General features: G+C 42.1%; 1 protein-coding gene across 6 annotated transcripts; it reads left to right on the top strand.

Annotated features, from left to right (window-relative positions):
* Positions 1–28,597: 28,597 nt before the first annotated feature.
* Positions 28,598–56,837, top strand: PEX2 (peroxisomal biogenesis factor 2). Of its 6 annotated transcripts, none has more exons than XM_056522187.1 (4): positions 28,598–28,694; positions 42,385–42,443; positions 51,603–52,573; positions 55,443–56,837. In XM_056522187.1, the coding sequence occupies exon 3, from the start codon at positions 51,608–51,610 to the stop codon at positions 52,526–52,528; it is 921 nt and encodes a 306-aa protein (XP_056378162.1). In that variant the 5' UTR covers positions 28,598–28,694; positions 42,385–42,443; positions 51,603–51,607; the 3' UTR covers positions 52,529–52,573; positions 55,443–56,837. The 6 variants fall into 6 exon arrangements, with proteins under 6 accessions (XP_056378162.1, XP_056378161.1, XP_056378165.1 ...); XM_056522190.1 differs by adding an exon at positions 37,916–37,984 and having other exon boundaries at positions 28,641–28,694; positions 51,603–56,837; XM_056522189.1 differs by lacking the exon at positions 28,598–28,694 and adding exons at positions 41,268–41,342; positions 41,439–41,526 and having other exon boundaries at positions 51,603–56,837.
* Positions 56,838–72,089: the final 15,252 nt, after the last annotated feature.

Here is a 72,089-nt window from a genome sequence, read left to right as displayed (position 1 = left end):
TCGCAGAGAGATATCTGAGCTCTGGCTGTCAGCTAGCAGTCATGTCTCGACCAGCAACCCAGCAGCAGTGATTGATCGATTCACTCGGTCATCCACTTCATCCCAAGTGATATCCGATGCCCCCAGTCAAAAGTCGGTGGGTTCCTCAGACTTATCCCTCAGTTGGCATTGCCCTCATGCTGCTGCTGCCACCTCGAGGCTCTGTCATTGTGCTGCTCTATGGTCTCCTCATGCTAATGCTACCACCTTCAGGCTCTGTCATTGTGCTGCTCTATGGTCTCCTCATGTTAATGCTAACACCTCCAGGCTCTGTCATTATGCCGCCATCTGGTCTCCTCATGCTGATGCTGCCACCTTCAGCCAACTCAAGGCTGTGCCATTCAGACACTATATGGTCTCCCCATGCTGCCACAAACTCCAGGCAGTCATTCAGACACTATATGGTCTCCTCATACTGATGCCACCTCCTGCATGTCATACTGAATAACAGTATTCTTTCACTGCCCCTCCACACTCCTTTTGCGTTTTAGAGCAAAGCAAAGTGTTCTACACCCCTATTGTGGCTCTCTGTTTGCCAGAAATAGCCATTTTTAATTTAGATTTGCCGTGAATCAATTCAGATCGAACCAATTTTTTTCGGAAAATTTGGCGAATCGGACGAATCAAATTTTTCTAAAGTTTGCTCATCTCTAAAAGTAACTGTAAAAGGGACACTGTGATTGATAATAAAGTTATACACCATGAGCCACCAGTGTCCCTTAGCCAATCAGCTCACACACAGAGTGTTGCCATATAAAAAGGGCTGTAATCTAATTTTGGGTGTTTTCTTCTGCATAGCTGTTTTTTCTGCATGTAAGGGAACATCCACCTTTATCAATACACGTGCATTAAATATTTCTGCTAATCAACATGGCTGGAGTTGACTGATCACAGGGAGAAATAGATCCTAACAAATGGTCCTTTGATTACCGGAAACAAAGAGTGGACTTTGGGTCAAACGGTACCAACCAGAATACTCTAAGTCTAAGTCGCTGAGGACGAAAGAACGTTAGCTGTGAAACAGGGGCTGGTTGGTATCGGGACCCAGGCCCACCTTCTGGTTCCGAACCTGATTGATCCAGTCCTCCAAGTCGTCTGAGATGTAAGACAGATTGTTTTTCTTTCTTTCTTTCGTTCTTTCTTTCTCTTTGCTTGAGGTGATTTGAGTTTTATTTGAGATTGCAATACGGCACTATTGACGATCGTATAACAACTTGGTGACATAGTGGCCAAAGACAGGCACTGTATTGATTGTGTATTATCTGGGTAACACAGGGGCTGAAGAGGCTTTCTTGGGGTGTAGCCTAATATAAATAGACGCTACCTGATGTCCAGGAAAGATAACAAAAAGATTGTGGTACCAGATAGAGAGATATTGAGTTATTGATTCTGTACAGGAGTAGCTACAAGTAATCTAAAAAGATTACGGAAAGCTACTGTCACTTTCTGCTGTGCAGCTTGCAATCTCAAAGAGGAAGTGAATGTATTCCACTAGTCTACCGTTTTTTTCTCCTTTTGTTCCTCCAGCTGTTGTAAACCCTGGGGTTAATTTGCCTTTCCTTGTTCCTGTTATTTTTGGAACACTTTTGTTATTATTCTTTATGTATGTGTTTATTTACTACTTGGTCTGTTATAGAAATCCAAGAGGGATTATTCCTGTTTTCTACTTCACTTTTTGGACACCTAGAATAGATCACGATAGGGAATAGGTTGTGTAAGGGATCTGCTTGCACTTGTTTGTGTTGCTGCCGCATTTCACCTGCTCCTTTAGAGGGAGATAAGAAATGTATGCATAGCAAAGATCCAAATAATGTCAAATACTGTCACAAATGGGAAAGATATTGTGGGTTTAATTGGACATTAACTGTTAAGGGGTTCCAGGACCTTGTAGATAAAATGTAATCCTTTGGTCCCAAAGACCAAAGAAGATATGGTCTGTCAGCGGCTGAAGAATGGCTGCAGCAGGCACAGAATAGAGTAGAAAACCAGAACAAAAAAGAAGGGTAGTTTATGTAAGCCTCAAAATCAATTGCCCTTGGTAGATGAAGAGGACGACACTGTGTGCTATGTACGACGGCTACTGCCATACCATGCCCCACCCATAGTACAACCTGAAATACCTCTCGTACCATTAATCAATTCTGTCCACAGAACAGACTACTCCTCCTATAGAAGTGTCTCCTCCTGGTCCAGCCCAGGTACTCCTTGTCCCGCCTCCTCCAGCCCAGGTTCTCTCTGTGAATGTGAAAGTTTTTTTTTTACAAGGTGGTGATGATGATGAGTGTGAGGAGTACACTGCTGTTGCCATACGCGAGCATAGCGGTGGTGGGAGAGGTCAGGTGTGGGAGAGGGGGGAAAGGAAGAAGAGGTAAATCGAAGGGACAAGGTAGAAATGAGAGAAACAGAGGTTGGCCAGATAAAGGATGGGTGGAGAAAAGAGAATGTTGGTCATGCCACCAACAAGGACACCTGACTACGGACTGTCTGGATGGAAAACAGAATGACTAGACATGGAGAATATAAGTCCCCTGGGAAAAGTGAGATTTGTTGACAAACTACCAGAGATGACTTTAAAAGTAGTTTGGGTTTAATAATAGATTGATTGTAAAATTATGTAAGCTTTATGTTGTAGGATTAAGGAATTGTGTCAAACAGAGCAAAATAAGTTTGGGTGAGGGGCACTGTCTGGTGCAGGGAAAGAACCGTGCCCAAGTCAGAGCTAATAAAAAAATAAAATAAAAATGTCCCTAGTGGATAATCGAGGTGGAAATACTGTTTTTTGCTGAACATCCACTCCAAGAGGCAGCCCCACCCTATGTGGAGGTGTGGCCTCCCCAAACCCGGGAGGCCATAGTCACTCCCACTGTGTCCCGAGTCCATACTGAACAAAACCCTTCTACTTCTGTGGCACCAGTCACCACCACACCTCAAGGGAGGGAGAAACATCCTACCTGAGAGAGAGTGTTCCACCACTGCCAATCTGTAGTGACCAAATATTCAGATGATGAGAGCAGGAACTCGGACTTAAGTGCCTGTACCACTTGTATGAACCACACTGTGATAGAAAAAGTGGCCAAGGGCCTACTGGTTATCCCCAGACTTTTAGACAAAAAGACTTAAACAGTGCAAAAATAAATTAGGCCCCAATGTATTTGTAAAATAAAAAAGGGGATAACAATACAGTTATAAGCTAAAAGGCAAAGAAAAATGTAACAGTGACTGCATGTTCAAGAGGATGAGAAACAGTATGTTACAGAAGGCGCAGAGGAAGGTAGGGTTTGAAAAGGTGAGAGTGTTTATGTAAGTGATACAATGGTTCAAGGAAGTTGATCAGGAAAGGTTAAAGGGGTATTCCAGGAATTTTTTTAATTTGATTATGCTACAGGGGCTGTAAAGTTAGTGTAGTTCATAATATAGTGTCTGCATCTGTGTGTGACGTTTTTCTCACAATTCTTCTGTGATTTTCACTCCAATTTTTTTTATCAGCATACAAAATGACTGTTCTCTCAGATTTTTCCCGGCTTGCAATGCAGCTGAGACCTGACTTTCTAGTCAGCTGATGACAGGGAGCCTGTCTGCTTCAGAGGGTAGAGAGATCGCTTGGTGGGAGAGAGATCAATCTGCAACTAATGCAAGCGCTGTAGGCACCCTAACTGAAAACCACAGGTCTTTTGATGGATGCAGCTAATTTATGTTTCAATGGGTGGGGTGGTTGATGTGTGGGAGGGAGGAAATTCGGAATTGTGGGATTTGTAGTTAAAAAAAAAAAAAGTCAAACAGGAAATACCAGTTCACAAAAAGCTAGTCACAGTGTTATGGTAATCTCATGAAATGACCATTTAGCTCCAAGAAAAGCGCAGATCCTTCCTAAGCATGCCCATTACTGTCTGCCAGGTACACACTAAAATCACCTTATGGTAGATAACCCCTTTAAGGGTAGAGGAGAATGTAAAAAGAGACAAAAAGTGTGTTGGAACTATAGAAAATGTTGATACTTTCTTCAAGAATGTACTGAAGGAGTAAGGGGGATACAGGGGTGCCAGGAACCAATGAATAGAATATAGCAGTGAATATTTTCCTTGTAAGTTTTTATTTTCAATGAACTATTATAATGAATCAGTTCAAACTAGCAAAAAGATAAAGAAAATTCACATGGTATTAATTGAATTTATGTGAATATATTTGAATCATTTTATCCTTTAATACTTTTGTGAATGTATGAAGAGCCCTTTTGTGTGTCCTATATGTTATCTCTTGTATATGTTTGTTTGCCAGTCATGTGATTTTGCCAAATTTGTCTTATTATTGTTTGTCTCCCTTTTGCTTGGAGTCTATATTGTCTGTTTATAAGATAAGGCAGAAGCTCACTGTCACGATGCCGGCTGGCAGGTAGTGGATCCTCTGTGCCAGAGAGGGATTGGCGTGGACCGTGCTAGAGGATCGGTTCTAAGTCACTACTGGTTTTCACCAGAGCCCGCCGCAAAGCGGGATGGTCTTGCTGCGGCGGTAGTGACCAGGTCGTATCCCCTAGCAACGGCTCAACCTCTCTGGCTGCTGAAGATAGGCGCGGTACAAGGGAGTAGACAGAAGCAAGGTCGGACGTAGCAGAAGGTCGGGGCAGGCAGCAAGGATCGTAGTCAGGGGCAACGGCAGAAGGTCTGGAATCACAGGCAAGGAACACACAAGGAACGCTTTCACTGGCACTAGGGCAACAAGATCCGGCGAGGGAGTGAAGGGGAAGTGAGGTGATATAGGGAAGTGCACAGGTGTAAACACTAATTGGAACCACTGCACCAATCAGCGGTGCAGTGGCCCTTTAAATCGCAAAGACCCGGCGCGCGCGCGCCCTAGGGAGCGGGGCCGCGCGCGCCGGGACAGAACTGACGGGGAGCGAGTAAGGTACGGGAGCCGGGGTGCGCATCGCGAGCGGGCGCTACCCGCATCGCGAATCGCATCCCGGCCGGAGGTGGTAACGCAGCGCCCCGGGTCCGTGGAACCGACCGGGGCGCTGCAGTGAGGGAAGTGTAGCGAGCGCTCCGGGGAGGAGCGGGGACCCGGAGCGCTCGGCGTAACACTCACTATGTGTACAGAGATCCATGTGAATGTGTGCTGTGGTAACTTTCTCTTATTTGAGATATGATGTATGTAAAACTTTGTTGTATAAAAAGATAGAATCTCGGCTCCTATTTTATGATGTTTGTTATGGCCCCTACTATATTCTATGTCCCAAAATGGCGTCCAGGGACTAGCCAACGCCCAAGCATTCCGAAAAGTGGGCTTGTCCTAAAGGTAGCTGTAATATAATTATTGTGCTGTCCTTCACAAAGTTGACAAAAAGAGCAAGAGGCTTATATTTTATATGGACAAAGAACTGAGCAACATAGCAGGAGAATTTGTAAATAGTTTAGTAAATTATGTGCAACGAATAGTGGTTTAATAAGTGACAAATGATATAATTTCATGGGATAAAAGGTGATCAATATTTGCAGTAATACATTTAGTAAATGTTAAAATTGCCGGATTAATGGAAATTCTGGAGTATGCAAACCTGCTTATGTTATTTTCAAGTATATGTAACAGGGGGTAGAATAGCAGCCCACATACCCAGCTGCAGCACTGAACTACTGTTCATAAAAGAGATACAGGGGGTTAAGGGGTGTTTTAAATCCAGATCTCCTTAATCTCAGGGCTGGCAATTTTAATTATTGTCTTCACCCTTGCCCCTTTTTTCTCTTTCTGTTCTTCTCATAGTTCTATGTTAGAGCGCCATTCGTAGTTTTTTGTTTTTCTTTGTTTGTTCTTGTGTTAGTTTTTATTTCCACTATAGCTTATCTCTTTGGTTCAAAGATACTGTAAAGTCACCTTTCTGTTTTGCATAATTTTGTCTTGAATAATTGTAAGGCTCCGTAGAAAATACTGTACTCTTTTTGACAGTTTAAAAGTGCTGTTTTAAAAACATTGTTGTCCCATTGGGTTAAATTTCTGTCCCCGAGATTTCCAGTGCTGTAACTTATTTTGTTATGTAGATTCCATTCACTGGCATGTAGCAGCATTGGTGCTTTAAGGAATTCCAAAATCAGCACACCACAGTCCCTCTCCCTGTCTACACCCCTTATCTTACACTTAGGCTAGGTTCACGCTGCGGAATCTCCGGGCAGAAAAATTTCGCCCGGAGATTCCGAGTGCGGCTAGCACCGACTGAATCAGTTGGCACTAGGACCACGGGGACACTGACATCTTCAATAGACTGCAATGTGCTCCGCGAGTATTTCCACCTGAAGAATGACCAACGCCATTCTTCAGGCAAAAATTTTCTAGCGGACTTTCCGTTTACAAATTCCGAAGTGTGAAACCCATTCACTATACTATACATTTTAGTAAGCAGAATTTCTGCCTGCAATTTCAAAGCAGAATTGCAGGAGGAAATTCCGTAGTGTGAACCTAGCCTTAGAGAACACGTCCTTGAATGCAGAATCTCCCTAGCTTCTAGAGGAGGGACAAAGAACAAAGGATGTAATATAATTAATGGCATCTTCCGATCAACTATCACCAAACCAATCTTTCCCAAGTCCCTGTTTCAATTATGCAGCAGTATTGATACATGGGGTGACCCATGTCTCAAGAGGAGGGGTGGTATGGGGCACTAATATAACTGTATGCCTGGCATACGGCTTCACAAACTACTAAAAAGATTGACACAATCCACAAGGAGGTATTAGACCAATAAGAGGCAAATTTTAAACCCCAAAATATTGCCTAGTTATAATTGATGCATTGATCAAATAGGTAAAAGTATTTCCCATAGGTAGTGCTGATGCCTTAACAGTATCTAAAGCTTTACTAAAAGACATGATTCCACAATTTGGGATTCCAGAAAAGATCTATAGTGATAATGGTCCACATTTTGTAAACCTTACTATAAAACACCTAATAGAAGTAATGGGTATAGAAGTAAAAAATCACTGTGCATACCACCCCCAGTCAGCAGGGCTTGTAGAAAAACATAATGGTATACTGAAAGAGACAGGGAAAAGTTGGATTTACTGTTTACCATAAGTTGTACTGAGTATGCATATTACAGCCACTAAAGATGAATTAAGCCCTTTTGAAATGATGTATGGTAGACCATATAACTAGAGATGAGCGAACTTTTCAAAAATTTGATTCAGCCGGTTTGCCAAATGTTTTCAAAAAGTTTGTTTTGGGTCTAATAAATTCACGGCAAAACTGTATTAAAAACGGCTATTTCTGGCCTACAGAGAGCCCCAATAGGCTGTAACTTGCTGTGACATGCATAGGGAGTGTGCTGGGTTAGTAAAATCCTACTGTTATTCATTATGACATGCAGATTACAGGCATTGCCATTACAATCACCATAAGGTGTCAAAATTGAAGAGGATAAAGAGATCTTTTATGTCATATTTAATGTAATTTGATGTGAACAGTAAATTTTTTCATTACCCATTCTGGTGCGCATCGAGATGGCGTTCCTCCACCTGCCTCTCAGTGCCCCCCTGATTATGAAAGTACAAATGTTTCATTTAATCAGTTATGGTTCATTGCTATTGCTCCAACATGTTTCATTGGATTCTTGTAATAATTCCACAGGTATGATGTCGATGGCCAAATGGCCTCAGTCTTGAAAAAATTACAACCCCTAAGATTAAAAGATGAATGTTGAAATCTCTATTGAAGATGTAAGTAAGCTAGTGCTAAACATCCAAAAATGTAAGGCCTAAGCCCAGAAGCATCATTAAGCCAAGTAGTTCCTGAAACACACAGTCAGGAGCAGGCATCATCAGTACACCAGAGGGTTTCATAACCCTAAGATTGAAAGATCAATGTTGACATTTCTATTAAGCATATATTTAGCTGGTGCTAAACATCCAAAAATTTAAGGCCCAAGCCCAGAAGCATCATTAGGTCAAGTAGTTCCTGAAACACACAGTCAGGAGCAGGCATCAGCAGTACACTAGAGGGTTTCATAACCGCTAAGATTGAAAGATCAATGTGAAAATTTCTATTAAGCATGTATTTAGCTAGTGCTAAACATTAGGCCCAAGCCCAAAAGCATCATTAAGACAAGAAGTTCCTGAAACACACAGTCAGGAGCAGGCATCAGCAGTACACAAGAGGGTTTCTGAAGGTGGCTGAAGCATGAGGAGACCATATAGTGGCTGAATGACACAGCGTTGAGGTGTTGGCAGCATGAGGAGACCATATAGTGGCTGAATGGCACAGCCAGGAGTTGGCAGCAGCATGAGTAGACACTAGGCCTTCACAATCCCTAAGATTAAAAGATGAATTCAGACATTTAAACTGAAGATTTTGAGTAGCTAATGCTACCATAACAAAATGTTTATTCCTAGACCCAGGCCCAGCAGCAGTATCAGTAAACTATATATTGCCTGAATGAAACAGCCAGAAGTTGGCAGAAGCACGAGGAGACCATTGAAATGTATGATTTAGAAATATAAATTTAAGATTTTGAAATTGAACTTTTAACTCCCAAGTTTTAGTGTCCCGGCCCAGGCTTGTGGGTACAAAGGACCAAATCTAACAAGGAGTCACATGTCACATGCAGCACAATGACAGAGCCTGGAGGTGGCATCAGTAGGAGGAGACCATATAGTGTCTGAATGGCACAGCCTGGAGTTGGCGGCAGATGAGGAGACAATAGGGCCTCACAATCTATAAGAATAAAAGATGAATTTTGAAATTTCCATTGAAGATGTATGGTACCTAGTGCTACCATAAACATATATAGGTAATGTCCTAGGCCCAGCAGCATCACTAAACCATGTAGTTGCTGAATGACACAGACAGGAGCAGGCAGCAGCATGAGTACACAAGAGGGGTTCACAACCCCTAACATTAAAAGGTGAATGTTGAAATCTCTATTGAAGATGCATATTAGCTAGTGCTACCATCCAAAAATGTAAGGCCCAAGCCCAGCAGCATCACTAAACTATGTAGTTGCTGAATGTCACAGACAGAGGAGCAGTCAGCAGCAGGAGTGCACAAGATGGTTTCATAACCCCTAAGATTGAAAGATCAATGTTAAAATCTCAATTACGCATGTATGTAAGCTAGTGCTAACATCCAAAAATGTAAAGGGGTACTCCGGCCCTGAGACATCTTATCCCCTATCTAATGGATAAGGGATAAGATGTCTCACCGCGGTGGTCCCGCCACTGGGGACCCCCGCAATCTTGTATTCGCCACCCACCTTTTTGAGCTGCATGCCGCGGTGCCAGCTCACAAACAGCCGGGTAGCGACCACGGGGCCGGAGTATCGTGACGTCACGACTCTGCCCCCGTGTGACGTCACCCCCCGCCCCCGCTATGCAAGTCTTTGGGAGGGGGCGTGACAGCTTCTGCGCCGTTGGATGAGTGGGTGCATACTGTTGTCTCTTGGACATGGCTTCGTGGATGGATTGTTGGCGGAATGGCTGAATAAAAGTGAGAGAAACAGGAGCATCTGGAGCGACAGGAGGTTACGACACACAGCTCTCTTCAGCTGAGGTGGTGGAGCCTTGGCTGACTGAAAGAGGGAGCGGCGTGCAGCAGGCTGGACCAGTACATCGGAGCCACGGTTCTCCCAGGCCTCTTTATGGTGACGAAGCATATGCTGACGCAGGGCCGGGGTGCCAACATTGGGACCCTGGCCACGCTTCACCTTTTGCTGACATATTTTGCATGTGGCTATGTGAACCTCCTCCGGATGCTTGAGGAAAAACTGCCACACCGCCGAGTAGCTGATTTTCCCACCAACAGTAACCCGCACTAATTGATTGCTACTGCGGCTGTCTCCAGGAACCCCTGTTCCACTACCTCCCGGGAAGATAGGCTACGGCAAAGCAGGAGGTCTCCCCCAGGCACGTTTGGCTCCAGAATTTCCACTTCTGCCACCACACTGACTGCCAACCATGCTACAACCTTGCTGGCTCAGCTGCTGCCTCATGGTCAATCTGCAACTCTTATTCTCTTGATGATGATGAAGCCCCTTCTGCACCCGGCTTCCAATTGCGATCGGCTTCATCATCGTCAAGTGTCTGCACGTCACTGGTGTCCTCCTCAGGTTCCTCAACAGTGTCTGCTTCAGGACCCTGAACCCTGGCAACACTGCCTCCCACGTCATTCTCCTCATCACTACTTGCCCGCCTAGCGGAGGAAGCAGCGTGTGTCTCCTCCACTTCTTTGCCGGGCAGTAGCTGCTGACTGTCCTCTATTAGATTGTCCTCAGTGAATAGTGTAGCTGAACCCACGGCATAAGATACTTCTGTAGGAGAGGGAACAGCATAGGACCGAGGCAATGGGAGGACAAGGACTGCTCCCGGGCCATGCCAACTGAGGGTTGTGTCTGAGGAACCCACCGACTGTTGACTGGAGATGTCAGATGTCACTTGTGATGAAGTGGATGACCGTGTTAACCAATCGACGACGGCAGATGGGTTGCTGGTCGAAACATGACCGCTAGCTGATAACGGGAGTTCAGGCCTCTTGCTGCGACTCCTGCTGCCACTCACCCCTAGTTTGCTGTGACCTCTGCCTGAAGGATTTAGGCCTCTGCCACTCCTCTGTGCACGTCATGGCACTTCTCTGCCTGACATACTTAGTGCGTATATGAGGGGAGTACAATACGCTTCACTGCGCTTAAAACAGTATTTGTCTAGAACAGCAGCAGGTGTGAACTTTTGGCTGTCCTTCACAGTATCTAGACCCTTGACAGATTAATAGGAACAAAATAGTACACCACTTAGATCTACGTATGTGGTATGCACTGATAAGGGAAGAAAAATGCTCTACAGTACAATTAAAAAAGTATCTGAGTACAACACCAGCCGATGAGTACTTTTGGCTGGACTTTCACAGTATCTAGGACCTTGACAGATTAACAGGTACAAAATAGTACACTACTTAGATGCATGTATGTTGTATGCACTTATGAAGGCAGAAAAATGTGCCACAATGAGCCTAAATTTTTTTTTTAAACAACAGCCGGTGATTACTTTTGGCTGTCCTTTCACAATATGTCAGATTGTCAATATGCCTTGACAGATTAACAGGTACAAATTAGTACACTACTTAGATGTAGGTATGTGGTATGCATGTATAAGGGCAAAAAAAATGCGCTACAGCACACTTGGAAAACGTATTTTCATAAAACAACAGCCAGTGATTACTTTTCCTTGGCCTTTCCCTGTATGTAGGCTTGTTAAAGATTAACAGGTACAAAAAAGTGCACTACTTAGATGTAGGTATGTGGTTTGCACGTATGAGGGCAAAAAAAAATGCGCTACAGTACACTTGGAAAACGTATTTTCGGAAAACAGCCGGTGATTACTTTTGCCTGGACTTTCCCAGTATCTAGACTTGTTACAGATTTACAGCTACAAAAAAGTACACTGCTTTCATGTAGGTATGTGGTATGCACGTATGAGGGCAGAAAAATGCAATACAGTTTGCTGAAAAAAATATTTTTGCACAACAGCAGCAGGACACATCAGTGCAGAACCACAAAAAAAAAATGTGTAGTAAACCCAAAATTGCACTCTATGAAAGAGTATTAAGAATGGAGTGAACTGCTGGTTATTATACAGTTTACAGACTAGTATAAGCAGAAGATCATTTCTTGTGGAAAAAAAACACTGAATTGCACCAAAAAATCCTCTGCTAAGGTTGATGAAGTTGAGGCAGCTTGTTGAAATGTATGAGGCAACAAAAAGCTATCTGCCTCTCTCTGATAAAATGCCAAATAAAGTGACTGGGAGCTTAATGGCTGGCGTAAAAATCCTTTTCAGTGAGAACAAGCAAAGCACTGCACTGCTCTCTGTCCACAACGCTGATGTGACTAGCTGTTAAAAGTGGAACGCTGCGGTAAGATCAATTCAGCGTGTCTGTGTAACACACAGAGACACACAGTCCGTCCTATCCCTCTGCAGTGTATGGCATGAAATGAGCAGCCGCAAAATGGCTGCCGATTATATAGGGCTGTGACATCACAGGGGGGAATGAATGTTGATAGGCTGCATCCTGCATGTGATTCTGGGTCATCCCGCCTACCTCCCTCCTCGCCTTGCTTTCCCAGCATCCCCTGCCCCATGTACTTACATGTGGATCCACCCTTCTAGGTGTCCTGGAGCCTGGAACTCTGTAAAATGGAGTTTAATGAAGCGATTCACGCTATAGAATCGCGGTGGTATTCGCATTAGCTGCAATGATTTCCTGAAATTCGTAACAAATTCGGGTTCGCCTGCTTCGATTCGCTCATCTCTACATATAACATACCTTTGTTACCAAATGAGACACATATTTAGGAGGCAGAGAGAACTTTAGCAGAATGTATGTCCAGACTGTTGGAACAGAAACAAATTAATCAAGTCTGTTCCATTCCAGAAGGGCCCATAGAAGAAGAAAAAGTTTAAATTGTAGACTGGGACCTCATAAAAGTGATAAAACATAAAACACTGACATTCACCTAAGCGGGAGGGTCCCTACCACCCCTACAGCAATATCTTACTAACCACCCCTACAGCAATAAGAACAGCTGAGAGGAACACCTGGATCTATCAGTGTAATTGTAAAAAGGTTCTGCAGGCAGAGCAGGGTGAGAAGGCTGAGGGGATCCAATAAGTCCGGCTACAAAGTGAGATTCTGTATAAGGCAGAAACTGTCTCAAACCGGTGAAGCCTCCAATACCCTACCCCTTGGAGCTCCTCAGCTAAATAGGATGATAGGGATAATACTTGTGGTAGGTCTGGTGGGAATTCCAGGAATCCTAGGAGGGATATTCTCAAACCTATATTATAGACACCATGATCAGACACAACTAACAGACTGGGTGGCTGTAGGTAGACTTCTCAATTTGACAATCCCAGAGGGAACCAGCAGTACAATACTAGTAGACCTGTGGCAGTTGATTAGTTGTTGGTATTTAAGACAGGCAAAAGCGATAAAAAATAGTAGTGTATGTATATGTGTATGTATGTGTGTGTATATATGTATGTTTTGCTCTATTTGGGAAAGAATATAACCTATGGCAACAAGCCTTGTCGACGACAGCGAACCCAGTTAGGGATATGACATGCAAGGGTTAACTGGCCCAAAACAAAAGTTATCTGTAGTAAGAGACAGTAAATGTACTGAGATTAGGAAAGGTAACCTATTATTATTGAGCACTCTAAAAGATAGTTCAGAAATATTAACCTGTAGGAGAGTAGAAGTATCAGGAACAGATCCTATAGGAGGGTTTTTCTTAGTAGTAAGACCTAGAGGAAAGGAAGTACCTGTATCAATACATGTGCATTAAAGGGGTTATCCAGGAAAAAACTTTTGTTTTATATATCAACTGGCTCCAGAAAGTTAAAGGATAGGGGATAAGATGTCAGATCGCCGGGTTCCCTCTGCATTACTGCACCCCGCTATCATTACTGCGCAGAGCGAGATCGCTCTGCACGTAATGAAGGGCAATACAGGTGACGGAGCATTGTTACGTCACGGCCCCGCCCCTAGTGACATCACGACCCGCCCCCGTCAATACAAGTCTATGGGAAGGGGGCGTGGTGGTTGTCACGCCCCCTGCCATAGACTTGCATTAAGGGGATGGGCCGTGATGTCATGAGGGGCGGAACCATGACGTCACGCTGCTCCGGCCCCTGTATCGCCCATCATTACGCACAGAGAAAACTCGCTCTGTGCAGTAATGATGGCGGGGTGCCGCAGCTGCGATCGCCGGGGTCCCCAGCAGCATGACCGAGGCGATCTAACATCTTATCCCCTATCCTTTGGATAGCGGATAAGATGCCAGGGGCAGAGTACCCCTTTAAGGTTGTTGTTTTCTGTCTAAGTCCTCTCTGATGACACCTGTCTCGGGAAACGCCCAGTTTAGAAGCAAATCCCCATAGCAAACCTCTTCTAAAATGGGCATTTCCCGAGACAAGTGTCATCAGAGAGCACTTAGACAGAAAAGAACAACCTTAAAGGGGTACTCCGGTGCTTACACATCTTATCCCCTATCCAAAAGATAGGGGGATAAGATGCCTGATCGCGGGAGTCCCGCAGCTGGGGACGCCCGTGATCATGCACGCGGCACCCCGTTTGTAATCATTCCCCGGATGCGATCAGGCATCTTATCCCCTTTCCTTTGGATAGGGGATAAGATGTGTAAGCACTGGAGTACCCCTTTAACTTCAGAAGCTCATAAGTACTGAAAGGATTAAGATTTTTTTATAGAAGTAATTTACAAATCTGTTTAACTTTCTGGAGCCAGTTGATATATATAAAAAAGTTTTTGCCTGGAATACCCCTATAAATGTGTCTGCTTATCAAATGTTAGGATCTATTGATCCCTGTGATCAGTATCACAGGGATAAATAGATCCTAACAGTGCCAAGCAGGGATTGGAGAAGGGAAGGAATCGGGGATGTTTACAAATTCTTAAAGAGACAGTACATGCATGCGCATGGCTTCTACATAGTTTACAGAGGAGGAAGTCCAGAGCCTGCAACGGTGAGGAAGAACCAAGTGTGTGGCTTGGCCAAGCTGAGCAGCAGGATGTGTTACATGCTGGTCCAATGCTGTCATTTATTATTGCTATAAAAGGTGAATGCTCTATAAAATGAACCTTTGTTTTACAGACACACAAGTTCATATATTAGGACAATGCCTTAAAGCATCACTAACACAAAAGTGGAAAATGAATGGCATTCCAAGGAAAAGCAAATTCACTGTCCATAATGCCTACCAGTAGCGATTCAACTAGAAAGAGCATAATGCCTGCTCACCAAGGAAGAGACGAGAAGGCAGGGCTTCTTGCCGTCTATTAAAACATATTTATGGAAGACAAAAAAGGCAGCACAGTGAACAGTTTTTTTGTATTGCAATATTTTATTTTAAGATTCGGCTTTTTCCTTTTATGACCTATATAAACCATAAGAAGGCAAAAAACAATAGGATCAGAAAGTTGAAATCCAACAGATCACTGCCATCCCCCCTGCCATGGAGAACATCAAGGGAACTTCTGACAGTCCCTACAGACATTACAATATTGTCAGTCATCTGAATGTGCAGTATCCAGTTTTATTAGACACATTTATCAACCCTTTGTCTGTAATCATTCTGTATTGTTGTGTGGGTCAGATATTTATGGAATAAAACCGGGCTACACTAACACAATGAACAAAGTACTAGAAGCTGTAGAGAATATTTATAGTCTAAAGCAGTGGTCTCCAGACTTTAGGGCTCCAGCTGTTGCAAAACTACAACTCCTAGCATGCCCGGACAGCCTATGGCAAAGTTCAGGAGCTTGCTGAATGGCCGTAGGGTGGACAAGGCATAACCATATAGATTTGGCATGTAGGTGGTTATTTTACAGGTGCTGCATGTGTCAGAGCTCTGATTGGCACCCCTGCAACACACTTGAGGGGTACTGATCAGTTGTCATGGCAGACAGAGGACTTCAAACAAAATCTCTTTGACTCTCCCTCTTATGGTTCTTCTTTGCACTTGTACTTTACATTTATGGGTTGGGTATATATGGTTTTACAGTGCCACCTGGCTAGTATAGAAATGCTATATATATACACATGTGGGTACTTTGTGTGGGTTGCAGTCAAATCATGTGCATATTATTTCATTATAGCACATTGCAGGGCTCCCATGTCCACATATTCCCATGTTCCTTTAACAAAACAAAAACAAAAAAAACTTTTGACATAACACACAGATATGTCAAAAGTCTTGATTGGTCTGGGTCTTGGTGCTGTGACCCTCACCAATCTTTAGACATAACCAGGATCTCCCTGTCTTGCCGACACATTGTAGAGGATTTGCTACATTTTAGGTCTATGGGGGAATTCATCACAGATTTTTGCACAATGCAAAACCTGCTGCGCACGTGTGTGTTTTCCCAGTGGGTACGCAAAATGTATTATGTTGCGGATCTCACTTCATAAATTAGTGCAATTGACAGGAAGCCCCTGGATGGCACAAAAAAACAGTGAAAAGCTCACACACATTGTTAAGCCAAGTGGTCCACCAATCAGTGCATCTGCTAACCACCCCCCTGGAAGTACACAACTAGAAAAATGACAAGGCCAGTGCAGACAACATAAAAATAGAGCACAACTAAGTGGGAATATCTGCGCAAGGCAATGCTCAACTTAACTAAGGGTGCATTTACTGACCATAGGACTCTGGTGGTCTCCTATACTTGGCTGTTGCTGCACGCCTGCTGGGCAAATAAAATCTCTTTGACTTTCTCTGATGGTTTTTATTTGCACTTGCACTTTACATTTATGGTTAGGGTATAAATTTTACACAGACACCTGACACGTATATAAATACATACAGAAATAACCATATATATGTTCATGCGAGTACTTTCTGTGGGTTGCAGTAGCACGGTGCACTTTACTATCAGCAATTGCTGGGTGCCCACATCCACAGTGTTCCCTCATGTATTGTTTGTGTTTTTAAAATATTTTTACAGAATTGACGTTATGCAGTAGTCAATAAATATAATTGTGATTACATGATTGCTGTATATGTGGAATATGTTGGGTATTTGGACCAATTCCAAGTAGGTGGTATACATTATTTTATGAATGATGCCCTTTCACAAAATATTTGAGGGGTCATGTTTGTATTTTTATTTTTTAAACCATTAAAGCACAAGGTGAGGAGCTAAAAACCAAAATGTCCTGGTCATTCAGGGATTGGAGTAGTGGGAGATGGGAGTAGTCTTACATTGTAAATCACTATTATGGACATTTATCAACGGGTTTAGTCAGGTTTTCTTTACTATAATTGTCGCAAAATTGTCGCAACTGCGACTACGCAATTTTTCGTGCAACATTTTGACTGGAAAGCGAGAAAAGCACGTTTTCCAAAAATTTACTACGTAGTAATCATTTTAAAATGGACTACGGGTAGTCAGGTATTTATTAACTGCGACAGTCGCAACTGCGCAAAAAAAAGTCGCAACAGGGTTAAAAATTGACTAAATTTTTCGTGCAACCTTTTGACTGGAAAGCGAGAAAAGCACGTTTTCCAAAAATTTACTACGTAGTAATAATTTTAAAATGGACTACGGGTAGTCAGGTATTTATTAACTGCGACAGTCGCAACTGCGCAAAAAAAAGTCGCAACAGGGTTAAAAATTTACTAAATTTACTCCAGCTCAAACATGGAGCAGAAAAAGCTACTACCAAAGTAAAAAAGGAAAAATTGCTTACGTGAAAGAAAATTATCAACAGGCTGATTGGGCACAGGTGTATAAATCTTAGGTTGGGACTCTTATTGAGAGCTTGCTCTTCTGAGTGTTGCTGTGTAAGAGGGGGCGTGAAAGAGGAGTTACAAAAACAGGAGTTTGAAAGCAGGAGATTGAGATCGCTGTGAGTGTTAATTTCTGAACTCACAAGGTCTACAAAAAATTGTTTTTGCCTATACATTTGTGAAATCCCCATAACTAGAAGGCCTCCATGTTGGAAAATGCAGTCCAATGTACATCCTGTTCAATGTATGCAATCCTTGAACAACAGTTTGAGGGTGCATATTGTTGTGCGAGATGTGTGCTAGTTGTCCGTTTGGAAGCCCAGATCCTGCATCTAGAGGGGTGACTGGCAACAATGAGAAGCATTAACAACATGGAGAGGAGTCTCCTGCTCACTGAGCAGGCACTCTCGGGAATAGAGGTGGGGGAGGACAGTGGGACTGAGTTGCAGGACAGTCAGGCAGTTAGCTGGGTTACAGATAGAAAGAGGGGTAGGGGAAAAAGTGTCAGGGAGGCTAGTCCTGAACTGGCACACCCCAACAAGTTTGCCCGCTTGGCAGATGAGGGGGATGCCATTACAGAGCTAGCAGAACTGCAGCAGGATACCGCCTCTGACCGCCAGGGGGGTGTCTGCTCCAGTAAGGAGGGAGAGAGGAGTACAGGGCAGGCCAGACAATTACTAGTGGTGGGGGACTCAATTATTAGGGGGACAGACAGGACAATCTGTCACAAAGACCGGGATCGCCGAACAGTGTGTTGTCTGCCTGGCGCACGAGTTCGGCACATCGCGGATCGGGTTGACAGGTTGCTGGGCGGGGCTGGAGAGGACCCAGCAGTCATGGTATATATTGGCACCAATGACAAAGTAAGAGGTAGGTGGAGCGTCCTTAAAAATGATTTCAGGGACTTAGGCCGCAAGCTTAAGGCAAGGACCTCCAAGGTAGTATTTTCTGAAATACTACCAGTACCACGAGCCACACCAGAGAGGCAGCGGGAGATCAGGGAGGTAAACAAGTGGCTCAGAAGCTGGTGTAGGAAGGAAGGGTTTGGGTTCATGGAGAACTGGGCTGACTTCGCTGTCGGTTACCGGCTCTACCGTAGGGACGGGCTGCACCTCAATGGGGAGGGTGCAGCTTTGCTTGGGGAGAAGATGGCTAGAAGGGTGGAGGAGTGTTTAAACTAGGGACTTGGGGGGAGGGAACCAACAGTAAAGAGGGGGAAGATAGTGTAGATAGAGAGGTGGGAATTATAAATGTACCTGGGGGTGGAGCGGAGGGAGGGGTTAGAATAGTTAATAGGAATAGGCTTCATAGGAAAATAAAACTTACACCCTTGAATCCCATTAACCCCAATAACATAAAGGATGGACATGTAAAGTGTATGTTCACAAATGCCAGAAGCCTAGCAAATAAAATGGGGGAGCTTGAGGCCTTGATACTGGAGGAACATATTGATATAGTTGGGGTCACTGAGACATGGCTGGACTCCTCGCATGACTGGGCTGTTAATCTGCAGGGGTTTACATTGTTTCGCAAGGATAGAATGAACAGAAAATGTGGTGGAGTCTGTCTGTATGTAAGAAGTGGTATGAAAGTCAGTGTGAACGATGCCATAGTGTGTGATGATTCTGAGGAGGTGGAATCACTGTGGGTAGAATTACAAAAGGAGGGAAATACTGAAAAAATAATATTTGGTGTAATCTACAGACCCCCTAATATCACTGAAGAGATAGAAGTTCGGCTTCATAAACAAATAGAGAGGGCCGCCCGGGCAGGTACAGTGGTAATAATGGGAGATTTTAACTATCCAGATATAGATTGGGGTCCGGGGTTGGCTAAAACTACAAAGGGGCGACAATTCCTAAATTTATTGCAGGATAATTTTATGGGCCAGTTTGTGGAGGACCCAACAAGAAGTGATGCCTTGTTGGATCTGATCATTTCCAACAACGCAGAGCTGGTTGGTAATGTAACTGTGCGGGAAAACCTTGGTAATAGCGACCACAATATAGTTACTTTTGACTTAAAATGTAGAAAACAAAGACAGGCGGGGAAGGCAAAAACATATAATTTTAAAAAGGCAAACTTCCCTGGGCTGAGGGCTGCACTACAGGACATAGACTTGGGGGAGGTGTTCTCAAATACTGATACAGAAGGTAAATGGGACATCTTTAAATCAACTCTAAATAACTATACAGCTAAATATATACCAAAGGGGAACAAATATAAACGATTAAAACTAAATCCTACATGGCTGACAAATGATGTTAAAAGAGCAATAAACAACAAAAAAATAGCCTTCAAAAAATTCACATCTGATGGGTCAGCGATAACATTTAAACAGTACAAAGAGCTTAATAAAATCTGTAAAAATGTAATAAAAACAGCAAAAATTCAAAACGAGAGACAGGTGGCCAAAGAAAGCAAAACTAATCCTAAATATTTTTTTAGATATATAAATGCAAAAAAACCAAGGACAGAGCATGTAGGACCCCTTAATAATGATAATGGGGAGGTTGTCACAGGCGATCAAGAGAAAGCGGAGCTACTGAATGGGTTCTTTAGTTCTGTATACACTATGGAAAAAGGAGCTGACATTGGCCCGGTCAGTGCTGGTAACACATCATGTAATGTACTGAACTGGCTTAATGTAGAGATGGTACAAGGTAAGTTAAGTAATATAAATGTAAGCAAATCTCCAGGGCCAGATGGATTGCACCCAAGAGTTCTTAGAGAGGTAAGTTCAGTAATATCTGTACCCCTGTTCTTGATATTTAGAGATTCTCTGGTGTCTGGTATTGTGCCAAGGGACTGGCGCAAGGCGAATGTGGTGCCAATCTTCAAAAAGGGCTCTAGGTCTTCCCCAGGAAACTATAGACCGGTAAGTTTAATGTGCATTGTGGGTAAATTGTTTGAAGGACTTATAAGGGATTACATACAGGAATACATAGGGGATAATTGTATTATAAGTGATAGCCAGCATGGGTTTACTAAGGATAGAAGTTGTCAAACCAATCTAATTTGCTTTTATGAAGAGGTGAGTAGAAGCCTTGACAGAGGAATGGATGTGGATATAGTGTTTCTGGATTTTGCCAAAGCGTTTGATACTGTCCCTCACAGACGTCTGACAGGTAAGTTAAGGTCTTTGGGTTTGGAAATTTTAGTTTGTAACTGGATTGAACACTGGCTCATGGATCGTACCCAGAGAGTGGTGGTCAATGATTTGTACTCTGATTGGTCCACAGTAATTAGTGGTGTACCCCAAGGTTCAGTACTGGGCCCGCTGTTGTTTAATTTATTTGTCAATGATATAGAGGATGGTATTAACAGCTCTGTTTCTATCTTTGCAGATGACACCAAACTTTGTAGCACGGTACAGTCTATAGAGGATGTGCATAAGTTACAAGATGACTTGGATAGACTAAGTGTCTGGGCATCCACTTGGCAAATGAGGTTCAATGTGGATAAATGTAAAGTTATGCATCTGGGTACTAATAACCTGCATGCGTCGTATGTCTTAGGGGGGATTAAACTGGCAGAGTCACTGGTAGAGAAGGATCTGGGTGTACTTGTAGATCACAGACTACAAAATAGCATGCAATGTCAGGCTGCTGCTTCCAAAGCCGGCAGGATATTGTCATGTATCAAAAGAGGCATGGACTCAAGGGACAGGGACATAATACTCCCCCTTCATAAAGCATTGGTACGGCCTCACCTGTAATATGCTGTTCAGTTTTGGTCGCCTGTACATAAAAGGGACACTGGGGAGCTGGAAAGGGTGCAGAGATGCGCGACTAAACTAATATGGGGCATGGAACATCTTAGCTATGAGGAGCGATTAAAGGAGTTACAATTGTTTAGTCTTGAGAAGAGACGTTTAAGGGGGGATATGATAAACGTATATAAGTATATTAATGGCCCATACAAAAAATATGGAGAAAAATTGTTCCAGGTTAAACCCCCCCAAAGGACAAGGGGGCACTCCCTCCGTCTGGAGAAGAAAAAGTTTAGTCTCAAGGGGCGACACGCCTTCTTTACCATGAGAACTGTGAACTTATGGAACAGTCTACCTCAGGAACTGGTCACAGCAGGAAAAATTAACAGCTTTAAAACAGGATTAGATACATTCCTGGAACAAAATAACATTAATGCTTATGAAGAAATATAAAATCCCATCCCTTCTCCAATATCGCGCCACACCCCTACCCCTTAATTCTCTGGTTGAACTTGATGGACATATGTCTTTTTTCGACCGTACTAACTATGTAATTATGAAACCAGTTGATAAATAAGTCACACATAAGCAAAAAAAAAAGTAAGGAAAAAATTACTAAAAAAAAGAATACATAAGCAAACATTGATAAATGTCCCTCTATATCACTATTCTATCAACACGATAAGGAAAAAAGGTAGCAGCACACCTGAGTATAAATTATAGTTGGGTGCAAACAAGTGTAGGTTCTCAGTTTGTGGGGATCATGATTCATATAGGCAAGAGAAGAATCCAGTATTTGTAAAACTAGTGGATAGCGTTTATTACATCAAGGACAAATGGCAATGTTTCGGCTGCTAACGTGCATGCCAATTTCAAGCTTGCCTATTCTATCAATCACTCTTCTTTCTATCTGTTTATTAAACACTATTTATCCTATCTATCATCTATTTGTGTATCTATCAGTCATTGGGGGAGTCTAAATATGTCTAAATCAGTCTAAATATGTGCGACTTTTCTGTGATTTTTGCTGTAGAGGATTTTTAGAACATGATGCATGCAAGTCTATTTTAGACGGAAATGCATTGGAAAATGCATTGGTGCTGAATTTATCAAGTGCGACTTTTGTGCGACATGTCGCATCTGCCCAAAATACGCTGAAATTTCAGACCATGTTGGAGCAGGTCTAAATGCAGTTTAAGCTGTAGACCCTGAAGTCTGAGCACAGAATTTATCAAGGGCTGTGAGACCTTTGATAAATTAGGAGCACAATAGACAGGAGACTACCACATACTCTGGTCTATAAGCATACCCAGAATAGACTAGATTAGTAAATGTCCCCCATTGTGTCTATCTATCATTTATCTATTTATCTCATATCTATCTATCTGTCACGATCACACCCTATGAGTCCAGCCAAGACGCTAGAGAGAGTGTGATGGTGCAAGGGTTAAAGCCACCAGACCTCTGGGTATCCATTACTAGTCCAAGCAACACACCAAATTAACCGTTTGTTAAACATTTTACCAGAGCTTCCTTCAGAAAGGTGAGCTCCTATATTTATTCCAAGACCAAAGCTGATTAATTAAACATTTAAGTGCTACATATAAAATAAACAACTGACATACATGCACAAAAATATATAAAAGAATTCAGCAAGAAAAGTTCAGAAAACAAAAAGAAAGGCTTTACAGCATAATGGTATAGCAGTCCTTGTGAGTCAGAGTCCAGCTGTATCCTAGGATTGTAACGCCGAGCGCTCCGGGTCCCGCGGCTTCCCTGGAGCGCTCGCGGCGTTATGCTAACAGCAGCGCTCCGGTCTCTGTCTCTGACCGCGAGCGCTGCTGTGTTCATGCCGGCGGGGACAACGCGGATCACGCCCCGTTCTACTCACCCTCCTCCTCCGGTGGCTGTCTCGTCCCGGCGCGTGCGGCCCCGCTCCCTAGGGCGAGCACGTGCCGACGTTCTAAGATTTAAAGGGCCAGCGCAACGCTAATTGGTGCCTGGCCCAATCAATTCAATCACCTCCCTACACATAAATACACACTTCCCCTTCCCGTCCTTGCCGGATCTTGTTGCCTTGTGCCCTGTGAAAGCGTTATAGTGTGTTCCCTAGCCTGTGTACCCAGACCGTCTGCTGTCGCCCCTGACTACGAACCTCGCTGCCTGCCTGACCTTCTGCTACGTCTGACCTCGCCTCTGTCTAGTCCTTGTGTACCGCACAAGTCTCAGCTGCCAGAGAGGTCGAGTCGCTACTGGGGAACACGACCTGGTAGTTACCGCCACAGCAAGTCGATCCCGCTTTGCGGCGGGCTCTGGTGAACACCAGTAACTGCTTAGAACCAATACTCCTGCGTCATCGCCTCTCTGGCACAGAGGATCCACCTCCAGTGTCCTCACCAGCCGCTAGTCCGGATCCTGACAAGGATGTTGTCAGCTTTTGCCACAGGCTTGACCAAAAGTTTGTCCAGCACCTCAGTTTTATAGTCGTTTTTTTCATCCCCCCCCCCCCTCCCCTCCGATCCCACCAGGTGGGGGGCATCTCTCTTCCGGGCCCCTTATTTCATGATGGCACCAGAGACAGCTCATATCCTGCTGCTACAAAGGCTTTTGACTTCAAAAGGAGCATAACATAGGCAGACAGATCCCCCCTTAATAAAACTGGAATACACAAAAACAAATACACAGTCTGAATGAACCCTCACCCATGTCTTAGATTAGTGAAAGTTTATTCCAACAAAACGTGAATGTCATACAGCAACGTTTCAACAAGCTCACCTGGTCTTTTAGCATGTGTTAGTGTGGGTTAAAAACCACAGCGCAGGCACCGGCAAAAGACCAGCATCCACGTCAAGAGGAAGTAGGATGACATACATAAATGAACAAATAAGCATAAGGGTTACCATAGAGTCAATTCTCAGTGCATGCATATTAGCACAATCGCGCCATGCGCTCACCATCCTTAGTACGGGCATTTTGTCCCAGTGCTGTCATGCTATATAGTACGTCTTAGTAACACTTGGTAACACTGAAGCTTTATGCTTATTCATTAATTTTTGTATGTCAACCTACTTCCTCCTGATGTGGACGCCGGCCTTTTGCCAGGCCTGCGCTGTGGTTTTTTACCCACGCTAACGCAGAGTAACAGTATCAAACGCCAGCCCTGTGGCGAGTGCCCGACTTCCATTAAGCGCCACTTTCCAATTTAAATATATATGTACACAATGTATCCCCAGCCTATGTATACACTGTTTTATATGATACATTGTAATATTTATCATTTTATTGATATGTGTGTATGTTTATTATCCCCTTAACGACCAAGGACGTATATTTACGTCCTTGGCCGGCTCCCACGATATAACACGGGGTCACGCGGTGACCCCGCGTCATATCGGGTCGGTCCCGGCATGTATCTGATGCCGGGTCCCGGGGCTAATAGCGTGCTGCAGCGATCGCGGTGCCGCGCGCTATTAACCCTTTAGACTAGTCTAAACCGAAAGTGAAAGCTGCCCGGCTGCTCAGCGGGGCTGATCGGGACTACCACACTGAAAATGCGGTGTCCCGATCAGCTGGGACACGAGCGGAGGTCCTCTTACCTGCCTACGGCGTGTCCCCTTGGTGATTGATTGCTCCAAGCCTGAGATTCAGGCTTGAGCAATCGACCACCGATAACCCTGATCACTGCAAAGCTATGGCTTTACAGTGAACAGGGTATAAGATCAGTGTGTGCAGTGTTATAGCCCCCCATGGGAGCTATAACACTGCAAAAAAAAAAAAGTGTAAAAAAAAAGTTAATAAATGTGATTTAACCCTTTCCTTAATAAAAAATCAAATCACCCCCCTTTTCCCATAAAAAAAAACACCATGTAAATAAAAATAAATATAAACATATGTGGTATCGCCGCGTGCGTAAATGTCCGAACTATAAAAATATATCATTAATTGAACCGCACGGTCAATGGCGTACGCGCAAAAAAATTCCAAAGTCCAAAATAACGTATTTTGGTCGCTTTTTATATAATGAAAAAATGAATAAAAAGCGATCAAAAAGTCTGATCAATACAAAAATGGTACCGCTAAAAACTTCATATCACGGCGCAAAAAATGAGCCCATATACCGCCCCATTTGTGGAAAAATAAAAAAGTTATAGGGGTCAGAAGATGACAATTTTAAACGTATACATTTTTCTGCATGTAGTTATGATTTTTTACAGAAGTACAACAAAATGAAACCTATATAAGTAGGGTATCATTTTAATCGTATGGACCTACAGAATAAAGATAAGGTGTCATTTTTACCGAAAAATTTACTGCGTAGAAACGGAAGCCCCCAAAAGTTACAAAATTGAGTTTTTTCTTCAATTTTGTCGCACAATGATTTTTTTTTTCCGTTTCGCCGTAGATTTTTGGGTAAAATGACTGATGTCATTACAAAGTAGAATTGGTGGGGCAAAAAATAAGCAATCATATGGATTTTTAGGTGCAAAATTGAAAGGGTTATGATTTTTAAAAGGTGAGGAGGAAAAAAACGAAAGTGCAAAAAAGGAAAACCCGTGGTCCTTAAGGGGTTAATTAAATGATGTAAATGGTAGTATTTAAGTACCTAAAGAATGTTCACTTGCTATGCTTGAAAATGGCGGTGTGAGAATGCAGAAACATTGCACCCTGTATTGCTGAGGATGGAATAAAATCACCACAGGTTTTTTTTCACAAAGTGTGTGCAGTCTTGTCTATTTGGATTTCTATTTATTTTTTTTATTGTATCTCTCACTATTCTATATATCTCATATTTATATATCTATGATATCTTTCACTCTTCTATATATCTGTCTGTCTATTAACCACAATTATATCTATCAATCATCTATTTATCTACATATCTCATATTTATATATCTATCTATCTATCTATCTCATATCTATCCATTTATTTCATATCTGTCTCATATCAATCTATCCATTTATTTCATATCTATCTATCTCATATCTATCTATTTGTTTATCTCATATCTATCTATCCATCTCATTCTATCTATCTCATATATATCTATCTCATATCTATCCATTCATTTAATATCTATCTATCAAGCAGTTATAATGACTAGAGGAGTCTAGTCGAAACGTCGCTACTTGGTGTGAATTCACCCTGTTTTTTATGGAATAAACCACTTGGAATTTTTTCACTTTACTTCGCGTGCTGCAGAATATTCCTTTTTTTGTTATACAAATGGTGGGCCTTTGACCACAGCCCCAGAAACTGCTTTGCACCAAATACACTGCTATTAGAGTGTGCTGATTTCCTCTACATATCTTTTTGTCTATCTATCTCATAAATATATCTATATATATATATCTCTGTCTATCTCATATCTATCTATTTATCTATAACTACTCCAAAGAAGTCGCAGCACACCCAAACAGCATAAGGAGCAAAAACTGAGCTTTATTGGCCCATGTAGTACGATGTTTTGATGGTATCACACCATCTTCATCTTCATACTACACGGGCCAATAAAGCTCAGTTTTTTTGCACCTTAGGGCTCGTTCACACAGCCGCCTGCTCCCGACAAAAAATGCCCGTTACGCAACCCGTTTGATGACCGGGTTGTAAAGGGCTGTAAACGGATCCCATTGATCTCAATGGGATTTTTTTACAATCCTTTTTCACCCGTTTGCACCCGTTTCCTTCCTGTTCCGTTTTTTTTGACAGGGAAAAAATTTAGCATTCAGTATTTTTTTTTCCCGTCAAAAATAACGTCATGTAAACGGATATTAACCCTGCGATGTAGATCGTGTGTGTGTTCTACTTTCATTTTCAAATACCTCGCCTGGAGCCCTGAATGGCCAGCACCGAGGGGCCATTCAGGGCTCTTGCTGGGTTTTTAAGGTCATTATTACAGGATTGTAATGTTGCACTACACTACACTGCGCTTCGTTCCCCGGCTGCCCTGATGCACTGCAGGAGGGCAAGATCTATAGGTAGCGCAGCAGTGGGCAATATACATAGCCAGCACAGTGGGGGGCCAGACATATAGCGCAATATATATGATTCCCCCCCCCCTTTCGCTGCACTAGCTATGTATAATGCCCCCCGCTGTGCTATCTATGTATAATGCCCCCCGCTGTGCTAGCTATGTATAATGCCCCCGCTGCGCTAGCTATGTATAATGCCCCCCCTTGCATCTGTGAATAGTATACTATCAGCAGCACATCATGCTGCTGGCCGGGAAAGGCAGCGCAATGCCACCCGCTTCCCGGCCAGCAGATGTGCTGCTGATAGCATGCTATTCACAGATAGCGCTGTGAGGGACATATGTGTATAGAAGCGCTGTACGGGGACAGATATATATCACTATATATCTGTCCCCATGCAGTGCTTCAATACACATATGTCCCTCACAGCGCTATCTGTGAATAGCATGCTATCAGCAGCACATCTGCTGGCCGGGAAGTGGGCGGCATTGCGCTGCCTTTCCCGGCCAGCAGCATGATGTGCTGCTGATAGCATGCTATTCACAGATAGCGCTGCAAGGGATTTATGTATGCGCTCGCTGGGGGACATATGTAAGCGCAGCGGGGAGCATTATACATAGCTATCGCAGCGGGGGCATTATACATAGCTAGCACAACGAAAGGGGGGCATTATACATAGCTAGCGCAGCGAAAGGGGGGCATTATACATAGCTAGTGCAGCGGGGGGCATTATACATAGCTAGCGCAGCGAAAGGGGGGCATTATACATAGCTAGCACAGCCGGGGCATTATACATAGCTAGCGCGGCGGGGGGGGGGGGGGCATTATACCCCTCCCCACTGCCCTAGCTATGTATATTGCCCACTGCTGCGCTACCTATAGATCTTGCCCTCCTGCAGCGCATAAGGGCAGCCGGGGAACGCAGCGCAATGCTTCCCCAGCTGCCAGTGTAGTGAAACATTACAATCCTCACTAATGACTTTAAAAACCCCGTTGAGAGCACTGAATGGCCCTTCGGCCATTCAGGGCTCCCAGTGGGATATTTAAAAATGAAAGTAAAACACGCACACGAACTACATCGCAGGGTTGCGGATCATGGTTTGTCTATCTCATATTTATCTATCTCATAGCTATCTATCTATCTATCTATCTATCTCTCTATATCCCTCTGTCTATCTCATATTTATCTATCTATCTCATATCTATCTATCTATATCTCTCTGTCTATCTATCTATCTCTCTATCTATCTATATCTCTCTGTCTATATCTCTCTGTCTATCTCATATTTATCTATCTATCTATATCTCTCTGTATATCTATCTATCTATATTTCTCTGTCTATCTCATATTTATCTATCTATCTATATCCCTCTGTCTATCTCATATTTATCTATCTATCTATCTATCTCATATCTATCTATCTATCTATATCTCTCTGTCTATCTATCTATCTCTCTATCTATCTATATCTCTGTCTATCTTATATCTCACTGGCCTTCATCTTTACCCCAAATAAAAGGACCCTCAGACCGCCTGCTTTCAGTTTCCGCGCTGTCTCCATTCTTTTGGTCATCACGAGCTTCCGTAGTCAGACCCCCGTCACGTGACTGTGGACATCCAGGAAGTAGCGGTGACAGCTGCAGCAGTGGAGGAGGTTGTTTACATGTGTGGAGATCAGTGCGGCTGCTGCCCTGTGAGTTGCTCTGTGTTCTCCTCTGCCTGTGTAGCATTGTCCCTGCACAGTCTGGGTCCTTCAGCTCTTGTCTAACGCCATCCAGGTCTCCTTCATCGTTAAAGGCATTTTGGGACTTGTAGTTCCACAGATTCCCAGCTTGTCAGTTCCAGTTGTGTGCATAGCCTGTAATGTGCACGTAACCCACAGCAACCAATCCGATCACTTTTCTGACCTGTGTTGGAATCTGATTGGTTGTCATGGGAAGCTCCAGTGTTCTCCAACTTGTGGCACTCACGCTGTTGCAACACTACAACTCCCAGCATGCCCTGACCGCTAAAGGTTCTAATGCTCTAAATTAGCAGTCTCCAAACTGTGGCCCTCCACATGTTGCAAAACTGTTGTAGTTTTGAAACAACTAGATGTCCACAATATGGAGACCACTTCTCTTAATGCATTGAAATCAAGTTTACTAATTTATCGGCTTAAAATGGCAAAATACTTAAACAGAATAAAAAAATAATAATAATATATATATATATATATATATATATATATATAGTCCCAAAGTTGCACCACACCTCTCCCCAGGTTATGTGTGATATTGCAGCTCAGTTCCATTGAAGTGAATGTAGCCAAGCTGTAATACTACAAATAACCTGGGGATGGGGTTGGCGCTGTTTTTGGAAGACATTACCTCTGTTTTTCTATTCCTGGATAACCCCTATTTAAGGGGGTACTCCAGAAATCAGCAGTGAGGGTTTAACCCCTTCAGGCCAACAAACCAATGGCTGTAGCTTTATTATTATTATTATTTATCATCATCATTATTGGTATTAATATGATGACCATGTAGCCATATAAGGCTTTGTTTAAGCAGAATTGATTGTAATTCTTATTATTTATAACTAATTTTGATAAAAAAAAATCACATCTGCAGAGTTTTTAGAAGTCACTTCTTTGCACATGGATTCTCTCAATATAAGGAGTTCTGTAGTGAAAGATATCTTAAAGGAGTTCGCCGGTGCTTAGACATCTTATCCCTTATTCAAAGGATAGGGGATAAGATGCCTGATTGTGGGAGTCCCGCCGCTGGGGACCACCGTGATCTTGCTCGCGGCACCCTGTTTGTAATCAGTCCCCCGAGCGTGTTTGCTCCGGGTCTGATTACAGGCGACCACAGGGCCGGCGGCGTGTGACGTCACGCTCTGCCCCTCAATGCAAGTCTATGGGAGGCGGCGTGATAGCTGTCCTTTGGATAGAGCAGTGTTTTCCAACCAGTGTGCCTCCGGCTGTTGCAAAACTATAACTCCCAGCATGGCCGAACAGCCAAAGGCTGTCCGGGCATGCTGGGAGTTGTAGTTTTGCAACAGCCAGAGGCACACTGGTTGGAAAACACTGGAATAGAGGATAAGATGTGTAAGCACCGGAGAACCCCTTTAAGATATCTTATTCCCTATTTATAGGACAGAGGATAAGTTATAGATCATGGGGGGTCCGACCGCTGTGACCCTGCGATCTCCTGAATGGGGCCCTGCCAGTCTGCTGGAAGGGGGTGTGCGGCCCATGCCCGGACCGGCGGCTGACACCCCCCCCCTGTATGTATCACATAGAGATACATGGAGGGGGCGTGTCGGCTGCGGGGGTCGGAATGCCTGCTTCCGGCAGACTGCTGGGGCCCCGTTCAGGAGATTGTGGGGTCCCGGCGATCGGATCCCCCACGATCTATAGCTTATCTTCTGTCCTTTGAATTGGGGATAAGTTATCTTTCACTGCATTCCTTCTCTAAATCTATGCAAGCCTTGAGGCTGAATTTTCCACCTTTTAAATTTGCTTTAAGGCAGTGTTTTCCAAATGCCATGTCTCCAGCTGTTTCAAAACTACAACTCCCAGAATGCCCAGTTGCCTGAAGGCGGAGTTAGACATTGTTAGTTCTTAGACATTCCATCTACATTACTGAAAAAGCGCTCACTTTTTCACACACTGGAGGAGATTTATCAAAACCTGGGCAGCGAAAAAGTTGCCCATAGCAACCAATCACATTGCTTCTTTTATTTTTCACAGGCCTTATTAAAAATGAAAGAAGCGATCTGATTGGAAACTGGTCAACGTTTCTTCTGCACAGGATTTGACATAACAACCAATCACAGCTCAGCCTTCACTTTACCAAAGCTCATTAAGATATAAAAGCTGAGCTCTGATTGGTTATTTTAGGAGGAACCAGACCGTTTTGGTTTCAGGTTGATTGATAAATAGGGGCCAATATTTTGATCAGTGTTTTTACCCAAACCAGGAGTGGGTCCAAAACACAGAAAAAGCTGCAAATCTTTCCATTATAGTTTTTCTCTGGTTCTAGTTTTTGCTAAAAATACTGAACATAAATAAACCTACATAGAAAATGGAGTCACTTATGTTTCATATTCTGTCATTGTCACAAAAATATACCCCAGATGATAAAAAAAAAGGTTAAATGAGGCCTGCATCCTGGAACTCTTAGACTATTTATCTTGTATGCAATTTTGTGACAATAATAACAATCTAAAAAGCAACATGTAATATTTTAACTCTGAGGGGGAGATTTATCAAAACCTGTCTAGAGGAAAAGTTGCTGAGTTGCCCATAGCAACCAATCAGATCGCTTCTTTCATTTTTGAAAAGGCCTCTGAGAAATGAAAGAAGAAATCTGATTGGTTGCTATGGGCAACTCAGCAACTTCCTCTGGACAGGTTCTGATAAATCTCCCGTGCTGTATCTACATTTTCTGTGTAGGTTGTTTTATTGGTTTGTTTAAAGGGGTACTCCGGCGCTAAGAATAGGGGATAAGTTGCCTGATAGCGGGGGACCCGCCGCAGAGACTTGCATTGAGGGGGCGGAGCGTGATGTCACACGGGGCGGAGCCGTGACATCACAATACTCCCAGCGGTGGGATAGGGGATAAGATGTCTTAGCGCCGGAGTACCCCTTTAAACATGATCATTCACTGAGTGGGCTGTTACAATATTGTGTTAATATATTGAAGATCTTGGCAAATCTCGGGCAACAGGTTGCCATGGTGACTAAGAATTTTGTGGTGGTGCCCAGGTTTTTGTCAGCTCTTTTCAATGAGTGGCCATCCTCCTAAAACAAACTGTTTTATTTACCACAGCCTTCGTTCCTGTGCTGATCCCCCATTCTGCTTAAGGTCGGTGCTCTGATGTTACAGAGTAGCAGACGTCAGGTGACCGCCACAGCCAGTCAGTGGTTCCAATGGTGATGCTCCGTGCTCAGTCTCGTCATGGCAGTCACGTTTCACCAGAGCACTGATCAAAGACATCAGGGGCAGAATAGGGGATTAGTGTGGGAACGGCGGTAGAGGTAAGTAAAACAGTTTGTTTCTTTTCTAAAAGATGAGACACTTATATGACTGTGACAGGGTGGATGGGGGGACAGGAATACCTAACACACAGGGGAGAGATGAGTGGGCACTCATGACTGTGACCGGAAGAGATGAGGGGACACTTATGACTGTGACACACAGGGGGAGAGATGAGGGGACACTAATTTAACCTATAAGCAGGAAATGCTGTGTATGTGTATGTATGTGTGTGTGTGTGTGTGTATGTATATATATATATATATATATATATATATGTATGTATATATATATATATAAAATACAGGCAGCACACCACGTCTGAAATCCAGTCAGGTGAAGTTTAATCCATGATGTGATAGAGACTACGTTTCTCCAGCCTCACGCTTTTTTGAGAAAGCCAGCGTGAGGCTGGAGAAACGTAGTCTCTATCACATCACGGATTAAACTTCACCTGATTGGATTTCAGACGTGGTGTGCTGCCTGTATTTTTTCTATTGATTGAGGAACCAGTGGGCCGAGGTTCAAGTCATGTGTGCACCCCATTTCTTCATTATTTATAGTTTTCTGGATGTGCTGTTTTTATTGGATATTTTTATATATATACATTTGTTTACTCACTATTATTCTGTATGAGAGCACCAGAGATACACGAGTGCTGTGCTCTGCTTTCTCCAGCTCTCTCATAGAGAATGCATGAAGGGGGAGTGTCAAACCCCTGCTCCATACACAGGGAGAGCCGTGGCACCATTCAAGAGGTGGGGTCTGACCCCAGGTGATCAAACACTATCCCCACAAATCTTCATAAAGCACCTCAATTCTGATTATAGGTTTATATCATTTTTGCCTCATGGCAATATTTCTCTAAAAAACAAAACAAAACAAAACAAAAAAAAAACTTTTTGTATAAGAAAAGACATAAAAACTGTTCATAATGTGAACCGACACCAATCCACTTATGAGTCTTACTAAGTTAGGCTTTGGGTTTCTGCAGGAAATTGTAACAACCCTAGGTCACATGTTCGCTTAGGTTTGTTTATTCTGCCAATATCATTTATCTATGGTCTTTAAAGGAAATCTGTCACCAGTGTCACCTGCACTAACATGTTGGTACCGACAGATAGTAAAGGTGACACTGATGACAACGGTACTCACCTTGTCCGTTCCGTGGGGGGGATCTTCGGTAATTTCCTCCGTTAGCTCAAGTCTCAGCAGCCGGCTTGGGGCACGGGCGGAGCTTAATGATGTCACTGCTGCTGTGAGACCCTGCAGAGAGCAGCAGCTTCGGGCATGGGCGGAGCTTAGTGACATCACCGCTGCTGTGAGACCCTGCAGAGAGCAGCAGCTTCGGGCATGGGCGGAGCTTAGTGACATCATCGTTGCTGTGAGACCCTGTAGAGAGCAGCAGCAGCTTGGGCATGGGCGGAGCTTAGTGACGTCACCGTTGCTGCTCTCTGCTGGGTTCCGCTGTGAGACAACAGCAGTGGTGATGTCAGTAAGCTCCGCCCGTGCCCCAAGCCAGCTGCCGGGACTGGAGCTAATGGAGGAAATTACTGAAGATACCCGCCACAGAAAGGGACAAGGTGAGTACCGTTGTCATCAGTGTCACCTGCACTATCTGTCGGTACCAACAGGTTAGTGCAGGTGAAACTGGTGACAGATTTCCTTTAACCTTAATAACATCTTAGGTATATATTGTGTGTGGTTTCCTATTTTCTGTATTTCAATGTATGTTTGCACTGCATGGATGTGGGTAGGATGCATGGATCTTAATACGCATGGATGCGTGGATCTTAATACGCATGACTTTATTTATTTATTTATTTTTTTACAAAGATTCCTACAGGTTTGAACTATCAGCATTTTAATATCGGACCATCAGTATTGCCATATACTTTATATCCTACCACACCTTGATTATTTTGTAACTGTGGATATAATTTCCCGCTCTGTAGTATTTTGCACGTTAAGTGGATCATGGTGCAAGTACTTAGTATTTATTTGGCGATTTGGGTCCATATTTTTTCCATGTTGCCTTTCTTTAGTAAATATTATTTTTCTTATTTGGGAGCGAAGTGTGGGATCTATAGAGAATGTACAGTATATATAGTATAGGGCTAACCTTGTATTCATTCTATATTCAAATATTATTCATAGCCTGTACCAGTGGACATTTTTAATGTTCCAATGGTTTATCTTGGGATATATTATAACTACTATACAGAGTTATGATCATTCTACTGTGCGATATTAGCATATGACTAGCTTGCCCCATACTTTTATGTACGTAGAGCATCTGCATATATGCTAGGGATCGACCGATTATCAGTTTGGCCGATAATCACGAATTTGGGCATTATCGGTATCGGCAATTACCTTGACGATAATGCCCCGCCGCCCGCAAAGATGTAGAGTGGACCCCTGGCCCAGATAATTCTAAAACCAGGGATGGGGGAGGCAATGGGGCCGGGGCGGTGGGGGGTGCGACGCTGCGCGGGCAGTAGGGGGGCGCGGAGCGGTGCGGCGGTAGGGGGACCAGTGGCGGCGGCGGTCTATGGCACCGCAAAAGCCACTGCAGTGCATTGATTTAAAGCGCCCGCTTTAAATCAATGATCTGCAGCGGTGTCGCGGGGGGATAAATAGCCGATAACTTATACCGGAATATCGGTATAAGTTATCGGCTATTGGCCCTAACCTCCACCGATTATCGGTATCGGCCCTAAAAAAACGTTATCGGTCGATCCCTAATATATACCTACGTTTTTTTATGAGATCTAAATCAAGATATACGCATCAGAGAATGCATATTCGAATTAGCAGATCATATATATATATATATATATATATATATATATATATATACTGGTCCCTCAAGTTACAATATTAATTGGTTCCAGGACGACCATTGTATGTTGAAACCAATTGTATGTTGAGACCATAACTCTATGGAAACCTGGTAATTGGTTCTGAAGCCCCCAAAATGTCATCCAAAAATAGGAAAAGGTGAAGATTAAAGAAAAATAAGTAGATAACGAACATAGATAAAACAAGTCCTTACATATAATTGTAAGAAAGATCTGCTTGGAGCTGTAAATCACTGTCTATGTCGAGGACAGGAGCTTCTTCAGGGTCCTATACAGTACACACAGTGTCCCAAATGGAGCCACCCTTACTTGGTGTCCAAAGGAGTAGCTAACCCTGGCACAGGTAAGGAGTAGTACAGAACTTGTAGTTCCTCCCTGTACTGTAGGGGGTGCTACCAGACACCAGTCACTGCATACACTTCAGTAATAGAGGTGATTTACCAGTAAAATGCCCATTCTGATTAGTCAGTTCCTCCAGTTGTGACTTGTTTCACAAATCTGGACTGTCCCTATCATTGTATGTTGAGTCTAGTTTCAAGTTACAATGGTCCAGAAAAAAACACTGTATGTTGAAACTATTGTATGTTGAGGCCATTGTAAGTTGAGTGATCACTGTACTTTACACTGTATTTATTGGATTTATTGGATAAAATGGGATATACCTATTGTATGAACCGAGAGTCATGTGACTGTCACACGACCTACTGTGGGGACGCCCACTATTTTTACTGGCTGACATTGATACTATGAGAATGAATGGATCAGATGACTTGGTCACATGATCGCATGTATTGACGGTCAGCTGATTCAAACATGTGACCTAGGGTTGTTACATCATTACAGGAAGTTGCATCACACGCTCTCTGAGACCTTGTTGGTTCCCTCCCCCATTCCCAGCTGGTAAGGATGATTACAGGCACCCACCATATAAATGACAGCCCATATTTATGATGCACTACTGCGACCCTGAGGAAGTTTCCCTGTAGGCAATGGAACGCGTGGGGACTTAGTGAACACCGTACCTCTTACCACCATCTTGATGTTTGACCTAACCCTCTCTTCTATTGCTGGTATCTGCTGCTTAAGGTTGCGTTCACACTATGGAATTCCACGAGCGGAACTCTGCAAGTGGAATTCTGCGGTGTGAACTTAACATTAGTGTGAACGGGTCTCCGCGAGACCCGTTCACACTGCGGAATTTCATCTGCGGACAATTCCGCCACTGAAATTGTTCAGCGCAAATTTATGTGAGCACTGCATAGCCGTCAATGGTGACGGCTCAGTGCCCCGTGGCCCCAGCGCAGAAGCAACTTCGGCGGCCGCCAGGCAGAATCTCTGCTCGCGGAATTCAGCGAGCGGAGAATCCGCAGTGTGAATGCACTCTAAGGGCAGCATTACTTTCTCACTTCATGCATATACTTTTTTCCTTCTTATGTCACTTTGATATGTTTGATTTACTTGTCACACAGTCATTTTTGTATTGTTGACCATATGTGTGTATTAGGGATTGACCGATTATCGGTATGGCCGATATTATCGGCCGATAATCACGATTATGGGCATTATCGGTATCGGCAATTACCTTATCGATAAGCCGATAATGCCCCGCCCCCCCGCACCGCCCCCACCGCACCGCGACCGCTAAGCCCCCCCCCCCCCCGACCCACCGCGTCGCACCCCCCACCGTAGTGCTGGGCGGTATACCGGTTGGGCCCCTCCCCCACCCTCCGAGTCAATAAAAATAAATAAATAAATAAACTTACCCGTAATGGGGTTGGTCCGGGCCATCCATCCTTCCTTCCTGTAGTGTCCGGCGCCATTCCGGGTGGAGGGTGAACCGGTCCGGGCTGTCCTTCTTCTCCGGGGGTCCTCTTCTCCACTCCGGGCAGGCTCCGGCCTAGTACGCTGCATAGACGCCGCTACGCCTTTGAAGTCAGGTGCGTCGCTGCGCACGGGCGTCACTGCGCAGCGGCGTCTATGCAGCGTACTAGGCCGGAGCCTGCCCGGAGTGGAGAAGAGGACCCCCGGAGAAGAAGGACAGCCCGGACCGGTGCACCCTCCACCCGGAATGGCGCCGGACACTACAGGAAGGAAGGATGGATGGCCCGGACCACCCTGACAGGTAGGAGAGAGAAGCGGGTGGTGGCGGCGGCGGCTTATGGCACCGCAAAAGCCACTGCAGTGCATTGATTTAAAGCGCCCGCTTTAAATCAATGACTTGCAGCGGTGTCGAGGGGGGATAAATAGCCGATAACTTATACCGGAATATCGGTATAAGTTATCGGCTATCGGCCCTAACCTCCACCGATTATCGGTATCTGCCCTAAAAAACTGATATCGGTCGATCCCTAGTGTGTATAGGCAATTTATTCATCTAAGTGGTTTCCTGTTTTGAGGGTTTGGTCATCTTTTTCATTGTATACAGTACGGTAGTCCAGGAGGGCGCCATATTGGCTTCCCACCTGTCTTGTAGGGTGGCTCTTTTGTTGAGACTTTTAAGTGTTTTTAAATGTCTGTGTCTTTTTGTAATGGTTCTGCAATAAAATGATTTGATTTCTTATCTCATTTCGATGTGCACATTTATTTGTATGGTATTTTCTTTGTTCTTGGATTTCCTGTAGTATGTTTTGTATACCATTGTAGCACCCTGCTTTACATATAAGACTTCGGGTTTCTGGCATCTTAGGTGAATTGCAGTCATTACACTCCACTCCTTGTGCAAAGCCAGAGGAATCATGGGAAATGTAGCCTGAGAATATAGCTTCTGCTCTAAAACAGAAACAGCTAAAACAGGAAAACACAAGAACCTCTAATATTAGCCTTTGCTGCACTATATAAGGAAAATAAAATCCTAAAGTGCTTCTTTAGCACATTTTGACCTTATTTTTTTTTAGTTTTTTTTCTCCTCACCTTCTAAAATCCATAACTCTTTTATATTTCCATCTACAGACCCATATGAGGGCTTGTTTTTTTGTATGACCAATTGTACTTTGTAATAACCCTTTTTTTTTTTTTTTTTCTTTTAGTAAATTTAATTGAAAACACACAATTTTGCTAATTTTGGAGGGTTTCCTTTTCATGCTGTACACTTTAAGGTAAAAATGACATGTTTTCTTTATTCTGTGGTTCAATACGATTAAAATAATACCCATGATTACATACTTTTCTATTATACCGCTTTAGAAAAATCTCACTTTTTAACCAAATTAGTACATTTAAAACTCCTCTAATTTGACAACCTATAACTTTTTCATTTTTCCATATAAACGGCAGTATGAGGGCTCATTCTTTGTGCCGTGATCTGTACTTTTTATTGATACCAAATTTGCGCCAATAAAACTTGTAATACATTTTTTTTAAAGTACTGATGTAACAAAAAAAGCAGCAATTTTGGACCTTTTTTTTTGTTTTGTTGTTTTACGTTTACGCCGTTCACCGTAAGGGATCATTAACACTATTTTGGTAATTCAGACATTTTATGCACGCGGCGATGCCAAATATGTTTATTAATTAATTTATTTTTTGCTTATTGGGGGTAAAATGAGTAAAAAGGAACACTTTACATTTTTATTGGGGGAGGGGATTTTTCACATTTTATATACTTTTTTTTTTTAAACCTTTTTTTTTTGCACTTCCAATAGTCCCCATTTGATTGCTAATACTCTTCAGTGCTATGCATAGGGCATAGCACTGATCAGTGTTATCGGTGATCTGCTCTGGTCTGCTCAATCTCAGACCGGCCCAAAAGACCCCTGGAGACAGACAGACGCAGGTGAGGGGACCTCCGGCCGCCATGCTGGATGATTGGATCTCCGTAGCAGCGATGCAGGAGATCTGAACATCCATTTTAAATATTGCACTGCCACAGATGCCGTGATCTGTATTGATCACAGCATCTTAGGGGTTAATGGCGGACATCAGTGCGATCGCTGATGTCTGCCATTACCGGCGCGTCCCCGGCTGCTGATAGCAGCTGGGACCTGCAGTGCATGATGCGAGCATTGCTCCGATGCTTGCCGTCATGTACAGGACGTAAATACACGTCCTGGTACGTGAAGTACCTCCGCATCAGGACGTACATTTATGTCCGAGGTCGTTAAGGGGTTAACCCCTTGAGGACAGGGCCAATTTTGGCCTTAAAGGAGTACTCCAGAATAGGAAAATTGTACTCCATACTGCCAGCAGTAAAAAAAAAAAAAAATTAAAAAAAAGTAACCCACTCCGTTCTCCGCTGCGATCCTCTTCCTGGTTGCCGGTGGTCGGCTAGTCATACCGCACTCAGCCAATCACTGGCCGCAGCGAAGTCCCAACTTGGCCGGTGATAGGCTGAGCGGCAGTGTGAATTTTTTTTTTTTTTCTGAATTTCAGATCTTCCACTTGTAAGAAAGATATTCATGCCACATAAATTAGTTAGTTATTCACATTTACAATATATCTACTTTATGTTGGCATCATTTGTTATATGTCCTTTTACTTTATTAAGACGTTATGGGACTTAGAAGTTTGGCAGCAATTTTCTAAATTTTTCAGAAAATTTCAAAATCAGATATTTTTATGGGCTAGTTCAGTTCTGAAGTAGATTTGAGGTACCCGTATGTTACCCACATCACCCCATTATAAAAATTTCCCCCTCAAAGTAATCAAAATGACCTTTGGGAAGTTTACTAACCCTTTAAGTGTTTAAAGTACATGAAAGCAAAGTGGATTTAAAAAAAATTGCATTTTTATTGCTGATCGAGAAATGCAACTCAGAAACGTATTCCCCTAATTCTGATGTATTTAGGAATGTCCCATATGTGGCCCTAGAGCACTCCATGACTCAGAGCCTCAGACATTTTTTTTTATTTTTTTTTTTACTGTCACCCTTTGCTGAGATCTGTAACTTTTTTTTAATTTTCTTCACCATTGGAGCTTTGTGAGGGCTTGTTTTTTGTGGGACAAGTTGGTACTATTTTTGAATACATCTGACATTTTTGATAACTTTTTCGAAAAAATTTTAGTTAGGCAGGATTAACAAAAAGCAGTAATTTTAGCAAGATTATTCCTTTTTTTTTTGTGTTCAGCGTGCGGTATCATTTACATGATGATTTGATTTTGGCGATACCTCATTTATGTACTTTATTTTATGGTTTATCATATTTATACTATAAAAACTTTTCTTGATAAGAAAAAAATCATGTTTGTACGTCGCCATTTTCTGAGAGCCGTAATTTTTTTATACTGAAAACGTAAAGGGCACATTATTTCGGGATGTGTTGGTGTTTTTAGTGGTACCATTTGAGGGTACATGCAACATTTTGATCAACATAAAGTAATACATTTGTTGAGTTTTTTATTATTATTTTTTACAGCGTACATTGTACGAGTTAAATAATGTGATTGCTTTATTGCTTGGGTTATTATGGACAGGGCGATACCAAATATGTGTGTATATATTTTTTTTTTTTTGCGGGGGGGAAGTGGGATTGTGTTTTATTTCTTTTTTTTATTTAGATTTATTGTTTTCTTTACTTTTATTTTTTCAATTTATTTTGACTTTTCTTTTTTACTTTCTCACTAGTGGCCTTGACACTTATAATACACTGCAGTACAGATCTGTACTGCAGTGTATTATGCCTTACAGTGTAACACTGACAGTTGTCAGTGTTTCACAGACATGCATAGCAGATCAGACTCTGCCTCGGGCAGAGCCTGATCGGCTTCCATAGCCAGGTAACCAGGGGGCATTCAGAGGTCTCTGGTTGTCATGGCTTCCAATGAGACCCCACAATCGCATCACAGGGTCTCATTGGAGAACAGAGGGAGCTCCATCCCTCTGTCACCGGCGATCAGTGTGACCACAGCACTGATGGGGTTAATTGTCAGGATTGGTTCACAGCTCCGCTCCTGACAGATGCGCAGGTGGCCCCCGCCGATCACCGCCCGCACACCCGTGACGCCGTGATTGTGAATGGTCATATATATATGTATACACGTCCATTTGCGTTAAGTCACCGGAAAAATGTACGTATATATATATATATATATATATACACACATCCATTTGCGTGAAGGGGTTAATGTTAGATTGTTAGGTTACAATGGAAAAGTAAGAGACCTCTTGGGAGGGATGTCCCTGTGAGGTGACCAGATCATACCTGGTGTCATGAGATGGCAAATGTGTTATAGTGGGGAAGCCGCTATTCATCCAGTTTTTAGGGTTGAGCTGCTGATATCCAACAAAGGCGGATTAGTCAGTAAATATAGTGCTGGCTTCCAGGGTCTCATTGTCTGATCTTATTGCACCATTTTTCTTTTATGAACAGGTGGAGATATAACTGGAACATTACAAATCTGTTGATTCAGCCTGCAAATGTGTAAAATTCTCATTTTTCCTAGACATGGAACCGATCACAGAGAATGGTTGATATAAAGAACAGCTGTTCTCATACAGTTACTATAGACTGCAGTTTGGTATGTGACACCTACTTAGGCGAGGAGGATGTGTTTACTTGATATGGGATCATATCTAAAACTAAGCTCAGCCAAACTCTGCGTAATGTATTGCAGATCTGTGAAGCTGTAGAATTCGGACACAAAGAGGAAGGGGGGAAAGTTGATGACTTTGTTTATCGGAGGACATACATCAGCTCGCTGGGTGGGTGTGATGAGTGTAAAATAATATAACAAGGAGACCTGAAAGACCCTTGAGACTCAGGACTCATGAATCAGTTTGTTGTTGACTTGGAAATGGCCTATGTGTGTAGATAAGAATGACACCAGAAACATGCACAATACATATAAATGGCTTAGACAATGTCCACACCACATTTGCAATATACATTTATTATATATGCTCTGATATCTCCTGATGTACACACCAAATTTATCTATAGTCTATGACGGCACTTTATAGCGTGTCCTACTGGCATATACGGTAGATCAAAATCCAAGGCACCTTGTAAGGTAAAACTTAAAGCTTATCTGTAAGAAACAAAAAAAAATATGTTAAAAATAAAATAATGAAAACGACCAAGGAGATAGCGGTGCTTCTGCACCCTACTGGCTCCACTCTGTGTCTGTGAGACCTGGACAACCCAATAGACTTGCATTGCAAGTCCTTCCAGGTCACACACAGAGTAGGGAGAGCATACTTTTCCCAGCTTGTCCTTGTGATTTGTTGTGGTTTAACACTTAGACCCCAACTGTTAAAAACTTTTAAAATGTATTTTTATGGCAGGGTCACACGTCGCATATCTGCAGTGTATTCCATGTGGTTGATGTGCCGACGTCAGTCACATGTGCAAACTCCTTGCTGCTGCCGGGTAGACCTATGCGTCTGCTCGTAGCAGATCTGCTGAGGGAAATCCACTTCTATGAGCAGACACAAAGGGCTGTCTGGGCATGCTGAGAGTTAGAGTTTTGCAACAGCTAGAGGTGCACTGTTTGAGAAACACTGGTCTATACATAAAAATGATACCATGTCTTGCTTATCACTGATACCTCTGTTTTTCAGGTTGTTTATATAAAGAAGAAGCCTCTATAGTATAGTCTCACCCCACACTGTCAGCAAAGGTATGAAATATATTCATGTTGGAAAAATATACGTTATCCATTTGACTACTTCACTTTTCATTTGCACATCAAGTAGAGGGTTTAAATGGGCATTGTCCTTTTCAAAAACTTTTTATATAATGTAGATAATAACATTATATGTATACTAGCAGAGTACCCAGCATTACTCTGTTGTTTCTACCTAATCCTTGGAGGAGTGGAAAAGCAACATAGGATCAACCTCATAGCCCGATCCTCATAGCCCCGTCCTTATAGCCCGTCCTCAGATGTGGCTGAGTTGTGTTGAAGAGATTGTAGGCCAAAAGTAGTAAAGGGCATGGATTTGTGGAAGTGGGCGTGGTGACTTGCAAGCCAGACCAATGCACAAAAAGGGTCGAAAATAGAAGGGGTATAGCTTTGCTGTGGGGGGCATGGCTTTGCAAAAGGTGCATGGCTTGCAAGCTGGACTGATGCACTCATTTGGAAATGCAGAGCAGAGATTGTGGAGTAAGGTACATGAACCACAGACTTGGGACTTCAGACAAACCCCACCTTCCCCTTACCTAAGGGGGTAGGTTAGGGTTAATTTAACGATCTTTTATTTTTAGTTGACATATAAGTAACATGTGTACCATGTATTATACGAATATCTCCTGCCTTTTGGGAATTATGCTTCCACATATATTTCCAATAGATGTGCATATGACTTTAATCCAAAACCACGACCCTCACAAATGGAGTCTCATTAAAATATCCACAGCCGTTTGGAAGTGATGCTGAAACATTTATACATACATACTCTCACATTGAGTTATATACACACACACACACACACAGTCATGGCCATAAATGTTGGCACTCCTGAAAATTTTCACAGAAAATGAAGCATTTCTCACAGAAAAGGATTGCAGTAACACATGTTTTGCTATACACGTTTATTCCCTTTTTGTGTATTTGAACTAAACCAAAAAAGGGAGGGAAAAAAAAGCAAATTGGACATAATGTCACACCAAACTCCAAAAATTGTCTGGACAAAATTATTGGCACCCTTAACTTAATATTTGGTTGCACACCTTTTGGAAAAATGTACTGAAATCAGTCGCTTCCTATAAGAATCAATAAGCTTCTTACACCTCTCAGCCGGAATGTTGGACCACTCTTCCTTTTGCAAACTGTTCCAGGTCTCTCTTATTGGAAGGGTGCCTTTTATCAACAGCAATTAAAAGATCTCTCCACAGGTCTTCAATGGGATTTAGATCTGGACTCATTGCTGGCCACTTCAGAACTCTCCAGCACTTTGTTGCCATTCATTTCTGGGTGGTTTTTTGAGGTATGTTTGGGGTCATTGTCCTTCTGGAAGACCCAAGATCTTGGACGCAAACCCAGCTTTCTGAAACTGGGCTGTACGGTGCGACCCAAAATCCGTTGGTAATCCTCAGATTTCATGATGCCTTGCACACATTCAAGGCACCCAGTGCCAGAGACAGCAAAACAACCCCAAAACATTATTGAACCTACACCATATTTCACTGTAGGTACTGTGTTCTTTTCTTTGTAGGTCTCATTCCATTTTTGGTAAACAGTAGAATGATGTGCTTTACCAAATAGCTCTATCTTGGTCTCATCTGTCCACAAGACATTTTCCCAGAAGGATTTTTGCTTACTCAAGTTCATTTTGACAAAATGTAGTATTGGTTTTTTATGTCTCTGTGTGAGCAGTGGGGTCCTCCTGGGTCTCCTGCCTTAGCGTTTCAATTCATTTGAATGTCGACGGATAGTTTGCACTGACACTGATGCTCCCTGAGCCTGCAGGACAGCTTGAAGATCTTTGGAACTTGTTTGGGGCTGCTTATCCACCATCCGGACTATCCTGCGTTGACACCTTTCATCAATTTTTCTCTTCTGTCCATGCCCAGGCAGATTAGCTACAGTGCAATGGGTTGCAAACTTCTTGATAATGTTGTGCACTGTGGACAAAGGCAAATCTAGATCTCTGGAGATGGACTTGTAACTTGAGATTGTTGATATTTTTCCACAATTTTGGTTCTCAAGTCCTCAGACAGTTCTCTTCTCCTCTTTCTGTTGTCCATGTTTAATGTGGTACACACAGACACACAGCAAAGACTAAGTGAACTTCTCTCCTTTTAATCTGCTTTCAGGTGTGATTTTTATATTGCCCACACCTGTTACTTGCCCCAGGTAAGTTTAAAGGAGCATCACATGCTTGAAACAATCTTAAATTTCCACAATTTGAATGGGTGCCAATAATTTTGTCCAGCCCATTTTTGGAAATTGGTGTGACATTATGTCCAATTTGATTTTTTTCCCTCCCTCTTTTGGTTTAGTTCAAATACACACAAAGGGAATAAACGTTTGTATAGCAAAACATGTGTTACTGCAATCCTTTTCTGTGAGAAATACATTTTCTTGAAAAATTTCAGGTGTGCCAACATTTACGGCCATGACTGGATGGATTGATAGATAGATACAGACAAAGAATAAGTCAGCCAGTACTTTAGATGATACCAAACTATTATATGGACCTGACCTGCAGGTGTACGCTACTAGGCTATATATTTGACCGCCGGCGGAGACAAATTTGCGAGCTAAGTGCCTCACTTTCTCATAGTTTCCCATTTGCATCTATTACACCATAGCTGTATAGCTCTCCATGTTTTATCTGCATGTTCATGTTTCGCCTATATCCTTGTGCTGGCAGTGTGCTGCTGCATTCTTCTGTTGCTGGATAGATTTGTAATATATATTGGTTAAATAATGGTGTATATTTTTGGGTGGAAAAATGTTTGTTCTCCCACACTTCCTTTATTTTTGTCCCAGCCAAGACACACAGGCAATAGCTGAAGGGTAAGACACATTTTTTTCAGCCCCCAAATTTGTTTTTTAACCAATGGATGGTACGCATATACATATAATATTGACAGGTACACTTTAACAGACATGTGACTTCTTAAAAAGTACCTGTCTCCAAATAAACTGTTCTAAACTAACTCATGCTATGTTCCCTAACTACTCCTAACACCCCTCCTGCCCAGAGCTTTAAAAAGCTGTGTATCATACCTTTCTTCTTACTCGCATGGTGCAATTTCCCAGCAGGAGAAAGTGGGCGTTTCCCAGCAGGCATGACATCACTGAAGCCTACTGGGGGACCACTTCCGCCCTCATGTTGTTGCAGCATTGTGATGAATAGAAGACCTCCAAGCTCTGTGCATCTTTCAGTCTGTGTTGCTATCAGTGAAGATCTCCTTCAGCTTTCAGTCTGTGCAGCTTTCTGTGAGAATCTGTGGAGCTTTCACTTTCTTTGCAGCTGGCAATCAAGCTCCGCGCAGAGAAACACTTCCTGTGTTCGAACTCCTGCCAGGCCGGGAGGAGACCAAACTCACTGTATTAATTATGTCAGGGAACAGAACAGCGCCACCTAGTGGCGTTTTTTTTATATTACATTTTAAACATATTTATGCTGATAATTTTAAAAGCAAGTGAATGGGAAAGTGTCTGCTAATTTGGTAGTTTGGTGACAGGTACTCTTTAACTGCAGGGTAGGTTATCCAGAGGTCCACTTTTAAACACACTATCAGCCATAGCATTAAAAACAAGTGTGAAGTAAGTAACATAGATTATCTTGGAACAATGGATCCTCTCTGGGATGGAATATATTGGGCAGCAAATGAACAGTCCATTCATGAAGTTGATGTGTTTGTAGCAGGAGAAATTGGCAAGTGTAAGGATCTTGACAAGCACCAGATTGTGATGGCTGGATGATCGGGTCAAAACAACAGCAGCTTTCATACGAAAAGAGGACAAAGAAAGGACAAACAGTGGACTGTCAACAGTTATATTCTACAGAAGTGTTACTGGTGCACAAGTAATTGAAAAAGTTTGTTAGCTATGATAGAAAGCTTTCAGAACACATGGTATGTTGCAGCTAGCTTTGTACTGGGCTATATAGATGAAGATCCGTTAGAGTGTCCATTCTGACCTTTGTTCACTGTCCATTAGCAAATGTTGTGCCCATTCAAAAATAGGTAGTAGGAAAAAATCGTGCAACTATAGACCAGTAAGCCTGACATCAATAGTGGGAAAATTAATGAAAACCATACTAAACGATAGGATTGTGGAACATCTGAAATCTCATGGATTGCAAGATGAGAAACAACATGGATTTACTATAGGGAGATCATGTCTAATATTATTGTTTTGATTGAGTGACTAAAATAATAGATGGTAAAGGTCCAGTAGGCATTGCATATATAGATCTTAAGCATTTTAGGAGCTTTTGACACTGTCCCACATAGAAGACTTATCAATAAACTGCAGTCTTTGAGCTTGGACTCCCATATTGTTTAACCACTTAGGGAATCAGCCTATTTTCACCTTAAGGACTCAGCGTTTTCCGTTTTTGCATTTTCATTTTTTCCTCATCACCTTCTAAAAATCATAACGCTTTCAATTTTGCACATAAAATTCCACAAGATGGCTTATTTTTTGCACCACCAATTCTACTTTGCAGTGACTTTAGTCATTTTACCCAAAAATCCATGGCGAAACGGAAAAAAAATTTATTGTGCAACCAAATTGAAGAAAAAAATGTCATTTCGTAACTTTTGGGGGCTTCCGTTTCTACGCAGTGCATTTTTCGGTAAAAATAACACCTTATCTATAAGTCCATACGGTTAAAATGATACCCTGCTTATATAGGTTGGATATTGTCGTACTTCGGAAAAAAATCATAACTAAATGCAGGAAAATTTCTATGTTAAAAATTCTCACCTTCTAACCCCTATAACTTTTTTTTATTTTTCTGCATAGGGGCCGGGCTTATTTTAGGCGCTGTGTTCTGAAGTTTTTATCGGTACCATTTTTGTATTGATCGGACTTTTTGATCACTTTTTATTCATTTTTTCATGATGTAAAAAGTGATCAAAAATACGCTATTTTGGACTTGACCGTGTGATTTAATTAACGATATTTTTATAGTTCGGACTTTCCGCATGTGGCGATACCACATATGTTTGTTTGTTTATTTTTTTTATGGGAAAAGGGGGGTGATTCAAACTTTTATTAGGGAAGGGGTTAAATGGCCTTTGTTAACTTTTTTTTTTTTTTCTTCACTTTTTTTTTTGCAGTGCTATAGCCCCCATAGGGACCAATAACACTGCACACACTGATCTCTTATGCTGATCCCTGCAAAGCCATAGCTTTGCACAGGTCAGTGAGATAGGGGCTCGATAGTTTAAGCCTGTAGCTCAGACCCCGATCGGACGCCGCAGAGACAAGTAAGGAGACCTCCGCCTGCATCCCAGCTGATCAGAACATCGCCATTTTATCGCGATGTCCCGATCAGCCCGACTGAGCTGCCGGGAAGCGTTTACTTTCAGTTTCAGATGCGGCGGTCGACTTTGACCGCCGCGTGTGAAGGGTTAATAGCGCGCGGCACAACGATCGGTGCATACGCCCTGCGTCCCCAAGACGTTAATGGATTAGGCAGTTAGTTCAGGCATGTTTTGTGGAACAGAACAAAAAGTTAAAGGTGTTGCGTTGGCCTCTAAATTCCCCACATCTCAGTCTAATTGAACATCTATGGAATGTGCTGGGAAAACAAATCCCATCCATGAATTTTGCACCTTACAACCTGCAGGACTTTAAGGGGTACTCTAGTGGACAACAAGTGGACATTTTTTTTTTTTTTTTTTTTTTTTTTTTTTTTTATGAACTGGTGCAAGAAAGTTATACTGATTTTTAAATAATCTATAGCCTCACAGTACTTATTAGCTGAACTACAGAGGGAGTTGTGCAGTTCTTTCCAGTGTGACCACAGTGCTCTCTGCTGCCACCTCTGTCCATGTCAGGAACTGTCAAGAGTAGAAGCAAATCCCCATAGCAAGCCTATCCTGCTCTGGACAGTTCTTGACAGGGACAGAGGTGGCAGCAGAGAGCACTGTGGTTAGATTGGAAAGTACCACACAACTTCCTCTGTAGTGTACAGTAAACTCCTCTGGAATTTTTTTTTTTCTTTTTTAAATCAACTGGTGCCAGAAAGTTAAACAGATTTGTAAATTACTTCTATTTAAAGGGGTACTCCGCCCCTAGACATCTTATCCCTATTCAAAGGATAGGGGATAAGATGTCTGATTGTGGGGGTCCCGCCTTTGGGGACCCCTGCAATCTTGGCTGTGGCACACCGCTGTCATCACTGCACAGTGCTCTCTGCTGACACCTCTGCCCATTTTAGGAACTGTCCAGAGTAGGGGCAAATCCCCATAGCAAACCTCTCCTGCTCTGGACAGTTCCTGACATGGACAGAGGTGTCAGCAGAGAGCACTTGTGGTCAGGCAGAAAGGAAATTCAAAAAGAAAAGAACTTCCTCTTTAGTATACAGCAGCTGATAAGTACTGGAAGGAATAAGATTTTTTTTTTTATAGAAGTAATATACAAATCTGTTTAACATTCTGGCATCAGTTGATTTGAAAACCTTTTTTTCCCACTGGAGTCCCCTTTTAAAACTTTACTCATGGATGTGCACTTCACTCCCTGACTTGGCACTCGGTCCGTCTCATTGCAGGAGATTTGCTTCTTAGACTTTTAATGTAGCCTGTCGCCTGCAATCAAACAGACTAAGCGCCAAGTCAAATAGTGATGTGTGCTTCTCCTTGCTATCTATAGAGATCGGAGGGGGTCTCAGCACTGAGACCCCAACCAATTAAAGCTTATTTGAACGTTTTTAGAAATGACTGTAACGCTCAAAAGGAGCTTCTGCTTACATATATATGCCACATAGGACACCTTCATAGGTCTTTTGAGTCCCTTCCTCAATGGGTCTGATCTGTTTCGACTGCATACTGTGTATTATGTACCATTAACATGGTATGCAGGTAGTTGTAATGTTATGGCTGATAGGTGTATATATAAATGCACACACAGTATAGTAATATCGTAAAAAGGAGCCAAAAGAAAACCATTCTGTTGTTCCATTTGTATTACTACACAAGAATTAATGTAGCGAGTGCTTATTTATTTACTCCAGGCACAGAAGGGAAAATCCAATGCAGCATTCTTGCTCATATCATTTGCCTGGAAGGTGCTCAAATAAATTGGCATACAGGGAATATAAGACGGCAAATGGCTGCAGTGGGCTCGCCTCCGCATTTTATGCATGTGCACAATTTGGCTTCAGTAGTTTGACTTTTCTTTTTGTTAGTGCAGTGACCTCAAGCGAGAGAACCTCCCTTTGTTCTCAGGTTTTGTCTGCAGATCTGGGGTCATTCTTTGTTACAACATGATATTCATGTGACGTTGAGAGAATGTCAATAGGTAGCAGAGTCGAGTATTTCATGAATAGTCTCCGGACTGCGGTGCATTTAGTTTTCCTTTTTCTCCCCACATACAATTTTATTCTTTCATCAGATAATCACAATACAATAGTCGGGCCCACCTGCAGAAGCTGAGCTTTTGTTCCTTGTTACTGCTGTATGCTTCAAGCACGGGGTCAACTATCTATGTATGTTATGACCATGGGTGGACGAAATAATGTGGAATTCAGGAAACAGTCAGTCAAACTCAAGCTGGACATTTAGGAGATCTACACCTGCTGAGGTCTATAGAACTCGCCCCAAGTTTTGGTGAATCCTATTCTTTATACATGAACAATGCCGCATGGTGTCGTTTCATTTTTGTATGGTGTTGCTATTTACCTATTTTTATCTTTGAGTTACATTTTATTGTTAAATTTATTTTCAAATTTACTTTGAGATTGTGTTCTGCATATTTATATAGGTCAAAGGGAGAGTCAAGATTTACAAAACAATTGAAAGGATTTGAAAGTAATATTTTTTTGTTTAATTCCCCAATGACTTACCATCCACCTGCTCCATCGCCTAGCTAGATTTTTCATTCTTTGCTTGGAATTTTTCTGACTGTCATTAAAAAAGTAGATTAGGAACATAGGACTAATAAAAAAAAAATCATTGCGTTTTGATGTCCAAATACAACGAAGGGCTGGCACTGTATTGGAGACATGAGAATGGATGACACATTCTGGTTTGCAGTGTAATATAGACCTCAGCTGCAACAGATACTTATAATAAAGTAATTCATGTTATGAAATTTCATAAAGTTCTGGCATATTGCTAAGATTTGCAATCACTGTGTGATAAATAGGGTCCAACCTTTTTGATCCCACAGACTATGAGAATAAAAGAGACACCGCACTGGTAAAGCTCTGCTTCCCTTTTTAAGTTTGTACCTGCACAGTGCTTCTGGTCACCCATATGTGCAGTGCAGCCTGATTTTCTTAACAGGGCTGCTCTGCAGCAGACACTTCAACAAGATTACTTTTTCCCCTTCTTTCTCACAGGTAGTGGAGGTCCCAGAGGTCGGATCATAAAGTTATCACTCTATGACATGAGAATTCAGCTTTAAAGGGGTTGTTTCAGAATAGAGGTTGATGACATGTCTTATGTTGGTGGTGTCTTATCAGGAGGAAGGTCTGACTTCTGGGACCACCATCAGTGAAGTATTAAGCTATGGGCCACTTTGTCTTCCATCAGCTTGACTTTCCTCTAAGTGTACATGGTTGGTTGTTGACGATAATGGTCCGACCGTGCATTCCTTGGAGAAAGGAGACTGCTTTGGCTGAGATCATAGTGGCTATACATTGACTTAGAAAACTGCCATCAGTGTCTTTCCTGAGGCAACCCCTTTAATGGTCCCTGTGTGTGTCATAACAGAAACAAAAGTCCCCTTTCTGCTTTTGATACAGATGTTGTTGCTCTATCAGTTTATTTTAATGTAATGTATTATTTTGTGTTGCTTCTCTACAAGGAGATTTTATTATTTCTACAACTGATATAATTTCCTAGATCACTGTTAACAGAATCTACTCCATCTATTCACTCTGCCAACATTGGGGCCAATTTTCTAGCAATTTGTCTAACAAAATGTTTGGAAACCAAGGCACTGGCAGGACCCCCAACATGGCCCAAATGCTGTCCAACAATAATAGTAACCAGTAACCCACACCTCTAACTTTAATAAACAGAATTTGCCCTCTTGAAGCTTTTCTTTATTAACCCTGATGATAATATATGTTCTGAATTAGAAATAGAGCTTTCATTCAGATAATTATTCTGCATAATAATAACAACCAGATTTATTTCCCTGCAGTTGAAATGGCCATGGCTAAAAACAATATGGAAGACATAAATCCTGTATTAAGGATTAGTCAACTGGATGCTATTGAATTAAACAAGGCATTGGAGCAATTAATCTGGACACAGTTCAACACTTGTTTTCAAGGCTTCAAACCGGGACTTCTGAGTCGATTTGAACCGGAGATTAAAGCTTTTTTATGGCTGTTTTTGTGGCGATACACAGTCTACTCCAAGAATGCCACTGTAGGACAGGCGATTTTGAACATTCATTACAAAAATGACTTCTCTCAAAGCCCGAAGTACCAGCCACTTAATAAACAGCAAAAAGTATGGTTTGCCCTGATATCGGTGGGAGGCAGATGGTTGGAGGAAAGGTCCTATGATCTGTTCAGCAATAACCTCTTTGGGTCATCATTTCACAGGATGAAGCATGCAATTCACGTTGCTTCTGGGCTTGTCAAGGTTTTTGGACTCTTGAATTTCCTAATTTTTCTACAGCAAGGAAAGTTTGCAACGCTGACAGAGCGATTACTGGGAATCCGCTCTGTTTTCCACAAACCCCAAGGGGTGCGGCAGGTTGGCTTTGAGTACATGAACAGGGAGATTTTGTGGCATGGATTTGCTGAATTCTTGATTTTTCTTCTGCCCCTTATTAATACTCAAAAGCTAAAAGCGAAGCTGTTCTCCTGGTGTAAACCAGTCCAAGGTCTCCGTCTCATTGACCTATCCCTAGCTGTCATCTGTAAGGAATGCTGTCTGTGCGGAGAATGGCCCACTATGCCTCATACCATCGGGTGCACCCATGTCTTTTGCTATTACTGCATTAAAAGTCATTACATCGCCGACATGTATTTCACCTGTCCTAAGTGTAACACCCAAGTGCACAGCCTGCAGCCACTGGAATTCAAGGTTGAAATCTCCGAGATTCACACTTTGTAAAGTTGGAAAACTTACGTTCTGTATATGACATATCTGACACACCTTGTAAGTTAATACGTCGAAGTTGATCTTATAGTAAATTCCATCGATAATTGTAAACGTTTTATGATCTTTCCATCTTTAATTACGACCTAATATCAATGCTTTGAGACCACAAATAAATTACAAATCTCTATAGCCATATCTTGCCATTGACTATTAACAAATGTTATCTGCTGGATCCTCTAAATTAATAGGATGACAGGGACACACTGCCAAATAAGCAAATGCCAGCATTTGTATCTTTTGTGGTTGTGTACTAAATGATTCACAGTGTTTAAAAAAGACTTATTTATAGGGTGGACTAACTTTCTTTAGATCCTCTACCTAAATAATATTTACATACTATGCGTAACTGGGTTTTACAGATCTCGCCTTGCTGATAATAAATGGTAATATTATTAATTACAGCCAGAAACTAAAACCCATGTTGGTAATGTCTGACAAGTGGACTTCTTTGTGACTATAAAAGGTTGGAAAATACATGTACTGTATATTGCCTATCTGACAATCAGAGGACTCCAAAACTAAGTAAAAAATTTAGCTTTGTATCCTGTTTTACATATTCTTCTCTGCATATCTGGAGACCTAGAAGCTCCTCTCTTTATTATACAGTGATCCCTCAACGTACAATGACCTCGGGTTACAATATTTTCAACATACATTGGTCTTTTCTAGACCATTGTATCCTGAAACCAGACTCAACATACAATGCTACAGACAGTCCAGATATGTGAAACCTGTCAATGGCTGGAAGAACTGACCAATCAGAATGGTCATTTCAGTGGTAAAACCCCTGTATTAATGAATAACATGCATTGTTTGTCTGTCTGGTAGCGCCTCTCTACAGTACAGGAAGGTACTACATGGCCTGTACTATTGTCGGGTTAGCTGCTCCTTTGGACACCAGGTAAGGGCGGCTCCATGTTACTTTTTTTAGGACACTGTATGTACTGTGCAGGACCCTGAAGAAGCTCCTGTCCTCTACATAGACAGTGATTTACAGCTTCCAGCAGATCTTTCTTACTTTTATATGTAAGAACTTGCTTTATCTGTCGTACTTATCTACCTTTTATTCTTTAGTCCTTCCTTTTTCCTATTTTTGGATGACATTTTGGGGCTTCAGAACCAATTACCAGGTTTCCATAGAGTTATGGTCTCAACATACAATGGTTTCAACATACAATGGTCATCCTGAAACCAAATAATATTGTATCTTGAGGGACCACTGTATTGGCATTCAAATAGAGCTTGAAGAAGCAACATGAAGGTTTTCATACAGCTCATTTTACACTGGTATTGGGTTACAATCATATTTGTTCTTATAGTCTGCAGTGCTATTATAACCATAAAAATAGAAACCTGATGGATCTCTTGGAGACCAGTGAGATTGGTGAGGATTCAATGGAAGCTGTTAACAAATCCATCAAAGCTGACATGGTTCTATTAAGAGCAGAATAACCAAAATCAAAGAAATGTTACACTTGTTAACACCCTAGTTAATAAGGGGGTCAAGGGGGAAAAGACTATAATAAAAGACAAATTACTTACTTGATAAATCCTAGTATCTATGTTCCCTGCAGATCTTTGTTTACTGCTATGTTGTGCCCATATACACAGATGAAAGCGATTGTCGATCACAGGCTTTAGCGGTGTACGGCATAAGGCTTCTGAAGCCAGTGATTAAATGCAGCGACTATGTGGGTAGTCAGACACATCATTGTTGTAACCCAGTAGACATAGTCCAGTGGGGAGTACTGGCCCTGAAGTAGTAGGGGATTTATCAGGTGAGTTCTAGGTATTTTATTATGACTTTTCCACCCCTTGGCCCAATTGATTGCTATGATCAGGCCCGAGTACACTCTTATATTTCTTGCACCTTTTGATGCCAGTGATGTTGGTGCTATGTATACTGTGCCATGTACTTATTCATAGGCATTCACTCTAATGCTGGTGACAAATGTCAGTGACAATATTTAGTGCCCAAAAAAGTGATTTAATTGTATACCAGTCCTTATCTGTAATCTGATCCACGAATTATAGAGGAAAGAAAATAAACCTACCGACCTTGATGCCTGTACAGCTGATGAATGGGTTCTTGCGGCTAGTGGTTTTCCCCTCCTGGTGCATACAGCTGACCTTATCTCTCAGGCTACTGTATATCATCCTGTGGCTGTAGAGCCTCACGTATTGTCTCAGTAAGGCAATTTGGAGTCTAAGACCCATATAACATACACTTTGCTCGAGTTAAAGGTCTTTGACACCATAGTTAGCAGTGAAAAAAAATTATATACACCAGCACAATTTCACTGGCACCTTATGTTCACTTATTAAAGGGGCTTTACGATTCCACATATTGATGACCTATCCTCAAGATAGGCCATCAATATCTGATTAGTGGGGTGCTGATACCTGGTAGCTGTTCAACTGTTCTTCAGGGTTTCAGTTGTCAGATCTACGCTGTTGTCAAGACCAGAAGCAGTTTGCTCCTTTCAATTTAATGGGGGCTGAGCTGCAGTTACCAGGCATGGCCACTAGACTGTAAACTGAGCCAACTGCTTCTAGTCACGTTCATATATATCTGGCAGCAGTAGTCTGGCAGAACAGCTGATCAGTGGAATGATAGATGTTGGAACAGTGACAATGTATTCCTATTTTTTAGCTGTTGGACACTCACTTCTCAAGCATTTATGGGATATTCAGTATGACATAAATATTGCTTGTGAGAAAATCCCTTCAGTCACGTCTGTGCTATATTTTGACTCCATGCTATGAGCATGCAATGTCTATGGATAGCAAAAGCAAGCAAAGGTGAGAAATAGCACAAAAGGAAAAATTGCAACTTTTGATAATAGAATCCTTCATTTTTTCACAGGACAGCAACACAAAGAAGGTCGACATACGAGGAAATTCCTCACCAATAATTGTATTTTGATGTAATTGCCCATATTCTGTAATTTACACAAAAAATTTACATGTCTTCTTAGTTACCTGATCAGAAAGTTACAATAAACTATTATGGTTTTGGAAAGCAAAAAACCTCTACATATTACGTGGTTACCCTCTAAAAAAGCAAGTTCACTTAACATTACAAACTTATGTCTACAGCTGTCGTCCTCACACAGTATTTTCTGGTTATCGGCTCAGAACTGTAGGGAGGCAAAGCGGACTATACCCATTAAATCAATATCAACCTGCCGATTCTGGTGGGACCAGCCAACCTTATAATATGTAGGTGACCTTCTGACTCTCTACTGACAACAGATGTTTTGTGTAAGAATGATCAGGGAATAAGAAACTAACATGCCCAATCCTTTTGTTGATGAGAACAATTAGCTGCCACCAAAGTGGTCTGGCAGCGGCTCACTCACCTTTTACCATACAGAGGGTAAATGTATATTGGGGAATTGGGAGAGAATGCTGCAGCTGGCTGAACTCCTCTTTCTGTAGTTTATGGCTAGGAGTATTCCTACTTCACACATCAATGACATATTAACTTGAATATAAGTGTCTAATAGATGTGCATCCCAACTCTGGGACCTGATGCTATGTCAAGAACAAAGGCTTTTTGGTGATCAGAGGTGTCTGGGATACCAAAATTATCTGGACTGTTTCATACAGTTTGCATAACTCCTGTAGTTGTTAATGGAAGTTAAGCGGTGCTTGGTGTTACGTAGTTTACGCAACTCCCATTAAGGTCCTATGGAAGTTACATAAACTACATAAAACATGCCTGATGAGTTGTTCTTCTTTTTGACATTGGTGCCCCAGAGTTTGGACCCAATATTTATGTTCAAGATGGGAGTACCCTGTTAAGAGCAGTGATCCGTATGTTTCTGAGTTATCCTGATTTATCCAACATACTGAGGTTAGCATATAGACGGGGCTGCCCACCAACCAGACCCCTTGGTGTTCCATTACTTCAGGACATCCTATCTATGACCCCTTGTAGAGTTTAACAATGCAGCAAATGGGAGCAGTATGGCAACATATCACAATGATCTTGCATCCTATAGAGCAATAATATCATTTTTATCCTAACTTAGGATGTTACCTTCCTGTAACTTGGAGATACATTAGTGACTCATTTAAAGTTATTCCTATGCACTAATTGGGATTTGTCCACATGACAAAAGTAAAACTACTTACAACTATGCTGTTTTATGTTATAAGAAAGTATTTCTAGGAAACCCTTCCTTTCACATGCAAGTTTGGAATATTTGTTTCCCGATGTAGTTCATGATGGGAAAGCTAAAAAAACAAAACAAAACTATGGTATAATCCATGCTGACACTGCAAAGAAATACTGCAAAACAAAAATGCCTAAAATCAATGTGAATATACAGTGTTTTGTTTTTTTTTTGTTTTTTTTTAAAGAATTTATTGAATCGTAAAACTGTGTATACCGGTTTAATCTAATGTTCAGATTAAAAATATTCTTTCTACCATGAATATTAATTTTTTATGATTAATATAATGGAAAGTTGTAATTAAAGTAATGATATCATAGGATAAGTTTGTTGTTTCCTGATTCTTTTTTTAATAGTAAAGTAGACACGACTGCAAAATTGTACTAACCACTTTTCTCTGCAGATCAACAAAGAGGCAGGGACATTTTCACTTCAGTAGTTTGTGAGTCTATTTAACTCCGTTCATTCCAGTGGGGTTTTTTATTATGACGAATCCTGTCACATCTGAAGTCTCTATGGTTCTACATTAAGGACATGTATGCACTCCTTGTGCCATATGGTGCTTCCATGAGTCCATTATGTTAAAAATCTTGACTGTTCTTCATAGAAAACAATGAAATAACAAAAAAACTAAAAAAAAAACAAAACTGAACAAGGATCCATTACAGTGCATATCCCCTAAACCTGTCCATATGCCTTCATTAGCTGCCAGTGGAATGCTTGTTTGGCGGCCCACTATCTCACCTGATCTGTCTATATACATGATCACTGAGCATAGCCGATATTTTATGTATTCGAAATAGAGAAGGCGCAGGTAATCAGCTGACATACTCCTCTGGCAGTTGTTTATTTTCTGGAACTAAATGATTGGGCAGCTGAACTTAAATATGTCAGATGCTCCTCACTTCCAACGTCATGTATTGGGGGATGGTCAGAAGGCCCCCATACACGGTAAAGTTGTCTGGTCCTGTTAAAATAGGTGGATTCAGTGGACATGTCTAATATGTATGGGGGGTTCTTCTTAGCTATCCATAGGTATGATATTTTTGTAGGGTAATTTTTATAGGGTAATTTTAGCAGGGTACTTTAACACTCTCATTTTATTGGTAACCAGTAGCTCTCTGTGTCTTCCAAATAATAAACCAATAGCAAATGGAGAGAGACAGATATCGGCACAACTTTCTCTGCTCTTGTATGTGGGGAACTTTAACAATGCCTAGGAATAGTGTGGCAGTTACGGAGTTATGGTGCCCGGTCTGCTGCATCTGTACCTGGCCATGCCGTTCTTTTAATGCATAAATAAGAAGAATAAAGTTTTGCTATTACCTAAAGTATGGTGAATGCCTGCCGACATCTTTTTCCATGCAAATAATAAACCGGTTGAAGTTCAACCATTGTGATTCTTTTTTTTTCATGATATAAGATGTTCCAGAGATATTTTACCATCCTTTATCTCTTTACCACAATGCTTATGGTAGAGGCAGCAGAGATTCTTCAGCCAAGAGACATCTCATATGTAGATGTTGGTGTTATTGTAAGGGGTCAATCTGATTTATAGGCTCTAATCCAAGTGTCCCTATACTAATACATGTGTCAGAAGCATTAGGGTGTTGTAGACTAGACCATGAAGGGTTATGGTATCTGAATTGATATGCTTTTTCAGTAGATAACTAGTGTTCCTTTGTGAATAGCTCTCCCAGGCTTCAAAGCTGTGTGCATTTTTAAGACACCTTTGTATTAAGTATGTATGTTCATTAACACGTTTGCTTGTGCTTGCTTCTTTGAATTGTGAGGGCTTTTTAAGTCTAGAGAAACTAATCAGACCCTGGCTTTGATCTGCCTTATGCAAAACAAGGCAGTTGTCTGATAAATATATTGAACTGCATGTAAAGACTGTTCACCGGTTTTGATCCAAAACATTTAAATTTAGAATTTCTATATTCCAGTCCTTGGGTCATGTTTTGAGGATAGCCGTACTACTGCACCTTTTATATAAGTAAAGGCGGCATACAAGTTAGTTCACAGCTCAAAGAGCTGACAGATTCCCTCCCCCTCCCCCCTCCATACACTTGCATTGTCAGTCTGCCCAAGCATGATGGGAAGAGGCAAATAAACTGATGCCAGAGACCTCTGAAAACTATTTATCTCCTGGAAGTACAAAGGATCTGGTGTTACTCACCTTGTCCAGAGCTCCAGGAGTGCGTCCCGGTCATAGGCCTCATTTCTTGCCAACATAAGTTTCTAATTTCTAAACACTGTTCAGTATCATCTGATCGAATATTGATATTTAACAATGGGTAATGTTAGTGTCTTCTTTATCCTTTGTATCTGTGAGTGGTTCTGGTATTTTTCTTTGCCTGCTCTCCTTGTGTAAATAATACTGACAACGTCCCATTCTATGTCCCTGAGGTCCATCAGGATTTGTAATATTTATGTCACAGATATGGCCATGGGTTTGGACACAGATGAGTCTGATTTTAACCCCTTAAGGGCTTAGCCCTTTTTCACCTTAAGGACTCGGCCGTTTTTTGCAATTCTGACCACTGTCACTTTAAACATTTAATAACTCTGGAATGCTTTTACTTATCATTCTGATTCTGAGACTGTTTTTTCGTGACATATTCTACTTTAACATAGTGGTAAAATTTTATGGTAACTTGCATCCTTTCTTGGTGAAAAATCCCAAAACTTTATGGAAAAAAATGAAAATTTTGCATTTTTCTAACTTTGAAGCTCTCTGATTGTAAGGAAAATGGATATTTAAAATAATTTTTTTTCTTGGTTCACATATACAATATGTGTACTTTATGTTTGCATCATAACATTTATGAGTTTTTACTTTTGGAAGACACCAGAGGGCTTCAAAGTTCAGCAGCAATTTTCAAATTTTTCACAAAATTTTCAAACTCAATATTTTTCAGGGACCAGTAAAGTTTTTAAGTGGATTTGAAGGGTCTTCATATTAGAAATACCCCATAAATGACCCCATTATAAAAACTACACCCCCCAAAGTATTCAAAATGACATTCAGTCAGTGTTTAACCCTTTAGGTGTTTCACAGGAATAGCAGCAAAGTGAAGGAGAAAATTCACAATCTTCATTTTTTACACTCGCATTTTCTTGTAGACCCAATTTTTGAATTTTTGCAAGGGGTAAAAAGGAGAAAATTTTTACTTGTTTTTGTAGCCTAATTTCTCTCGAGTAAGAACATACCTCATATGTCTATGTAAAGTGTACGGCGGACGCAGTAGAGGGCTCAGAAGGGTAGGAGCGACAAGGGGATTTTCGAGATAACATTTTTCTGAAATGGTTTTTGGGGGACATGTCACCTTTAGGAAGCCCCTAGGGTGTCAAAACAGCAAAAGAAAAACACATGGCATACCATTTTGGAAACTAGACCCCTCGGGGAATGTAACATGGGATAAAGTGAGCCTTAATACCCCACAGGTGTTTCATGACTTTTGCAAATGTAAAAAAAAAAAATATATATTTTTTTTTTACCTAAAATGCTTGTTTTCCTAAAAAATTTACATTTTTAAAAAGGGTAATAGCAGAAAATACCCCCCAAAATGTAAAGCCCAATTTCTCCCGAGGGCTCAGAAGGGTAGGAGCGACAAGGGGATTTTCGAGATAACATTTTTCTGAAATGGTTTTTGGGGGACATGTCACCTTTAGGAAGCCCCTAGGGTGTCAAAACAGCAAAAAAAAAAAAACACATGGCATACCATTTTGGAAACTAGACCCCTTGGGGAACGTAACAAGGGGTAAAGTGAACCTTAATACCCCACAGGGGTTTCAAGACTTTTGCATATGTAAAAAAAAATTATAATTTTTACCTAAAATACTTGGTTTCCCAAAAATGTTACATTTTTACAAAGGGTTAAAGCAGAAAATACCCCCAAAATTTGAAGCACAATTTCTCCCGATTCAGAAAACACCCCATATGGGGGTGAAAAGTGCTTTGCTGGCGCACTACAAGTCTCAGAAGAGAAGGAGTCACATTTGGCTTTTTGGAAGCAAATTTTGCTCTGGGGGCATGCCGCATTTAGGAAGCCCCTATGGTGCCAGGACAGCAAAAAAAAATAACCCACATGGCATTACATTTTGGAAACTAGACCCCTCGGGGAACGTAATAGTGTTACAGTGAGTACTTACACCTCACAGGTTTTTTGAACAGTGGGCCGTAAAAGTGACAAATTTGATTTTTTTTTGCACTATATTGATATTGTTACCCCAAATGTTTCATTTTCACATTGGGTAATAGGGCAAAAGGCCCCCAAAATTTGTAGAACAATTTTGTCTGAGAAAAAAAATACCCCATATGTGGATGTAAATTGCTCTGTGGACGCACTGCAATGCTCAGAATAGGAGTGAACATTTTGTTGAAATTGAAGTTGGGGGTCATGTGCATTTATAAAGCCCCCATTGTGAAAAAACGGCAAAAAAAAAAAAAAACCCACACGTGACACCATTTTAGAAACTACACCCCTCAATGAATGTAACAAGGGGTACAGTGGGAAATAACACCTCACAGGTTTTTTGAAAAGAGGGCAATAAATTGAAAAATTAGATTTTTTAACACTAAAATGCTGGGGTTACCCAATTTTTAACATTTTCACAAGTGGTAATATGAGGAATTGGGTTACAAATTTTGAAGGGCTTTTCCCCCTGACTATAAAAATACATCCACATATGGGGTAACGTGCTGGGCGGGCGCACAACAAGGCTCAGAATTAGAATAGAGGTCAGTTAGTATTTGTGGCCTATGGCAAATCAGTAGCTGACGGTTACATACATTCCGAGGAAAATTAAAAAATTAAACACCCACATGTGGCACCATTACAGAAAGTACCCACCCTGAGGAATGGGTATAGGGGTAAAGAGGACATTTTGAACTCAAAGGTGTTTCCTAAATTTATTTTCCAGGAATGGATGAAGGGTAGCTTTAGCTTTTGAAAATTGCAATTTTCAACCTATGCTCTGCTTCATTTTTCAGGGAAATACTAACATGTGACTACGAATTGTCGCCTGGAAATACGACAGAGCTCAGCGAGAACTCTTCGCATTTTAGGCGGATGTTTTTTACGTACCTAACAGTTACATACATTCAGAGGAAAATGCAAGAAAGGAACACCCACATGTGACACCATTACAAACAGTACACCCCCTAGGGAAGGTGTATAGGGGTGAAGTGGAGATTTGGAACAGACGGGTGTTCCCTTCATTTATTTTCCAGGAATGGATGAAGTGTACTATGGGGGAAAGAAAATTGCAATTTTAGTACTGATATGCCAATTATTTTCCCAGAATGATGACCCAGAGTACAGCCAAAAGTAAAAATGATGCCCTCCCAAACCCTATACTCTGAATCATCATTCTGGGAAGGGGATGTGTGGGGCCGTCCCTATTCTATTACCTCAAATGCGCTACCCGCTCAGGTGGGGAGAGAGCGTTGCGCATTTGAGGCAACGGCAAACCTCCAATGCTGTTGACTCTGTGTCCCATGACTCATTTTTTTAGGGGGAAGAATAAAAAGATATTCGGGGTATTGGGAAAGCGGTTTTGGGTTTGAATTTTTTTTTTTTTGGGGGGGGGGGGGGTTTGGTTTAAAATTTGGAACACAATGTACCCTTGTACATTTGGAGCCGAATTCTGGGGAATTAAATTTAGGGCAAAGGATGGAAAATTTTGTACTCCATGGAAGTGTGATACTCCCTGAAGCAGCCTATGCAGAGGCCCGGATTATCTGGGCAAGTGTCACACTGAATGGTGGTGTCCCTCCATCTCCCCTTCCTGTGACACACTGCATCTTTTCTGGGTTCGTCCCGACCTTCCAGTGTTGGGGATCACACCTGGAAAGTGTTGGCTGGGGACAATCCGGGGACCTAAAGTTCTTTGCAGGTCACCATAGGTGAATGCCTTTAGAACTACCTCTTGAAACTCCAGGAATGTCCCTGTGTTGCCAGCGTACTTGTACAGTATAAAAGAGTTATACATGGCAACCTGTACCATGTAGACCGGAACCTTTTTATACCATACACGTGTTTTCTGCATGGCATTATATGGCTTGAGGACTTGATCAGAAAGATCAACTCCCCCCATATACCGATTGTAGTCCAGAATACAATCGGGCTTGAGGACCGGTCCCGCGGTACCTCACACAGGGACAGGGGTGATGCCGTTCCCATGAATAGTGGTGAGCATAAGAACATCCCTCTTGTCCTTATACGGACCAACAACAGGCTTTCATGAGAAAAGGCACGGGACTCACCCCGGGGGATGGGAACATTTAGGGAATGATGGGGCGGAATGATTCTTCCGGACTGTACCACAAGCGACCTTGGATTTGGCGGCGAGGGATGTGAAGAGAGGGATACTAGTATAAAAGTTATCTACGTAAAGGTGGTAACCTTTATCTAGCAATGGGTGCAAAAGGCCCCAAACGATTTTCCCGCTAACACCCAGAGTGGGGGGACATTCTGGGTGTTCAAAACGGGAATCTCGTCCCTCATACACTATAAACTTGCAAGTGTACCCGGAGGTACTCTCGCAAAGTTTATACATATTCACGCCATACCGCGCCCGCTTGGTAGGGATGTATTGCCGGAAGCTGCGTCTCCCCTTAAAGCTGATGAGAGACTCCTCAATAGCGACCTCCCACCCCGGGACATAGGCCTCCCAAAATCTGGCCCCGAAGTGATTGATGACCGGCCTGATTTTATACAGGCGGTCATACGCGGGATCAGTTCGGGGGGGGGGGGGGGGGACATGCCGCATTATCAGCATAATGCAAACATCTCCGAATGGCCTCGAACCAGGCACGTGCCATGGCCATACTGTAGAGGGGTGTCTGGTAAAAGACGTCCCCACTCCAGTATTGCCTGACACTGGGTTTTTTAACTATACTCATATGCAGCACAAGGCCCCAAAAGGTCCTCATTTCGGCTACATCGACTGGAGTCCAACCGCCGGGTCTAGCTAAAAAATGAGCCCTGGTTAGCGGCGACGAACTGTTGGGCATACAGATTTGTCTGTGTAACCATCAAATTAACAGTCGTCACTGAAAAAATGACCGAAAAAGTCCTTTTCAGTGAACCCGGCGATGTTAATTTTGATTCCTGAGTCGCCAACAAATTCAGGAATCACGGGCTCATGGTCCGCTGGCTGAGTCCAGACAAGTTCTCCGGTACTAGGTACCAGTGAACTTGGCTGGGGGGCTTCACTAGTATGAGCGCCAGGGGGACTCATGCTAGCATGGGGCACAGGGTCAAGGACAGAGGAGGTTTGCGGCGCCGCACTGTGGCGTCTCCGCCGCCTTGGTGGCTCATAATCAGAACTAGATGATGAGGACGAGGAAATAAGGAAGGTGGGGGTCTTCCTCGTCCTCAGAGACGCTTTCAGAGTCGGAGACAATTATGTCATATGCCTCCTCCGCCGAAAACGCTCTGCGGGCCATTTCCCTACTCTAATGGGGATACCGGTGTGTGCGTGTGTGGGGGAAAACTTTATTTGTGTATGTGCTGTGTGTGGTGTGGTGCGAGACAACCTCCCTAACCCGCCCTAACCTAACTAAACTAACCCGCCCTAACCGAAAAAAATATAAAATAAAAAGGGGACTTTTTTTTTTTTTTAAAAGGGGGACTTCTAGCGCAAAAAAGCCCTGCACCCAAAAAAAGCGTTTATCTAATCAGTGGTGTGCGCACTGATTAGCGCTTGTGGCGGCAGGGGGCTCAGAAGTCAGTGGGGGTCCGGCCACTCAGCCCAGAACAGTGGCTGGTGGCTTGTACACAGACCCCCACACAAAAAACCCGAAAAATAAAATAAACGCTTAACCCCGAAAAAATGCACCCACCTGAACCCCAATAAACCCGCTGATCACTAAATCACTGACAGCGGTGGGACAGGCTGCACACAGGTACGGTCCGTCCACACAGTACATGCCGGGGTCACGCAGCTAAAGGTGCTACGGACCCACGGACACCCACTGAGGAGGTCCTCCGGCACACTGCCGGGATGTCTGCTGAATGAAATCAGCAGATATCCGGCTCCGATCCCCGCCCGGCGAGCGGCGGGGAATGGAATCGCAGCGCATCGCTGATCTGAATTGATCAGTGATGTGCTGCGATCGTGGACATGGGGGGTCACCATGACCCGAACGATTTCAGCAGGCATCGGGCACCGTCTCCGCTCCTGCTGGCTGCAGGGGACCGGGAAAGCTCATGACGCCATGAGAACGCCATGAGTCCTTAAGGGGTTAATGGGGATAATCTGCTTTCAGGGCACCAGGTAAGATTTTAGAGTGGAATCAATGTCAAAACCTGTGTGAAAATTCTTTCTTGTTATCTTTACATGACGTTTTGTGCCTCCATGGCATGAATCCATTCGAAGAAGCTCAAAACCACCTGCCGACATATGCGTGCTCGGATTGTAAAAATATACAACAAACCCACTAAGAAACGCATTGTTTCAGATTTTACTAAAAACCTGCTGCAAGGAACCTGCATTAAAACCCACGTAATTTTGGTGAAGATTTGCCGGTGCATATGTCCCTTTATTTTTGTGCTGATTTGTACATGTACTTCAGCTTCTATCAGACTACAGGCAAAAAATAAAATTCTTCAAAGTGCAGTCTATAATTTGATATTGGACTTTAAAAGCAGTGGAGAGTTAGAAATTTCCCACTGCTGACTAGTCCTAGAATAAGTATATAAAATCAACTGCAAATAGTGCCATTTTCTAATAACATTATACTAGTCAGCCTTTCTTCATGGTAATAGTAAACAACCTTATGGCTGTATTCACATGTTAATGTTTTTAACTGCAATTATTGAATACACAGCCAGAAACGGATCATAAATGTATAAAGGATAGACTGTGACATTTGAATCCAAACCTAAATGTGTGAACACACCCTTAGGGTACGGTCACACTGCAGAAGCACAGATTAATAAATTACAATTCCCTTCAGGGTTAACAACCCCTCCGGGACTAAGACCCCCAACTAGGGTCACCCTTTTAAAACTTCACTTTTATTTATTATTTGTTAAGAACAAAATGAGGTGCAAAAAATAATACAAACGAAAGTGTTTAAAAACACAATATATAGGAATTGGATTGGTCCATAACTAATGAGTGTCCTATACCTTGATAAAGCTGGGTCTTTCCAGCGAAACGTCGGGGGGATGCTAGGGAACACTTTTTAAACAGCAATAATAGGAATTGTCAAATTAGATAGAGGAGGTGCATGTTAGGTGGACTATGTAGATTGGAATCTTAGGATCCAGATCAATGATAAAAAGTCCCTAACATATAACCCCTAGTGAATCAGAATTAGTGGAACCAGTTATGGACCAATCCAATTCCTATATATTGTGTTTTTAAACACTTTCGTTTGTATTATTTTTTGCACCTCATTTTGTTCTTAACAAATAATAAATAAAAGTGAAGTTTTAAAAGGGTGACCCTAGTTGGGGGTCTTAGTCCCGGAGGGGTTGTTAACCCTGAAGGGAATTGGAATTTATGAATCAAATACCCCGGGTACCCCATGGGGGATCTTTGTATATATGCAGCACAGATTACACCCATTGATCTCTATAGGAGTCTGTTGCTTCGAGCACACTGGAAGTTCTGCTTAAAGAACTTCCAATGTGGAATTTATTCTGCCAAAAGACTAAACATGTTCATTATTTAGGTGGAATCTGCCCAGGACTGCTCTATAGTATGGTACAGCAGTTAATGTCCAGGTGGAGGATAAGGTGTCTGATCGAGGGAGGCCTGCCACTGGGGACCCCCGCAATCTCTCATGCAGCACAGCACCTGTCACCTGTGATTGCTCAGGGGCCGGAGTATCGTGACATCACAACTCTTCCCCTTTGTAATGTCACGTCCCACCCCCTCAATGCAAGCCTATGGGAGGGGGCATCACGAGGCCGGGGTTTTGACGTCACAATACTCCAGCCCCGGGGTCGTGAATCTTCAGACACGGAGCGATCATAGCTGTGTGCAGCTGAGACAGGTGGGTGTTGCATTAGAGATTGCGGGGATCCCCAGCGGCTGGTCCCCCACAATCAAACATCTTAACCCCTATCCTTAGGGCTGGAGTACCCCTTTAAGCATCGATTTTGGAGAAAATTCTGGAACTTGAGTGTCTCAGAATTTCCTTTCACATTTAAATATGTCTTCCATGTTTTGTCTACATTAAATTGAGCATTTTTAAAATTACCATTATAACAGCCATAATGTGCTTTATACAATGAATCCCCCGCTACCGTATAATTCCACCACGGTATTCAGAATTCTATTACCTTATATTTTTTAGAAGCTTTAAGTGTGCAGCAAGGCTTTTTTTTTCTTCTATAAACAGCAAACTGTACCTCATAAAAATTCATTACAGAAGGGCATAAACAAGTACTTTTTCCTTCCAGTCATTGGCAGTAAGTGATTCATCTGTTTTCCACAGAAAACCAATTTCATTGCAGATGCCCTGTAATTTCCAATCTCCCCGAATTGTGGAACCGTATCACACCATCCTGATGTGAGGAATGTGAGGATTTTTTTGTGAGGGAGTAGGAGAGAGAGAAAAAAAAAGCTGTGCTTAGTCTTGTTAATGGGATTGAATAGCATTTGCTGTCTCATCAGTTTTGCAAAAGAACCGTAAAGTAATCAGACGGCCTTCTTTTCTTCCCTCCACCGGCTATCAATTTAACCATGTGGCTGATTTTGTTGCATATATGTGCGGGGACAAAAGTGGAATTGGGAAGACCTTTCACATAAAACTTTTTCTATCAAAAGAACCTTAAATATTTGCTCGTGGCTTTATCTAAAAAGAAGGTGGACAGCGCGACTTTAAAGGTATTGTTAACCCAAAGGAAATGTGCAGATTGAGAACCAACATATGCATTTACCATAAAACAGGGTAAAAGCCTTTTCATTACGGATTCCTTTCTTCCTATATTTTCCTGCACAGTTTGTCATCCTATTTTCTGCACTCTTCCCCTGACCCCCCAGTGTCCTGTCCTCACACTGGTATGAGCACAACGGTAGTGTCAGTCAGAAGCATATGAGGTTCATTGTTAAAAATGTCAACCTACTTATCATAGTGTTATAGTGCAGTTTCCTAAGGGTAAACTGCGTAAGTGCGTATAATAGTTTTATTGCAATTTTGCACCATGTTTTGCTATTAAAAAGGGACACATTTGGGCACAGATTGGCCCTGATTTACTAAGGCTCCTTTCACACTATGAATTTCTCCGTTTACAAACTTCCATCACATGTTCCGTCACTACAGCTGCAAAACCCGGCCGTTACAAAACCCCTGACAGATGTGACTAAATTGCATTGCAGCCTATGGGGCTTTGTAACTGCCCGTTTGCATCCATATATGCCCGTAATTTATTACGTGCGTTATATAGTGACGGGACATCGTGGCGGAAAAAGACTAAACTGTATCAAAACGCGTGTACAAATTTTAATCCGTATACGGTTTGAAAAATGATGTTCGGTTGCATCTGTTTTTTAAGAAAACGTATACTTTTTAAACTTTTCCATTATGACTAAAGTTTCACTTGTTTGATTGAAATTCCCCCCAAAAAACTGTGCAAAGTCAAAAAACGTATGGTGAAAACCGGATAGAACTGTACGCACATACGGTTCTGTAAGGTTCCCATTGAATCCCATGTTAAAAAAAAAAAAAAAAAAACATATGTTTCAATACGGTTTTTCACCCGGAACAAAAACCGTCGTAGGCTGTGGTTTTGGGTACGGGAAAAAAACTGACAAAACCATCGAGGATGCAAAACGGACACAACCGGATGCATCTTTTGGCATACGGTTTTCAACTGAGATTCCATGCATTTAGTTTTCCATATGGTTCCGTGCGGCTTTCAAATGTGTACGGGAACTGTATTGCAAAAATGTGGTGTGAACCCAGCCTTACTAAGGCACTTTTTTGTACAATTCTTCAAAACTGTGCCTCCACACAGTCCTTTTATGGCTGACACATACATTAGGTGCAGGTTACCATATAAATTGTTACGTTCACCCTGTGGGCACCTTTTAATAGCTGAAAATATTTTATGTCTCCCTTTTGTGCCGTTAGTTACATTAAAGGGGTATTTCTATTCCCATCTTCAAAAGTTGTCCCCTATCCATTGTTGGGGTGTGACCGCTGGGACCCCCACCAGTCAAAAGAACGCAGGAACATTGCCCCCCCCCCCCCACCCCACACAAATGAATGGTGTGTTTGTGTATTTCCTATAGAGGAATGATAACTTTTGCAGATGGAAATAACCAGGCATTATCTGGTAAAATGTATTATTTTCCTATTGTCCACACATTGCCTTATAAAATAACAATCTTTTTAACATACGTTCCTCCACTCCTTCGTAGGTCTGGTATCTGGGTGCTTTTTCCCGCTTTGCAGAGCTGACACTGCTGCTTGCCAATTGCTGGCCGAGGCAAGAAATTGCTGTGGCCAGTGATTGGCTGAATGGCTCTGTGAGATCACTACTTACAACTCTGGCCAGCTTGTCTATTGTGCAATGGAAATGAGACCCGCAAATCCAGAATTCCTGCCTCCATCTCCTCTGCTCCTATATACCTGCTTTCCTCATGCTCACATGGGAGAAGGGGTCCATAAATATTAACAAGGTGGGCAGGCATATAGGAGTAAATAGGATGGAAACATTGATAATAGGTATGCCAGGTCCTGTCTCCATTGCACAATGGACTACAATTACATATCAGCAACCGAAACTATTACACCCTCTGGTGCCGAGTAAGAAATACATGATTTTAATCCCGATCACCTGCACTATAACTCTGTTTATTGAGTTTAGTGCAGGTGAACTGTCAGTTTTTCCTTTTAAGGCCACATAAGCAAATCAGTGCATAGAAAGCCTGTACATTGGCATCTGGAGTTCCTGCAAGTCCCTACATGTGCTGACATATGGTGCTTCTATATGTATGTTTGTAGGGGAGAATACCTTTTAGTAGTATGATACTCAGTGGAAAGTTTTAAAGATTTTATAGGAATCCTTGAGAAAAGACTCAAGATTACACAAAGGTTCAGTTTAGGGCTGCAGCTAACGATTATTTCAATAATTAGTTGTAGATAATTTGATCAATTAATTGAAAAAAAACACCAAAATGGCAAAAAAAGGGGGTGTAACTCATTCTACTTGAAAAACTATGTACAATGACCATATAAAAACAGTTTCTACGATGTGACGTGATCAAAAAGCATCAATTTTGGACTAAGGGGGAATCATTTTTTGGGGGCGAGGGGTTTATTTATACTTTAATAAACTTTTGTTACATTAAACTTTTAATATAGCTTTAAAAAAAAAATATCTATCTATCTATATATATGTAGATATAGATAGATATAGATATATACAGTCATGGCCGTAAATGTTGGCACCCCTGACATTTTTCAAGAAAATGAAGTATTTCTCTTAAAAAATGATTGCAGTAACACATGGTTTGCTATACACATGTTTATTCCCTTTGTGTGTATTAGAACTAAACCAAAAAAGGGAGGAAAAAAGCAACTTGGACATAATGTCACACCAAACTCCAAAAATGGTCTGGACAAAATTTAAACTCAATATTTGGTTGCACACCATTTGGAAATAATAACTGAAATCAGTTGCTTCCTATAACCATCAATAAGCTTCTTGCACCTCTCAGCCGGAATGTTGGACCACTCTTCCTTTGCAAACTGCTCCAGGTCTCTTATTGGAAGGGCGCCTTTTCCCAACAGCAATTTTAAGATCTCTCTACAGGTGTTCAATGAGATTTAGATCTGGACTTCTTGGCCACTTCAGAACTCTCCAGCGCTTTGTTGCCATCCATTTATGGGTGCTTTTTGACGTATTTTTGGGGTCATTGTCATGCTGGAAGACCAAAGGTCTCGGACGCAAACCCAGCTTTCTGACTATCTCTGTCTCAGCAGTGGGGTCCTCCTGGGTCTCCTGCTATAGCCTTTCATATAGCCTGCAGGACATCTTTTGGAACTTGTTTGAGGCTGCTTATCCACCATCTGAACTATCAAGCGCTAACACCTTTCATCAATTTTTCTCTTCCGTCTACACCCAGGGAGATTAGCTACAGTGCCATGGGTTGCAAACTTATTGATAAGGTTGCGCATTGTGGACAAAGGAATATCTAGATCTCTGGAGATGGACTTGTAACCTTGAGATTGTTGATATTTTTCCACACACTTTGGTTCTCAAGTCCTCAGACAGTTCTCTTCTCCTCTTTCTGTTGTCCATGCTTAGTGTGGCACACACATACACACAATGCAAAAACTAAGTGAACTTCTCTCCTTTTTATCTGCTTTGACGTGGGATTTTTATATTGCCCACACCTGTACTTGCCCCAGGTGAGTTTAAAGGAGCATCACATGCATGAAACAATCTTATTTTTCCACAATTTTGAAATGGTGCCAATAATTTTGTCCAGCCCATTTTTGGAGTTTGGTGCGACATTATGTCTAATTTGCTTTTTTTGCTCCCTTTTTTGGTTTAGTTCCAATACACACAAAGAGAATAAACATGTGGATAGCAAAACATGTGTTACTGCAATCCTTTTCTGTGAGAAATAATTAATTTTCTAGAAAAATTTCAGGGGTGCCAACATTTACAGCCATGACTGTATATCTATACATATAAAACTCAGTGTGTGTGTGTGTGTGTGTGTATTATGTTCCAGCATCACGTCCAAATGGCTGAAAATATTAACATGAAACTTGACACACGTTACTTATATGTCAACAACAAACATAGAATAGGCAATTTAACCTTACTCACCCCCATTTGCCAGGGTAGGTGTTTTTGTTTAAAGTCCCATACAAGTCTATGGGAAATATATGTGACTGCATAACTTCCAAACGGCTGGAGATATTTCGATAATATTTGGTCATATGTTACTTATAGGTCCACTTAAAGTATAGGATAGTTAATTTAATCCTTAACTACCCCCATTTGTCAGGGTCAGGGTTTTTGTTTAAAGTTCCATGCAAATCATTTTGAGATGTATGTTCCCGCATAATTTCCATACGGCTGGAGATATTTCAATAATACCTGGTACACATATTATGGGTAGGGATATGAGGTCGCGATAGGAGGACGGGAAATGAGGTCGGGATAGGAGGATGGGATATGGGGACTGAATATGAGGTCGGGATAGGAGGTCGAGATATGAGGTCAGGATATGAGGATGGGATATGAGGACAGAATATGAGGTCAAGATAGGAGGACGGGATATGAGTACATGATAGGAGGTCAGGATATGAGGACGGGATATGGGGATATGAAGTCAAAAGCTTCCTC

The sequence above is a fragment of the Hyla sarda genome, chromosome 5 (assembly GCF_029499605.1).
Source record: "Hyla sarda isolate aHylSar1 chromosome 5, aHylSar1.hap1, whole genome shotgun sequence".
NCBI classification, from domain to species: Eukaryota; Metazoa; Chordata; class Amphibia; order Anura; family Hylidae; genus Hyla; species Hyla sarda.
Note: the sequence above shows the minus strand (reverse complement) of the source record. Positions and strands in the feature narration are given on the sequence as shown.

What these genes read in the sequence shown, in the direction of transcription:
- PEX2 (XM_056522187.1), top strand. Translation starts at nt 51,608, where the DNA reads ATGGCCATGGCTAAAAACAATATGGAAGACATAAATCCTGTATTAAGG.